This window comes from Perognathus longimembris, chromosome 2 (genome assembly GCF_023159225.1).
Source record: "Perognathus longimembris pacificus isolate PPM17 chromosome 2, ASM2315922v1, whole genome shotgun sequence".
Classification (NCBI taxonomy): domain Eukaryota; kingdom Metazoa; phylum Chordata; class Mammalia; order Rodentia; family Heteromyidae; genus Perognathus; species Perognathus longimembris.
This window is the reverse complement of record NC_063162.1, coordinates 90,343,719-90,415,807: the sequence shown is the minus strand read 5'-3', so window position 1 is coordinate 90,415,807 and position 72,089 is coordinate 90,343,719. Positions and strand designations below refer to the sequence as shown.

General features: G+C 38.2%; 1 long non-coding RNA gene across 2 annotated transcripts; it reads left to right on the top strand.

Moving 5' to 3' along the window:
- Positions 1-36,973: 36,973 nt before the first annotated feature.
- Positions 36,974-58,945, top strand: LOC125345794. Of its 2 annotated transcripts, XR_007209795.1 has the most exons (5): positions 36,974-37,017; positions 38,266-38,471; positions 44,769-44,779; positions 50,150-50,153; positions 58,935-58,945. It is a non-coding gene; the product is annotated as an uncharacterized LOC125345794 (long non-coding RNA). The 2 variants fall into 2 exon arrangements; XR_007209794.1 differs by lacking the exon at positions 36,974-37,017 and having other exon boundaries at positions 38,225-38,471.
- The last annotated feature ends 13,144 nt before the right edge of the window (positions 58,946-72,089 follow it).

Genomic DNA, 72,089 nt, shown 5'->3' with positions numbered 1-72,089 from the left:
TTTGTTTCTAATATACTTTGGAACCCAGCAGACCACATTCAACCTAGTTAAATTATCTGAATGGATTTTGGGCAAAGAGAAAGGAGTCTGTTCATTTTAATATACCTTCAGAAATATTTTACTTCTTGATGATGACAGCAGCTCTTGCTGACAACTATTAATACATTATAAACACCCCATCAGAGTTATATAAAAACATGTCAGTTTTAAAGAGAACATCTTTGACAGCAAATTTTCTGATTGTGAAACAGCTGTGCCTTCAGCACAATGCATTAAGTAGTTTATTCCTTTTAGATAGTTAAATTGTGCATGAAATGTTGCTGGCGCAAGGGCTCCAAATCTGGCCTGATTAGCGAACATCTGTTACATTGGAAAAATTCATGTCTACCCTAATTAGCTGTCAGGCTGATGTACATCAGGCCTGATGGTGAGGGATCCTGTGCTGTTTAAGTCAAACAGGTTCCTCTCCTCTCCCGTCACCTGCCCTTTCAAATCGCTTCCTTTCATGTGTTGCTGTAATTAGAGATGGTTGAACATACAATGGAGCAGGCTACGGTCAGTTATAGTCCCATCTGTGCAAAATTTTTATTCCCACCAAACTTGGGAGCTGAGAGATAAAGTAGTTCAGGAGCCGCAAGGCTGTCAGACCTGTTAGGGGGTGGGGGGGGTGGCATTTGATCATCCTGGCCCCAACTTCTTCATTGGAAAAACTCATTGGATCCTGAAGTCACCATTTTTGGTGGTGAAAGGGTAATCTATGACTTCTGAAAAAGAAAAAAAAAATCTTTATTTCATTTATCTTAAACAGCAGTAGCTCCTAGCTGATTTTTGGAACATTGCAGTGTACTGTAGGAAAAAACATGTTAGTATATAATCAGGTGTCAGAAGGACCAATGAACAGTAGAAAAAGAAACTGAAATGAGAACATTCAAAATGGAATCTTCACAGCTGAGAATTAACTATAGCCAGCTACAGGAGACAAATGAACCCAAAAGACCTGATATTAACCAGATTTATTAGTCCCACATACACAGTTTTTCAATGTAACAACAACAACAACAAAACCTTTCAATGACCTGTGGAAGGGCATACATTCTAATTTCCTCTTTGAACTGTCTACTGTCCAGTGCACTGGGAAGTTGGAGTGTTTAATCAAGAGTTGGGTTGGATTTCTGGGGCCAAGTTCATATTCAGCCTAAAATATCAAGAACAAACAACACTGCAAGATCAGGTCTTGTTAGAGTGTGATTGGACCTCAGCAGAATAAAAAAAAATAAAAAAATCAGCCCTTTTCTGATTTTGGCTGATCCTTTCATGATAATTCAAGCATAGGATTATTATTCTCAAGCACAATTGAGGTATAATTACAATGTATGCTAAAATTGAGTAATTGAGGAAAAACTTTCTAGAATGTTTGTGACATGAAGTTAAAACTATGGAAATTCACCCGTAGCATCTGGGTTTTCTTAGGTGAGCTCCAACAAGATTGCATTTAGAATTCTTCATGCTCCCTGATAGCACAGAAACCAGTTGAACATTGGTGATACTAGATTTCTCCCTTTCTTCCTCCATTTTTTTCCCTTTCTTAGATTCTTTCACTCGAAACACTTTCTTTGTTCATCCAAAGCATACCTACCAAAACATTTAAATATACTTTTGAATGCTGGTTTTACTCATCATTATCATCCTGGTTTGAAATAAAGGATATTTATTGAAACAGTAGGCTTTTTTAGTGCTCTATCTTATTGCTATAGAATATTAATACTGGTAGTATATTAATACACATTATTAGTGTTATCATAGTACTAAGGTTTAATGTGAATTACCTACAGCTTCTCAACAAACCTGTTGTTTTATATTTTTTAATGGTATTTACTATTTCCACAAGTTTGGTTAAATTATTCATTTATGCAAAATTTATGCTAGATTCTATGGTCCTCAGAGGCAAGGAATTACTCACTATATGTCCCATTAAATAATTTTATACTAGAGGCTCAACAAGTAGTTTCTTAAGTGAATGTAATTAGGCCCAAAGCAGAATGACTCAAAGGCATTCATAGGCCTTCAAGGGAATGCATCCACTTTGCGTAATCTCTAGATGGCTGCTTTGAAACATCCACTACAGGCCAGTTGGGGACCAGTAGAAGTTGGTATGAAGCTATATAATGTTTTTGGGAACATCCATCGGCATTCTGCTAAAGAAGGGCCTTACTCTTTTTGAGTCAAGCAGAATTCCTGAAGCATTTTCATCTGATTTCCTCAGGCTTATAATCTTGAAGGACACTGTGCTTCGTGTGGACCTAGGACAGAATCCAGCTTGTAGTGGATCAGGATTTGCAATATATATATATATATATATATATATATATATATATATTCTGGTTGGGTTGCGAAATGTTCTGGACAGCCTTGGGTGTAATCTGACCTCCCACTCCCTTCCCATCTGCTTTCCCTTTGTTATCCTTGTAGTTTCAAGGTTGCACATAGTTTCAAGTTGCAAATTATAAATACAGGAGATACTGTAAGAGCACACATCTTCTACTTAATTCTTGGATTTGACAGAAACAAAATAATCCACATTTTTCAACATTTCCATATTTAATTTGTTCTAGCTCAAAAACTACTTTGCAGTATGGCCATGCATTGCTTAACAATGGAGTACTTACTAAGGATGCGTTCTTTGTTGATTTCATCATTATGCAAACACCATAAAGCATACTTACACAAATTAGGATAGCTAAGACATCAACAGATGATATAAATTTATGGGACCATCATGTTTGTAGTCCACTATTGACTGAAAATGTTCTTAGTGGTGATGACCGTAATTCACCAAAAGACAAAATTGCAATGTGATTTCATCCTGACTTGAAAGGAAAAGTATCTTTTTGAGAGTTTTTTTCTTTTTCATCATAATAGTAAAAGTTTCTTGAATTTTATAGCATATTTCAAATGCTTTAATAGAGATAACCACATTTGAATATAGTAGCTATCTTTCATTTTATTCTGGGTTACTCTGTCTGCATTTTAAATGCACAGAAAAACACCACAAATATGGAGACTATTGGATGTGTACTAGGTTAGATTTTTCTACAATCTTTATTTAAACATGTAATAATGTTACTTCTGTTCACACAAAGATTTTATTATCTTCATTTCACAGATGACATAATTTGGACTCAGATATGTGATTTGCCTAAGGCTACACAGCTAATAAAGAACAGTGCCCAAGTTCAACCCATATTTAACTCCAAAGTGGCCATGCAACTGACATGCAAGGAATTGTTTATTTCTCATATTTTAGATATTTATTTTTAATAAACCTTCCAATTTCTTTTGTCTTCTTAAAGGACTTGTGAGCTAAAGAAAAATTACTTGATTAAATGACATTATTCCTCAGAGAAGGCTATGGGTTTATGTATTTTGTTTAGTTTTGTTTTTTTGCCAGTCCTAGGGATTGAAGTCAGGGCCTGAGCACTGTACCTGGCTTCTTTTTGCTCAAGGCTAGCACTCTGCCACTTGAGCCACAGCACCACTTCCGGCTTTTTCTATAAATGTGGTGCTGAGGAATCGAACCCAGGGCTTCATGTATATGAGACGAGCCCTTTACCACTAGGCCATATTCCTAGCCCCGGTTTATGTATTTTGTTTCTGTGATGAGAGCAAGGTTAACTGAGTAGCTTTACAATGGTCTCTATCATATTTTACCCACCTAATTAAATATCTGAGCACATATATGTAATTGTAATTATAATAATTGTAATAATATGTAATTGTATTACATATAATATATGTGATATATGCTCAATACATTATATAGACTTGCCCAATCCATAGATACATATGTATGTATCTATATATGCACATGTACATATATGTGTATTGGGCAAATCTACTAATGTGAATGTATAGATTATGAACTCTCCTCATTGGAAAACTTTACCTTTTAAATACAAATGTGAGGCCTAGATTCCAGGAAATTCTAATCTCTGAGATAGATCACACAGACCATAAATTGTTACTTTGAAATCATTTTGATTCTCACACGTGTTTTATGGTCATACTGTAGCTGTGTGTGATTTTTTTGACAAACTTGATAAATGAAACTGAAGCAGTTACTAAAGAGTGATACAACAGAAACATTTACTATTCACTATGCCAGCAACTAAATTAACCAGTAATAATTGTTTTCAGTGGTACCAATCAACAGCTGAGGAAAAAAAAATCCCACAGGTCATTATATTTATCAAAATTAACTCTGGGTTCTGCCCACTCTCTTGTACACCACTCCCTTAAACATCCTATTCACACACACACACACACACACACACACATTCATAGACACACACAGAGAAAAATGCTAATTCTTCTCAATGTTTGGTTCTTGGGAAGCAATCTTGCAAACTTAGGAGTATTTTGTATTGGTGTAATAGCAAATACCTTATTGCTCCTCCAAGGCTGTAATTTGCCTTGTGACTGCTGATACCATCCTTCTGTAGAATTGCCCGTGAGGTGTTGTAGATGGCAACTGAAGGTCACTTGTTTCCTTTAGTGACTTACACTCCAAGTGTGTCAGAGTATAGCTATCAAAAGCACACATTCCTTCAAGGAAGAGCTGCCCACAGGTCACCAAAAGCTCCCGAAAATCATCACTTCCTTTTGCGAGCCTCATGTTACAGAAAATGTAAACACTTCCAAGAGAATGTGCAGCTCCCACAGAGGCAAAGTAATGAAGCTCTTCTTAGAGACAGAGTAAGGTGATCATTGGGCTGCAGCTCTCTAGGTGATGCCATAAGTGTGTGAGAGTGGCCTTCACTGGATTAGCATGGATGGCAGCCCCAGAGATTCTATTAGTAGGCTGCAACGTGTTGGTATTCATTAGGATAGTCATAGGAAGGAATGCTTAGCAAATATTTTTCTCTAGAATTGGCCCTGTTGCATAATATAGAATGGTAGGAAGTAAAGTATTCAGGGGAAGTAACTCCTGATAGAATGGAATTCCATATTAGTGATGACCAGAGGGGAAAACCCTAGAATGATGTGTGTTACCCCTGTATATTATGTCTCATGGCTATAACAAAGTTCTCAGGCCAACTCTGAGCTTACTTTTTAGAAATCAATGTCTACAAAGATGAAGGGAATATAAGAGGAGCATTATTATGCTGTCACAGCAAAGGCTAGACTGGGACACACTCAATCTCTACATGTATATAATAATAAAATTGTTTACTCTGAATTGTAACACCTGATTTCTCATGCCCCCATGTCTGAACCTTGTATTTCTTGGTTTGGTGTGGGAATCATGATATCAGAACTCAAGAAAGGCAAGGTTGTTCATCAGGGTAGAAATCTAACTTTATCCTTAATCTGAAAGATGAGTCGATTCTCTCAAAATAAGAACACAGGACCATTGTAAACACAGTCCTGAAATAACTCTCTCAATCAGCCAATATTGAGATGAAAATTAAACTTAGATTTTCTGACATTCTACTCTTGTTATCTCACCCTGAGATCCTCCCAGTTCACTGAGAAATCATTAGGTTTACACTATAAGCCAATTCTCCTCGAGGCCTGACAAATTTATAGCTTCACCAAACAGGGGAGCCAAAGCAGAAGTTATCAATTATTTTCAAGGTGTCTAACTTTTTTGCTGGGAATACATTGCGACAGACATGTGATGGCATCTGTAATTCCAATCAGTCCTCCAGGGTGCTTTTTGGGAGCCCTCTCTAAGATAATAAAACAGGCACTGGTCAGACCCACTGCACCTCCCACTCTGTAACAGCTTTCCACATAAATCTGGAGCATGGTTTACATTAGAAAGCACCAGATCAATATTTGAGAAGGGAATATATATATATATATTTTATCAACTTGGCCCTAATTCTCTGAAATATAAAGTTATTTTTAAAATGTCAAGACCATCTTACACATACAACTGGCATGAAAATGGCTTTGTGGAGAAAGTTGGGGGGGGGATAAACGTAAATTTTGTGTTGACATAATCCAGGTTAAGTCTAAAAAAGAAAAATTCTTACTTTTGTAAAATGAGAGGCTATTTTATCACTCAGAGAATGTCACATCAATTGTAAAACCATCAGCCCCAAGGTTTGGTGGTGATTGCTTCATATTTACTGTTAGTCCGGCAGTAGGGATGGTACTTTTCCAGTCTTTGGACAGACTAGTGAGTGTGACATTTAAAGTGTTGATTTTTGCAGCACTTATGTTAATTGTTGTAATTTTCCTGATGAACCACCATTCTGGATTTCTGATGCAGCCAGGATAGTTTTACATTTTCTATGCAGGGCCTCTTTGCCATTTGGTCTGTGTAGTGTCAGCTTCGAGTGCTACTGAAAGCAGACAAAATTGCAAGCAAATTGCATCAGATTGCCAACATTGTGAAAAGGTAAATTGCTTGCAAATCTATTTAAACCACTGCCCTATTTTCATCAGCTTCAGTACTTGGTATTCATGATTGCTTAATTGGCGACCTTTCCTATTGTGTAGTGCCTTATGGAGTAATGGAAAGTGATCTTTACCAAACCAATTACCCTTTTTTTCTCAGCACTACATTATTGCTGTGATTGCAACTGCCAGTCCTTTGTAAATGAACTTTCTGATTTCAATGATGTTTTTAAAATGTAAGATAGAAAAAAAAAGTGGCATTCATATTGTGCGATGTTCTATTTTGAAGCCTCTTTGTAGTCACCATTGTCTGGGAAAATGGACTGAAGGGTTACACAGTACCTACAAATATCCATGTAACTATTATTAATATTATTATAATGTCCTCCTTTGTACTGAGGCTCAATTAGGAAAGGATAGGAGAAATATTTTGTCACCCTGTCAAGTGCACAGGAAGTGCATTTGAGGCTTCTTTTTTTGACACATACATTATCTCTAGTAATAAGATTCATTTTAAGGAATGGCGATAAAGATACAAAATCAATTTAAATGAAACTCACATTGCTAAGGTTTAGAGTCACTCAGCATTTTAAAAGGCACCTTTAAAAAGCCCAATACTCCAAGATGAACTTAAAGCTTAATTTTATTAGAGATGGTTGTAAATATGCTAAGAAATAGTGAAAATTCAAGGTCTTAGATTCTGAATGTACATGCCAAAACACAATAGAAGTATTGTATACATTCAAATTCCATACATTCAAAGATGTGTGAGTATATATATACATATATATGTGTGTGTGCATGTATGATTTATGGGGGTATATACACACACATGAATTGTGGAAGTGGGAGGCTGATTCCATACACATATGCATGCACACATATATACATACATATATGTGTACATGTATGTATGTATTACAGAGAGAGAGAAAGCCTGAATCTAAACAAAACCTGATAGCATAAAAAATTCTCTTAATAATATTGTAAAAAACTATTTGCATGAATTCTCATCAAGGGAGCATAGAACTGTACTGAATCCTGTTACGTATTTTTATGTGATTTAGAAAATTGTATCATTACTCATAAGTGTACATGCAGGAAGGGGGCCATGGTAATTTAGTCATTCCCTAATACTGTAAGTGGAAGAGGACTCATGGCTCTACCCCCCACAGGCAGAAACTCTATTGTATGAGGAGTATTGTGTAAAGATTTCTTTTACTCTCTTCTTTCATTTAATTAGGAAAGAAACGGAGTTCAGACGAGGTTTGCCAATGATGATCAGGTGATTGTTGATTTTAGTACCTTTGATGCAACATAATGATTTATTTACAGCTAGCAACTTACTCTTTGAAAGCAAAGAAATGTGTTTATTATCTCCTGCTTATGAAAGTTTCATAACAACCAGTTTCACTGTGATATTGAGATCTAATATGGTTGTTACTTTGAATCAGACACATAGATTCTAGAACAATTAGACACATGGTTTGATTTCCTAACTTTAAATGTAGTTATAGATGTATAGATGGGAGGATGACTTTCGTTTGGGTGTTAAAATATGAGACCTAAAAAGAATTAGTTTACATTATAAAATAAAGTACTTAAAAATGAGTGTCTTGGCTGGGGATATGGCCTAGTGGCAAGAGTGCTTGCCCCGTATACATGAGGCCCTGGGTTCAATTCCCCAGCACCACATATATAGAAAATGGCCAGAAGTGGCGCTGTGACTCAAGTGGCATAGTGCTAGCCTTGAATAAAAAGAAGCCAGGGACAGTGCTCAGGCCCTGAGTCCAAGTCCCAGGACTGGCCAAAAAAAAAAATGAGTGTCTTGTTAGGTGGGAGCAGGACCCCCAATATAATAGCTTTTTTGGAGATACTTTTAAGGTAATTTTTTGAGGGGGAGGAGATTTATGGTAGGAGGAAAAAGCTCAGTTTGCTTGAATAGTAATTATTGTTGTGGACTCTACTGACAGAGGCCAGTTGTGGTTATGACTCTCATCATCATCTATGAATGAGAAATAGAGACCATATAAAGGAGCTAGAGAACTTGGCACTGGTAGTTCATGCCTATAATCTTAGCTACTCAGGAGGCTGAAATCTGAGGAACAAGGTTCAAACCCAGTCAGGGGCACACAAGCCAGAGACATGTGTCTCTACCAACCAGCAGAAAGCCAGAAGTAGCGATGTAGTAGAGAGATATCCCTGAGCACAAAAGCCAAAGGAGAAAGTTAATGAGGAACATAGTTCCATTCAGAAAAAGTAAAAGTTCCTTTAGTTAAATGAGTCAATTTGAGAATGTTTCAGTGACAATGGAATGAAAGAAAAACTTATAGTATCAAGAACAGAATTTTGCATTACATGGAAATTTGCTACTGAGTTAACCTAAAAATGGGTGCACCTACCATTGAAAAGGCTGAAGAAGGATGAATGCAAGTTCAAGGCCACCCTGGACTACACTAAAAAGTATACCAATACTCTTAATTTATTAAGTTTTATGTGTCCATATTTGTTTCTATTTCTCATTTAATAGACATAAAAGAGTTTGCATCATTATGATTTTAAGGAAAATATTTATCTCCACTCTGATCCCTCAACTGCATTTTAATCTTCAAGGATTATTTTATCTACAATTTTAACTGGCTTTAGGTTTTGAAGTACTTGCAGTTTATAAATTGATTTAAAAAATAAGATCAGGACTTCCTAACTCATGATACTCTTCTAAGAGAAAGCCTGAATGTTTCATTCACTTAAGGAATTATTCATGTGTAAATTTATGTCATATTTAGTCTACTTTCCACAGCACCCTAAGAAATGTTCTATTAGATCTTCGTGAAATGTTGGATTTTCACAGATTTCCTGACATTTTTTTTCTTGCAATATCTTTAGGGTTATCTTGCCAACTAGAGGACTTCAGTGGTGAACTCCCCACATAAACAATCCAGTTGGCAATGAGCTCCGTAGCAGGAGGACTGAACACTGTTGTCTCTGGAACTACATAACTCATGGGTCTGGCTACCATGAGATTGAGCATGAAATTTCACATCAAAGACCTCCATGGCTGAGGAGGAGAGCTGCAAGGGGCTGGTATGGCTGGAGAGAAAGAACATGCACAAAGCAGGCGGAGTTCTTCCCAGGGTGCATGGAGACCACATGAAGTTACTGGAAGAGAGGGACCTTTGTGATCACTATTTACTCTTGAAATACAAACTCCTGCAGTTACATCAGCAGTAAAGGAGGAGAGATCCTAGAAAGAGTAGTAGCAAACCACATAGAGCCTTTGTGGTGGTCAGCCTGCACACTTAAAATAAGTTGATTCACAGACATGCAACTTGTTCTCTATTGGTGTTACTGTACTACAGTTGCTGTTCTGAAATTCTTTTTCGTTGTTGTTGTTGTTGTTGGTTGGTACTGAGTGCTGTCCCTTAGCTTTTTTTTCATCAAGGCTGATGCTCTACCACTGAGCCATAGATCAAGTTACTTGGAGATAAGGGTCTCATGGACTTTCCTGCCAAGGCTGGCTTTGAACTGTGATCTTTAGATCTCATCCTCTTGAGTAGTTAGCATTATAGGCATAAACCACCAGCACCCAGATCTGAATTCTTAACAATTTTTTTTTGCCAGTCCTGGGGCTTGAACTCAGGGCCTGAGCACTGTCCCTTGCTTCTTTTTGCTCAAGGCTAGCACTCTACCTCTTGAGCCATAGCACCACTTCTGGCTTTTTCTGTTTATGTGGTGCTGAGGAATTGAACCCAGGGCTTCGTGTATGTGAGGCAAGCACTCTTGCCACTAGGCCATATTCCCAGCCCCAATTCTTAACAATTTTTAAAGAAGTGCCTCAGTTTCACTATGCAACTGATGAGATAACTTTGACACTATGAGGAATAAAGAAACTTCTAGAACTTTTTGGAGAAGAAACATGAGAAAATGAGGGATAGTTAACAGGCAAAAATATAACTCCATTATCAATGGTCATTAGTTTATAGATATCTTGGTTTATATAAAATAGGAAGGGTTATCCAAAGCAGAATGAGAGCTATGCAGCTCTGTTATTGGAGTCTTCCTCTATTTCCAAAAAAAAAAAAAAAAAAAAAAAAAAAAGGTATAAAGAAGCACCAGCAGGCTCAGACAAATCCAAGAGACCAGCAAGACAAAAATAGAGTTATGGCTCAAGTGGTAGAGTGCCAGCCTTGAGCAGAAAAAGCTAAGCAATAACACGAGGCTTTAGTTTAAACAAAGAAAAAAGATGTGGGGAGGAGAAGGGTATTTATGAAAATTCTCCTACTGTTAACAGTTCTCACCATATTGATTATAGTAGTACATATTTTCTAACTGGAACTGGACATTGTTATCTTGATCCTACTGATATGAAGAATACCAAGGCCCAGGAAAATTCTAACTCTTTTGAGAAGTGAGCCAGATTAACAATTTGTAGGCAGGAAAGATCATCTATAGCTATCAAATGTCTGACCTGTTCATTGATAAACTCTATAAGGAAGCTCCATGAGGACTTAACAGTGTTCAAAGCATGAGAGTGATTAATGAATTGGGATATCAGCTAGGACTGATAACTTTAGAGAGCTATTATAAACACTGGTATTATAGTGAATAACATCATTGATGTAAAGAGACTTTCATTTGGCCTATTACTGGCTCCTAGGGAGCTGCCCACATCCTTCCTGAATAATACATCCTCACTGTTAGTAGCAATTTGTTTTATTGTGGGTTTCTTCTTTTTTTAAGTTGTTCTGTTTTAAAATTAATTTTTTTTTGTCAAGGAGTTACTGTTACGCACATAGGGTAGTGAGTACATTTGTTGTCAAACTTGTTATCCCCTCCCTTATTTTTCTCCCATTTTCCCTCACCCTTACCCCACACCCCCAAGTTGTATAGTTCATTTCCAACATATTGTCTTGTGAGTGTCACTGTTGCAATGGTTCGCCCTTGGTCCTTTGTCTCACCATTTTGATGTTCCCCTGTCGGGGTTCGTGACCCCTCTCCCCACTTCTCCAGAGGAGATGCCCAAATTCCAAACTATGAAAGAACACTCGGCTTTAACCTCCCGCCCACAGAAGGAACAAAGCATGTTCTTATGGATTATGCTAAGCTGAGGGAAGGTTGCCCAAGCCTCCCCCCGCCCCCCGCCCCCCACCCTGTCCCCTCTCACGTGTCAGGAACAGCGGCGGAGAGAGGCATCGGGGAGACAATTCGATGGTACATGAGTCTCACAGGATTTAATTGGGGGGGGGGGGTGTTATATAACGGTAATGGCGGGAAAGGAGGGGGACTGGCCAAAGGGTCAGTCATAGGCTAAAGACCGTGTCCTTCACGGTGATGTCACGAACTTCCTCTATGGGCGGGGACCACACTTCCCTAATTCAGATAAACATATATACAACACTCAAGTATCAAACTCAAATACAATAACAACAGGGGATAAACCATAGGAAAGAAAAAGGAAATAATTTCACACTGTACATTAGAAATAACAACAAGGAAAAACCTTTTGTTTTCATATGTTGGAGTTCATTTTGCTTAGCATCATCTTATATGATCATATATATATAGCTACTGAGCTATTGTGTTCTTCTGCAAGGACTATCCTAGACATATATCAATGAGGAAAACCATGGAATCTATGTTTCTTTGGGTCTGGCTCATTTTACTGAACATGGTTTTTTCCAAGTCTTTCCATTTCCTTACAAAATAAGTGATGTCATTCTTTCCTGATGGAAGCATAGAATTCCATTGTGTATATATACCACATTTTTTTGATCCATTCACCTACTTAGGGGCATCTGGGTTGGTTCCATTGTATGTGGGGGTGGGGGGACAGGTTGTTAGGGATTTTTTATTTTTCTTTTGTCAGTTTTAGGGCTTGAACTCAGGACCTTGTTGCTGTCCCTGAGTCTCTTTGTGCTCAAGGCTAGTGTTCTACTACTTTGAACTAGGGAGCCACTTCCAATTTTTGAGTGGTTAATTGGAGATAAGAGTCTCCTGGGTACTTTTCTATCCCCACTCACTTCAAACCATGATCCTCAGATCTCAGCCTCCTGAGTAGCTTGGATTACAGGACTGTGCCACTGGTGCCCAACCACAGAAATGGCTTTTCTGTTGTTTGCTTTGATTCTTGTTGTTACTGGTCCTGGGGGCTTGAACTCAGGGCCTGGGCACTGTCTCTGAACAGTTTTGCTCAAGGCTAGCACTTTGACACTTAAGCCACAGCTCCACTTCTCATAATAGTATGGTTTGATTGAAAGCAAATAGTAAAGGCATAAGATCTTTGCAGGGTGCTGGAGGCTCATACCTGTAATCCTATAGCTACTCTGGAAGCTGAGATCTGAGGATTGCAGTTCAAAGCCAGCCCAGACAGGAAAGTCTGTAAAACTCGTATCCCCCATTAACCACCAAAAAAACCTGGAAGTGGAGCTGTGGCCCAAATGGTAGAGTGACAGTGAAAGGTAATAGGCAGTACTCTGGCCCTAAGTTCATGCCTGAGGCATGCCACAAGAAAATATTTCCCCCTTTAGTGGAATGACAATTCAGAAAAATGGTACTTTTGCAGGCCTGTCCTTACACTCAGTGAGCTTTAAAAAAATGCTATGTCCCATTTGTTTCACTAACTGTATTTTTTAACTTAACTTATTTATTTATTGTCAAAGTGATGTACAGAGGGGTTACAATTTCATATGTAAGGCAGTGAGTACATTTCTTATCAAACTTTTTACTTCCTCCCTCATTTTATACCACCCTCCCCCCTCTTCAATTCTCTCCCCCACCCCCCAGAGTTGTATAGTTGGTTTACAGCATACTGTCTTGTGAGTATTGCTGTTGCCTTGATTCACCTTTTGAACTTTGTCTCACCATTTTGATGTTCCCCTGGCATTTACAATACCCAGGGTAACAAAATCAGTTGCAGTGACATCAGGGGTAAAACCATGGGGAAGAAAGACAAAAGAAAAAGGCATAATTTCACATGGTATATTGAAAATAACAACAACAATAATAAACCACTTATTTCCATAACTTGGAGTTCACTTCACTTAGCATCATCCTATATGTTCATATGTACTCTAGGATAGTCCTAGTAGAAGATCACAATAGCTCACTAACTGTATTTGTAAGATGACAAGAAACACAAAGCATCTGGTTTCGCAGAGCACTCATCTTCATGCACAACTTCAGCATTAATGTAACCTTTAAAATGTAACCTTTAAAAAGTTCATGCTTCTTAGCAGCCTGACCCATATCAAGAAGAAACTGTCTGTCAGCCTTGCTCAACAGATGCAGGAAACTTCTGTCTCACAGATATGGCACTGTTGTGCTGACCTGAATGTGCTAATGAAGATTCTATGTATGTAGACATTGTTAACCCAAGGACTAGCCACTGACATTCATATATTTACACGGCCCAACTTGTTCCTTCTTTGAAATAGAAGCCAGAACATCCTAGCATACACATCTTTAAACTCATCTAAGCTTGCTGTTGTTGCTTCTCCTCCTCCTCCTCCTCCTCCTCCTCTTCTTCCTCTTCCTCTCCTCCCTCCCCCCTCACCAAAGGAGGCCTAGGTGTTATCCATTAGCTTTCTTGCTGTGCTCTATCACTTGAGCCACAACTCTACTTCTGGCTTGTTGTTTCTGATTAATTGGAGATAAGAGTCTCTCTAGTTTAGTTAACTGTATGGACTTTGAACTTGGATCCTCAGATTTCAGCCTCCTGAGTTATTAGGATCTCAGTCATGAGCCACCAGCACCCAGCTTCTTTCTCTCTTTTTAGTTTTTAAATTTATTTTTATTGTAAAGGTGTTGTACAGAGGAGTTACAGTTACATAAGTCAGGTAATGAGTACCTTTATTTTTTAACAGTGTCACTTCTTCCCTCACTTTCTTCCACTCTTCTCCTCCTGACCCCCCCACCCCCAAGTTGTATAGTTCATATTCAACATACTGTCTAGTGAGTGTCACTGCTGCATTAGTTCACAATTTCTGCCTGTCTTTACCCTCAACAAAACAGATAAGCTTACATACAAGACAAAACTACAGAAGTCAAAAATAGGGCCAGGGGTGGGGCAACAACAAACCTCTTGTTTCCATTTCTTGGAGTGCATTTTGACAAACATTTTCCTCTCCTAAGAATATCCTCTTTGTGAGGACCTAAGTAACACCATATCCCAAATGGATCTGACAGATCTATACAGAATCTTCCACCCTACAGAGACCCAATACACCTTCTTCTCAGCAGCACATGGATCATACTCCAAAATAGACTATGTCATAGCCCACACAAAGAACCTCAGCAAATACAAAAGTATTGACGTCATCCCATGTATTATATCTGATCACTGTGGATTAAAGGTAACCCTCAATAACAACGGTTACCAAAGAGGCTATACACATTCTTGGAAGCTAAACCCCACACTGTTATCCAACACTTGCACCACAGACCAAATTAAAGATGAAATCAACGAATTCATAAGCCACAATGACAAAGAAAATACATCACAAAGAAACCTATGGGACACAGCTAAGGCAGTACTGAGGGGCAAGATCATTGCCCTCAGCACTCAAATTAAAAGAATGGAAGCAGAGCAGGTGAATAACCCACGATGAAACTAAAACAACTGGAGAAACAAGAAATGATCAAATCTAAAATGACTAGGAGGAGAGAGATCACAAAGATTAAAGAAGAGATAAATCTGATTGAAAATACAAAGACCATTCAACAAATAAATAAGACTAAAAGCTGGTTCTTTGAGAAAATAAATAAAATTGACAGACCCCTCAGAAGACTTACAAAAAAAAGAAGAGAAGAGACTCATATAGGTAAAATCAGGGACTCCACCGGAAAAATTACAACAAGTACACACAATATTCAAACAATCATAAGGAGCTATTTCCAGAAACTCTACTCAGTAAAAACAATAATTTTACAGAAATGGATCAATTCTTAGAGAAGTATAAGCTGCCCAAACTGAACCAAGAAGAAATAAATCAACTAAATAAACCAATAACGTACAGTGAGATACAGGAGGTAATCAAGAACCTCCCAACAAAGAAAAGCCCAGACCCAGATGGATTCACCAACGAATTCTACAAAACCTTTAGTGAGGAGCTAATACCAATATTCCTCAAACTCTTCAGCGAAATAGAAACGGAGGGAGAAATCCCAAACTCATTCTATGAAGCTAATATCATCCTCATTCCCAAACCAGGCAAAGACCCAACAAAAAAAGAGAACTACAGACCAATATCACTAATGAACACAGACGCAAAGCTCCTCAATAAAATATAGCTAACAGGGGGGCTGGGGATATAGCCTAGTGGCAAGAGTGCCTGCCTCGGATACCTGAGGCCCTAGGTTCGATTCCCCAACACCACATATACAGAAAACGCCAGAAGCGGCGCTGTGGCTCAAGTGGCAGAGTGCTAGCCTTGAGCGGGAAGAAGCCAGGGACAGTGCTCAGGCCCTGAGTCCAAGGCCCAGGACTGCAAAAAAAAAAAAAAAAAATTAGCTAACAGGATCCAGAAACTGATCAAGAAAATTATACATCATGACCAAGTAGGCTTCATCCCACAGTCACAAGGATGGTTCAACATCCGTAAATCAATCAACGTAATTCACCACATAAACAGAACTAAAATCAAGAATCACATTGTTATCTCAGTCGATGCCCAAAAAGCCTTTGACAAAATACAACATCCATATTTATTAAAAGCTCTGGAGAGAACAGGAATAGCTGGAACATTCCTCAAAACAATAAAAGCCATATACAACAGACCAACTGCTAATATCATATTAAATGGAGAGAAACTTAAATAATTCCCCCTAAACTCAGGAACAAGACAAGGATGCCCACTCTCCCCACTTCTTTTCAACATAGTGCTGGAATCCCTACCCATAGCAATAAGGCAAGAGGAGGACATCAAAGGGATCCACATCGGCAAGGAAGAAATCAAGTTATCCCTATTCGCAGACGACATGATCTTATATCTGAAGGACCCAAAAAACTCAGTCCCCAAACTCCTACACCTAATAAACCATTTTGGCAAAGTAGCAGGATACAAAATCAATCCACAAAAGTCAGCAGCTTTTCTGTACACCAGCAATGTACAAACAGAAAAAGAAATTATGGAAACAATTCCATTTACAGTAGCCAAAAAAAGAATAAAGTACCTAGGGATCAACCTAACCAAGGACGTGACGGACCTATTTAATGAGAACTATAAAAATCTAATAAGGAAAATCAAAGAAGACACAAGGAGATGGAAAGACCTCCCATGCTCATGGGTAGGCAGAATCAATATAGTGAAAATGGCCATATTGCCCAAATTGTTATACAAATTAAATGCAATCCCTATCAAAATCCCAGTCACATTCTTCACTGAAATAGAGAAAGCAATCCATAAATTCATATGGAACAGCAAAAGACCTAGAATAGCCAAAGCAATTCTAGGCAAAAAAAAAAAGCAGTACAGGAGGTATCACAATACCAGACTTCAAGCTCTACTACAGGGCCATCATAACAAAAAGAACCTGGTATTGGTATAAAAACAGATCGGAAGACCAATGGATTAGAATTGAAGATCCAGAAATAAAACCACACACTTACAGTCAGCTGATATTAGACAAAGGAGCTAAAGACATACAGTGGAATAAACAGAGCCTCTTCAACTACTGGTGCTGGGAGAACTGGGCAGCCATATGCAGAAAACTCAAAGTAGACCCAAGCCTATCACCATGCACCAAGATCAACTCAAAATGGATCAAGGACCTCAATATCAGACCTGAATCCTTGAAACTACTGAAGGACAGAGTAGGAAAGATGCTAGAACTTATAGGCATAGGAAGAAACTTCCTGAATATAGTCCCAGGGGCACAACAAATAGGGGAGAGACTCAACAAATGTGACTACTACAAATTAAAAAGTTTCTGCACAGCTAAGGACATAGCCACCAAAACAGAAAGACAGCCAACCATATGGGAAAGGATCTTTACCAGCACAGCAACAGACAAAGGCCTGATATCTGTCATCTACAGAGAACTCAAAAAACTAAGCCCCTCCAAGCCCAATAAACCAATTAGGAAATGGGCAAAGGAGCTAAAGAGAGACTTCACAAGAGAAGATATAAAAATGGCAAAGAAATATATCAGAAAATGTTCAACAGCAAAAGTGCTTGCATCATATACATGAAGCCCTGGGTTCAATTCCCCAGCACCACATATATAGAAAATGGCCAGAAGTGGCGCTGTGGCTCAAGTGGCAGAGTGCTAGCCTTGAGTAAAAAGAAGCCAAGGACAGTTCTCAGGCCCTGAGTCCAAGGCCCAGGACTGGCAAAAAAAAAAAAAAAAAAGATTGGCTGGGAATATGGCCTAGTGGCAAAAGTACTTGCCTCAGAAAATGTTCCACATCCCTGGTAGTAAAGGAAATGCAAATAAAAACAACCCTGAGATACCACCTCACCCCAGTTAGAATGGCCTATACTCTGAACTCAGCAACAACAAATGCTGGAGGGGGTGCGGGGAAAGAGGAACCCTTCTCCATTGTTGGTGGGAGTGCAAATTAGTACAGCCACTTTGGAGAACAGTATGGAGGTTTCTCAAAAAGCTCAATATAGACCTACCCTATGACCCAGCCATACCACTCCTAGGCATCTATCCTAAACAGCAAGTCCCAAGATATCAAAAAGACATTTGTACTTCCATGTTTATTGCGGCACAATTCACAATAGCCAAAATATGGAAACAACCCAGATGCCCCTCCACAGATGAATGGATCCAAAAATATGGTACCTATACACAATGGAATACTACATAGCCATTAGGAATGGTGAAATATTGTTATTCGCAGGGAAATGGTCAGAACTCAAACAAATAATGTTGAGCGAGACAAGCCTAGAACACAGAAAACAAAGGGGCATGATCTCCCTGCTTTATGACTGTTAAGAAAAGGAGACGGAGAGACAGTAGAGACCAGGTCTGTGAAACCAAAAACAGCTTGTCAAATGGTATTTCCCACAGAATTGGGGCAGCGACTCAACAGTATGTAACTAAAACCAAACAACTACTCAACATATAAAGGTCAAAAATTGACCTCTCCGTGGAATACAATAGCTCAAAAGCTATGTATGTACGTTCATATAAGACTACTGTCAACATATTGTCTAATATCGACATTACATTTAAAGCCCTAGGTGAATTTTCTTGGGCTTGGCCACATGGCTACTGTATATGTTCTTGATACATTGTGTATTGTATATATGTCTACCTGACCTAGAGAAGGGAAAGAAAAACAGGGCATAAGGTATCACAAGAAATGTACACACTGCCCTACTATGTAACTGTACCCTTTTTGCACAACACCTTGTCAAAAAAATTTGTGTTCAATTAATAAATAAATTGAATTAAAAAAAGAATATCCTCTTTGGGGCTCACTGTCTGAATGTTTAGAGTCCTGTTTAATTTATCATGTCCAAGTGTAATTTTTTTGTCTTTTACCATCCAATGTGTTTACTTGTGGGTTTATAGGTACATTCTAATTACCATGATATCTATGTTTCTTTGGGTCTGGCTTACTTCAGTTAATATATATTTTTCCAGCTTCTTTTTTAATACAATTAAGGATTATTAAGAAAACCAAAGTTCAGGGAAATGAAACAACAGGAAGTAGGTACTTGAAAGGGGTGAGGTGGGGTCAAGGGGAAAGCGGTAGAACAATGAAGAGAAGAAGAAAGGGAAATGCAGACAGGAATCTAATGTATTTCCTACAAAATGAAGAAGAGTAAGGGAAGGCGTGCATTGGTGAGGGATGGGTGTAAACGTTGAAAGGGGTGACATTGATCACAATATAGTGTATTCATAAACTGTTTTGTTTGTTAAATGTCAACTCCTTTGAACAACTATTTAAAGATTTTTTAGATGTACCTAGAATCTACTTAAGTTTTTTTCAGGTTTATTTTATTTGACTTAATGAGTACAGTAAGCAAAAGCAATATTCTGCATCACAAGTCCAAAAATAAAAATTACTTGAAGGCACCAAAACCACATTATAAGAGTGAGCTAAGCAGGATAGGAGGTAAGGAGGAGATCCATCTCCATATTATGTAAAGTGATTTAAATTTAAACTTTACGAAGCTGTCAATTTTCAGTATCTTTTGGCCTACAGTAATGGTAATTTCACATAGTTCAGTCTCCATTTTTAGCATCTGTTGCTCTTCCTGCCATCATGATATCCTGAGAATGCTGGGGTGCTCCAGGTTTGGAAGAAATCAGTGAGTCAGAAAGTTCTGAAGGCAAGGGCTAGGAATGTGAGCTAGTGGTAGAGTACTTGCCTTGTATACATAAAACCCTGGGTTCGATTCCTCAGTACCACATATATAGAAAAAAAACAGACTTGGCGCTGTGGCTCAAAGCTATCCTTGAGCAAAAAGAAGCTAGGACAGTGCTCAGGCTCTGAGTTTAAGCCCCAGGATTGGCAACAAACAAACAAACAAGAACAAGTTCTGAAGGCAGAATATTCAATCAGATTTTTTTTTTTTTTTTTTTTTGCCAGTCCTGGGCTTGGACTCAGGGCCTGAGCACTGTCCCTGGCTTCTTTTTGCTCAAGGCTAGCACTCTGACCCTTGAGCCACAGCGCCACTTCTGGCCGTTTTCTATATATGTGGTGCTGGGGAATCGAACCCAGGGCTTCATGTATATGAGGCAAGCACTCTTGCCACTAGGCCATATTCCCAGCCCTCAATCAGATTCTTTGTACCATTATTTGTCCTTAGTTCTGAAATAAGATGAAGAATCCCAGAAAGACATTACTAATAATTGCTTTCTTCATGTATTTTTCACATTCCAGGAAAGTGACTTTGGAAAGAACAAAGATTATATCTAAAATTTAAAAAAATCAAATGATAGTGGTTCATAACGCCAAATATTTAAATGTAACCTAAAAGGCTAAAATAAGGAGTTTGATGATGTATAGTTCTTCCATTAATAACAGATAAAAGAAGTGCTTATCCAGTGAGAAGAGTGCAGTTCAGTGTTTGTCAAGCTTGTTCAAAAGTCCTGGGATTGATCCCTAAACAAAAAAGAAATTGTGTATAAAATGGCATTTACTCATTAAAAAAAAACACACACACAAGCATACAAAGTAGTTTCACTATGATATATACAACTGCATATATATTTAAACCCAGTTTATAAAAAGGTTGGATTGTACATACCGTGATCAGTGGTTATTTCTAGCAATAAGTTTATGATTGATTTTTGAGTCCTTACTTTTCTGTATCTGTACTTTCTTCTTCTTCTTCTTCTTCTTCTTCTTCTTCTTCTTCTTCTTCTTCTTCTTCTTCTTCTTCTTCTTCTTCTTCTTCTTCTTCTTCTCTTTAAGTAGTTATTCAAAGGAGGTTCAATCCAAAACATCAGTGTATGAGTCCAATGTATCTTCATCAATGTCTCCCCTTCCACTGTTCTTTCGCATCTTCCACAACCCCAACATCCACTCACGTTACTTGGCTCCATTTTCACGTTTGTACATTGGATGTTAAGACTATATTCATGTACTCTCCCTCATATAAGGAACATGTTTTATGTGATTTTGTTGTTGCTGTTGTTTTTTTTGCTGGTCCTGAGGCTTGAACTCAGGGCCCAGGTACTATCTCTGAGCATTTTGTACTGAAAGCCAGCACTCTACCCATAATCCACAGCTTCATTTCCAGATTTTTGGTAGTTTATGGGAGATAAGAGTCATGGACTTTCTTACCCTGGCTGACTTCCAGCCATGATCCTCAGATCTCAGCCTCCTGAGTAGCTAGGATTACAGGTGTGAGACACTGGTACCTGGCTTATCCTAGTCATTTTTTTCAAAAAGCATCTAAGTTATAAATTAACATGATTCCTGGGTTTTGAAGAGCATGAACACAGACAACAACAAGTTGAACATTATCTATGTGCGATCTTGCCTTGAACTTGCAGGAAAATCTAAGTAGTAGAGAACAAACGGAAGAGAGGCTTGTAGCCTCTGAAGGAATTTAAATTATTTTTTATATCCCCCGTGTCTTTTAAATTCACCCACGTGGGTTGTTTACCTTGCATCAATGAGTAGGAGGGTTGTTTACCTTGCATCAATGAGTAGCAATTAGGTTGCTAAAGAAGGCAAACAAATTAAATTGGTAATCAAGAAACACTTTGTAGGAGAGGAAGTTAACTGAGATCAGTTGGTGAAACTTAGTTTGGAAAATACTTTAGGAACATGATTTTTTTTTCTTTTATGTTTTCCCACTAGAATATTCTAACCCGCCACAAAGCAGATCAAACTTTATTCTGAAAGGACAATCTGTGGATCAAATTGATGAAATAGTGACTTGACAGGACAAAGGGACATGATCGAGCAAATGAATAGAAACAAGTTTTTTGGGAAAGGTAGTGAGTGTGTAGAAATCTCTCTCTGGATGAAAATCAAAATAAGCTGGAATGAAATTGAATAGCATGCACAGTGTGGTAGCTCATGTTCAGTAGGTTCATAGGTTTCTTTTAGTTCATGGAAAACACATGTAAGTACTCGATATACATTTTGAACTGTTGAAAAGTATGAACTAACTAATGTAACTTCATCTCATCCTCCATGTAACAGATCCCTGCCATTTATTTAAGGCAGTACTGAGTTACATTAAAGTTAATATGGGACATAAGATATCACAAGAAATGTACACACTGCCCTACTATGTAACTGTACCCTTTTTGCACAACACCTTGTCAAAAAATTTGTGTTCAATTAATAAACAAATAAACTTAAAAAAATTCTAAGCATGCCCCCCCCCAAAAAGTTAATATGATCATATCTTTTCAGGGACATATCAGTAAACTTTGAAACGGGCAAACTATCACTTTAATAGTCCATTTTCTATTCAGATTCATAACATTTAATACAGGAGTTGCGAATGAAAAACTTATATAACACTATAGAGAATATAAATAAATAAGATCAATCCAAACAGCCACAATATCATAATAAAGAAAAAATTGTGAAGCTTTCATTACTTGAGAATATTCACCATGAATTAGGGAGTTTTCATGAATACAGTATAAATTGATTCTAACAAAGAAAATACAGGTTAATATTTTCTTAAGGCTAAATGAAAAGAAAGGAATGACTCCATTATTATTTTGGAGTCATTTCTCATATCTGGAGAAATAAAATTGCATGGATACCTTTTATCATGTGTGTGTGTGTGTGTGTGTGTGTGTATGTGTGTGTATGCCAATACTGAGATTTGCATTCAAGGCCACGAGCTCTTACTTGACTTTTTCCATGCTAGGCTGGTGCTATACCATTTTAGCTAGACTTCAAGTGGTAGGCGAGGTGGTATATATCTCAAGTGGTACCTGAATGCTTGGCTTGTGCATAACTTTGACCAAATGAGAGGTCTTCATGCACATGCATATATTGTCCAAAGTCACTATTCCATGATTATCACATAAAGCATTTGATAGCTACAATAATCTCAGCTGCAGATGCAGTAACTGTATTCATCTGTGAAAGTCAATCCTGTGATGTGTGAAGAAACTAAAGAAAGCAGGGCCAATGACTTACATACCTGAAATGTATAAGTACCACTGCCTAGCTCTCTGTATTAGAAGAAAAAAATAAAATACCAATGTTCAAGTACTTGAAATTGAACACCTCCAAAGTAGAGATTTAGTTACCAGGCCTCACAGATCTAATGGGACCATATACTGGTATTGTGCCATCCATTTTATGAATAACCATTTGTTTTCGGTCAAATGATAACAGACATTAAAATATTGATTGAAATATTGTTATACACTTGACATGTACTCAAGCCTATTAACTGGAGAATTTTATTATTGGAGAATAATTTCATTAGCCTATTATGTTAATGAAAAAAAGAGAATTCATTGCTATCTTATAAATCAGTTTCATTCATTCAATAAATGTTTACAAAGTTCCTATTATGTGCCAGGCATTGTGTTAAATGCCAGACAATTATTTGCTAACTATATTTTTTTAGTTTGTTATGATTTGTTAGAAATAAGTGGTTTCACTCTTAAACCAAACTTCAAAGTGTAAAATCCACTACTTCTACTAGTTTTCAAAGTAAGAATGAGTTTGGAAATCACATCTCCTGAGTTCAACTTAATTTCTTTTAAGGGTATCCTGTAATTTCTAGCAGATCACTTACAGTTTGAATGTTTGTAAGCCAATTTCATTGTATGACATGTTCTATAAGATGAATAATGATAGAATTTGAGATCCTCCAGGCATAGCACTTATTATCTAGGGCCGAAGTTCATCTATTAACATCTAGGTAGAAGAACTCAAAATACTTCCAAGAACGACTCTGCTAAAACTGAAGGAATGTGAACTACAGGCTTTGCTTTCAGAGATTCTTGCTGCTACTGGATGGCTCTCCCAGTTTAGCTTTAAACTAGAGAAGAGGATATACATATAGGGAAGACCAATTGCATCCTGGGTAAGAAACAAGAGAGCACTTAGCTTAGGACTCTGAGAGAGGACATTGAAAGAGTCACAATTTAAACTCAAGAGTAAAAGATAAAAGCTTAGAAGGACAAAGGGTTGATAAGCCCATTTCTCAACTTTATCCCATGGACAGTTTTTAGGCTTTTCCAGTAGGTACTTGATATGCCCTCTTGTTTTCAATTGATTAGAAATCAAAGTCCAGTGTTGAAACACCTCCTTCACAGCCCTGTTCTTACTGATAGGGTTGTGTTTCTTGTCTTCCAATGATAATCCCCTTGGCTTTGTTGTCCTGTAAAATATTCCCACTCCAGAGGGGATATTGAGCAATAGTGGGGATGGCTTGTCTTTGTTTCCAATGTGGCTGGAGGCACATAGCTGCATTTGGACAGCCCTAGTAGTTTTCCTTCCTTCCTTCCTTCCTTCCTTCCTTCCTTCCTTCCTTCCTTCCTTCCTTCCTTCCTTCCTTCCTTCCTTCCTTCCTTCTTCCCTCCCTCCCTCCCTCCCTCCCTCTCTCCCTCCCTCCCTCTCTCTCTCCCTCTCCCTCTCTAAAAACAGTAATATAGAGCAATGTTTAATGAAGATATCTGTGTGTGTGTGTGTGTGTGAGAGAGAGAGAGAGAGAGAGAGAGTATGTGTGTGTACTCAAGGCCTAAGAGCTAGCCCTTAGCTTTATCACTCAAGGCTGGCACTCTACCATGTGAGACATAGCTCTTCTTCTTCTTCTTCTTCTTCTTCTTCTTCTTCTTCTTCTTCTTCTTCTTCTTCTTCTTCTTCTTCTTCTTCTTCTTCTTCTTCTTCTTCTTCTTCTTTTTTGCTAGTTAATTGAAGACAAGAATGTCACTGAGTTTCTTACCCAAGATGGCTCTGAGCTGTAATTCTCAAATCTCAGCATCCTAAGTAGCTAGGATTGTGGCCATGAGTCACCAGCACCTGGCTAGGGAAGATACTTAGATCTACTGCCCAGCTAACAATCAGAATCTCCAGCTGATCAACATATTTGACTGCATGTTAACATTCAGGTCTTGATAATACTTTGCTTTAGCTAAATGTTCCATATGCCAGTTTCAAAATTCTTTACATGAGATCTGACAAGATACCATTCTAAGCACTCAAAACAAGACCAAAGAATAGATACTATTGCTGCTTTTGCCATTGCAAGACACATGCACAGCAAATGTCAGTGACTCTAAGTCCAACCAGTGCTAAGAAGTGGAACTTAGCTGGATGCCAGTGGCTCATGCCTGTAAGCCTTGCTATTCAGGAATTTGAAATCTGAGGATCATGGTTCAAAGACAGCTCAGGTAGGAAAGTCCATGAGACTCTTCTCTCCAATTAACTTAGAAAAAAAAAAACAAAAGTTGAGCTGTGGCTCCAGTGGTAGAGTGTTAGCTTTGAACACAAAAGCTCAGAGGCAGGGTAAGTTTCCAGGAGCTGGGTCAACCACTTTACTCACTCTTCTCAAAATCAAGAGCTTATTGGTTTTCATTTTAAGGATAAAATGAAAATTTATGAAACTTTTCAGTAGGAGAAACTAATCTTCTCAGATAAGGAAAAGGCATTTGGGTGATATGGAATACAGCAAACCTGGCAGAAAAGATGAGACATTGGGCATTGCCTGGAAACCAAGCTGAGTTCTCACTGACTCTGTGCTTTAAACCACTGCCTAATAGACCCATCCATTGTCTGCCCTTTTACCCAAGTTAGAAGGGCTAGAAATATTCTTGCTAAACTCTTGCCACTCGGGTGTATGTGCACATGTGCACATGCATACACACACAGTCACTGTGTGAGCTGACCTTGGACATATTTCTAACTGTTCTTTCTTTTGTTGGTTTCTCTGCTTACTCACTACCATAAAACCATAAATATGCCATCACAACTGATTACTCAGTGTGTGTGTGTGTGTGTGTGTGTGTGTGTACATCAGTACTATGGCTTGAATTTATGACTTCTCACTTGCCTTGATTGCTCATGGCTGGCGCTCTATTACTTGAACCATATCTCCAGCCCAACTTATGGTTAGTTAATCAGGCTTTCCTTCCTTAAGTTGGCTTTGAGCCAGGATCCTCTGATCTCAGCCTCCTAAGCAGATTAGAAGACAAGTGTGAGCCACTGGTGCCAGGCTTGGTTACCTTTCTTTGTTCATACACTTCCTGCTGAAAGGATGCGTCTCATATAGGTAAAAGACAGTGTCAGGACGGGGATGTAAATCACTTGCCTACCAAGATTTTTTTCCATCCCAGGTACCACAAAGACAAACAAATGAACAAAAATTCATATGTGCTCTGTGTCCAGGTATATTATAAGGGAGATAAAAATCACTTATCTTTTAAATACCTTTTTTCTTTGCTTTTTTTTCTTTCTAAATGATATGTAAAGCATAAAATTGCATCATGTTATGTCCAATACATTGAATATTTCCTTTAAGTCACTTGAATCTTAATGCAGTATTTTCCTCTGAGGAAATCAGAGGTTTTTCTGGGCCTGTCTCCTTAACAACATCAGTATTGCTAAGACTGTTACATTTTAGGAGTTATGTGCTTTTTTTTTAAAGATAAATATAAATAATCTGTGGCACTGGTGGCTAGCACCTGTCATCATTGCTACTCAGGAGACTGAGATCTGAAGATTGAGGACTGGAGGCAGCCTGAGCAGACAAATCTGAAAGACTCTGTATCTCTAGTTAAACAGCAAAAAGCCAGAAGTGGAGGTGTGGCTCACATGGTAGAGTGCCAATCATGATTGAAAACAACTGAGTCAGAACTCAAGTCCTTGAGTTCAAGCTTAAGTGTAAGCAGACACGCACACACACACACACGCACACACACATGCACACACATACAGATAAGATCTGTAAGAAATTGTGACAAATTCATCAACATGCATTGTATTCATAAACAGCTTTGCTGAATGACAACTCATTTGTACAAGTACTTTAAGATAATAATAAAAAATCAAAAAGAATTACACTCTAGGAATCGTAACATTCTCTTTATAGATAATAATAACTATATTATTCTCCACATGGATTTTAGAGTGACTTGAAAGTCTTTTCTAATATGGTCAAATCAATCAATCAGTAGTTTTAGAGAGGTGTGACAAACTGGACCAAATGATTTTTTTGTGTGTGAAGATGAATATTCTGGACTAGGTGGTTTGATTCCCTTTCTCACAGCAGCAGGAAACAGAGAGAACAAATCATCTTACTCTATGCTGTTCACAGATCAGGAGTTAGGAAGAAGTCACAGTATCTTTATCCATTCCGTGCACCTTTTACAAGTGTAGCCACCCAGCAGTACCGACACACACCATGGATGGAAACATATCCCCTTTCAGCTGGTGAGGGTTCACCTGTTGCTGGGCTCTTGGCAGATCTAGCCTACTTCTCGTGGATCTGCACACACAAAAAAACACATTTCCTCCGAATACATGTTGTTATGTTTTTCCTCTATTCCTGTGGAGCAAATACCTCCCCACAGCATTCTCTCCCCTGGTGCCCTGTGAGCCAGAGCCTCTCAAGGACTCGCAAGAGGAAGCTTTGCAGACATTCTCTCTCGTGTCAAGGAAGAGCACACTCAGCCTGTTACAAGATAAATGATGGTGTGGAAACAAGTCGGCTTAGCCAACAACTGCCTGAGCATCACAGTCAGTGTCTTTTCTGTAATTATTGCATTTAATACAGCTAGTTACTTGCACAAAAGAGCTTCCGGATACAGCAATTTCCACTGGGGGCTGTTTAGGAATGTGCAGGCCCATCATTTAGCCCTGATATTGTTGGGTTGTCAGAATTGATCATAGCTCTTGACGGAACACCTCTAGCTTTTTTTTTTTCTTTTTCTTTTTCTTTTTTTATGGAGTGCTTCAGAATGACATTTCACATTGTTTAAGTAGGAGTGATCTGTTAGTTTATATTTTATCTAAAACTGCAGATCAGATGACCTCCCTCAGGGCCTAACTACATGAATCCTTTCTCCTATGTTATAATTAATAGTGGAGCTGGGAGAAAAATTCATAACAAGGAGCCGAAGAGCTGGGCAGAGCAACTTGTCAAAAAGAAGGAAATTCCACTACAGATTAGCTTATTTTTAAGCATGTCAAGCTCTACATACAAACATGATCTATTGCTTCCTTGTAATGTCTGTTTGGGCCCACATGCTCCAGGCGGTGTCAGACACTGCTGTAAATTTTGTCTGAGTCAGGGCAATTCTGATTGATCTCTGAGTGTAAAATCGATAAGAAGACACTGTCATTTTCTTAAAGGATGAGCTAGAAAAGGAAAATAAATTAAGACTCTACTGAATGTCTATCTCCAGTGCTCATTAATTCAGTGTGGTCTGTACTTTGTTAATGTTATGGCCACCGCTTTAATCTCCAGGTGCCCTTCCTGTGGCTACATGCCAGGGCCCTGTCTTGGGTTAGGTGTATTTCATCTAACTGTGTGAAGAGGATGAGTGGCTGTCCCCTTTTCTCCTTTACTCCCTGATTAATCCTGTTTATTATTTTAGAGGAATACACTACCATGGATACTGATTAACTTTATAAAATGGACCTCTTTCTCCTCTCTCTCTCTTTCTCTCTCTCTCTCCCTCTTCCTCCCTCTCTCTTTTTCTGTTCCCCTCCTTGTCTACTGTCCTTCGTTGCTTCATGAGAATATATATTCATTTGTCTTGAATAGTTAGTGAATAATAGATTTAGGCAAATAACAATTGCAAATATTTTTCCTTATATATTTTATTAATATTAACTCTCTCTTTACCTTGGCTTCCCTTTCCTTTTCTTTCTTCTCCCCTCTCCTTCCTTCCTCCTCTCTTCATCAGGAGATGTAGTCAATTGTCTTGAAGACTTTGAGCAAATAATTCCAAATGTTTTCCCTTATATAATGTCCCATGAAGATGAATATTCTCTTTCTCTGTTCTTTTTGTTTTCTTCTTTACATCTTCTTTCTCTCTTCTCTCCCTCCAACTTTCTCTTTCTCCTTCTTCCATTTTATTCATTCTTCCTCTCCTCTTCTTTATGAGCTGTATTCATTTGTCTGGAATAGTTTGGCAAGTAATCGCTACTATGTGTTTTTGTCTTACAGAATAAACTCCGTGAAGTGAATTTTCTTCTCTCTCTTTCTCTTTCCCACTTCTATGATTCCCTCTCTCCTTCTTTTATGTTTTTCTCCCCCCTTACCCCCTCCATTCCTTTCCCATCTCCTCTTTCTCCTCCTCTTCTTCCTCTTTCTACTTCTCTCTGTGTCTCTGTCTCTGTCTCTCTGTCTCTCTTTCTCCATATGTTTCTCTTCTGAGGTTTCCACCCCCGACACACATTTGAAACCTTGTTTTCATAGATTTCCTCAGTTCAAAACTTCATTTGTATCAAGATGTTCCCCATGATGCTTCCAGAGCAGTAGCTCTCATTCACACACACACTCACACATGCCTGTGCACACACGGACACACACTGTAGAACTAAGAGGTTTGGTGGTTGTTGACTACGTTTACCATCATGGGCTCACAAAACATACCATTCTCTTTCAGATTTTCATTTTTTCTTCAGGAAGAATGGCAGGGAAAGGACAGAATAAGCAAATGTCACTCCCCTTGATATTCTGCATTCAATATCATCATTATAATCTCTGTGTTTTTGTCGTCTGCTGCAGAAACAAATCATCTAGCTTTGTGTGTGGCTCTTTGGCTCCTATGAATGGAGGTGGTGAATCAAATGTTCTTCGGGCGTTCCTTATGTCTGAAACATTCTGAATACGTTGCTTGTGACTCAGAACCCTGTAGTCAGATCTTCAGTAATTGTTCATGAATAATAGTCTGATTCTAGATGTTTTTTATTTGCTTGGGGATATTAATATGGATGAAATAAACTTTGTTCTATTTTTCAAAAAATTAGAGCCCAGAAAGAAAGAGCCTCCCCCCACCCAAAAGAAGGTGGGGAAAAAAGAAACTAGATCCAGTTGCTTCAAACAGCCTTAAATTCATATTCATGAAGAGTGTTTGCTTTCTTTAACAAAGCACAGTATAGGCCAATTAATTATTTCTCAGGAAAAGGTCATTTAGGGGACTCAGCATCTCCATCTTCCTAACTGAGCATACTAAATGAGTAGATTTGCAAATTTAATCTAGAAGTGACACATATTTGGCCTTGAAATTCTTTGATGTCATTGTCGTCTTTTAAATATTAGTTTCTATCTACTGTAGAGACAGTGAAATAATGAAATCACATTTAAAAATTTGCAAATAATAGAGCAGTATTTTAGAATTAAAGTTGAGAGGAAAAAGGTAATATATTTACTTTTCATCCCTCCCTCTGGCGATCAATTTGGTGCTGCTGAAATTCCTTCCCAAGGAGTTTGATCTTTGCTGGAAGATAGCAGCTGTATTTTTCTCTTCTTTGGTTTCTTAGGCCAGAAAACTCAATATTTATTTTTTAAGGCTATCTAAAAAGTTGTATTCAAACAATATGTTGATGAGACAAGGAAGTGATTAGAAGTTTAACAATTGCAGAGGACCACTGCTAATAAGGTGTCTTCTGATTTGTTACTGACTTGAACTGATGGCCTTGAGCTTTCACTTTGCTTTTTTCACTCAAAAGTGGCACTCAACCACTTGAGCCACATTTCCACTTCCTGCTTTTTACTGGGTAATTGGAAATAACTGTCCTGTGGACTGTTATGCCTTTATAAAAGAAGACTTTTGTTTCTTTCTCGTTGTTCTGTGTTTCACTAAATCAAGAAAGCAAGAGAGAGCTTAGTATTTCTGGGGACTGACTGTAAGGTTTGGGGGCATGATTAGCCATGGAAGTCAAGCTCAAATGTTTTTCCTCATGACACCCTGACATTGTAGGAGGCATTCTCTCAGGGATAGAACGATGTTCATAAAATTATGCAACAGCCACAATCATAGCATATTTGGAGCTACTATGTATGAACATTTCCTAGCACTATGTCCAGTTGCAGCACACACACACACACACACACACACACACACACACACTCCTAGGTAATGTGATTGTCAAGGATAGCTTCATCTCACTTCCCTGCACTCATGGGGCAGAGAATCCTCACACATTCCTGGAAAGCACACTGGAGAATAAGCTAGCTTCACCTCTCTGTACAACCTATACCATCTCAGCTGAGCAATGCCACAGGCAGGCCATGATAAAACAAGGCACATTTGATCATGACTATGACAAATGTGTCCAAACTTGGTGGCCAGTCTTGCAGGTGGTTGGCACGATGCTTGTTGGGAATCAGTAGGCTCAAGGGGAGGGACTTGATGGAGAACTGAGTCCAGCAGCAGTGGCAAAAAAGGCACCAGTAAAGAAAATGACACCAACAAGCTATGGCGAGACTAATATGGAAATTATGACATCATTTCTAATGTTTGCAGTGATGAGTACATTTTTATTGTTAATTTATTTGGAAGGTCATGAGCATGAGGCTACACAGGCTAGCTAACTTGTATATAACTATCCAAGTAAGGAGAAAACAAATTCAAACTGAAATTTATGTCATTCCAGATCCCAAGGTATCTCCCATTATGTCTTTAAACTGGGGAAAAGCCATAGTTCCTCAAAAATATCTTATATTTCCTCAAAAATATCATGGTCAGTAGTTTTCAAAATACATGCTGTGAAATCATAATTTATCATATGGGATAGTTGTCAATGTAAACTCAAGTCTCTGATGTTCAGACAAGCTTACCAAATGAGTGATTTTACTAGCTGTGTATGCCCATCTCTTGAGCAACAGGGAGTATTTACAACACCCCCTTTTAGAATTGTAGTGCACTCTGAAGCTCTAGAATATAGAGCTATTGTATGTGCTATGCTAATCTCAGCAATTCAGAATTGAAATCACAGTCTTGAGCTCAGTAGTAAAACCATTCTTAATCCATGCTATGCCTTCCCAGCCAATTACTTTGAGGACATAGAGAAAATTTCTCCGGAACTTGTTTTATGTTGATCTTTTTATTTTTATAACTGTTACTACTACTATTATTATTATACTTAAGTAATTGTCAAAAGGGGTGGCTATTAAGATGAACGGCAGCGTACTGATTTAGACAATTTTAGACATAAATTAATTGTAAGTTATTTTCCAAAGAATACATTTTTTTTAAACTTGGGTTGCCTTTAACCTTGTATATCTTATAAGCCTTAAAAGGAAATAAATAAAATAGTCATATTGCTGTAATTGTGGGAAAGTCATGGCTTTTGATTTATGTAGTGTGTCCAACCTGCTTTTATTTTGTTGGTGGTAACACTAATCTCTTTGAAAAAATGCCTTTACCCAGTGTTGAGCCCTTACAAGTCAACAGTTTGATCCACACCTTCTGATGCCAACTAGGCTTACAGGGCTCTAACTTGAAATTATGAAGTTGTCCTGCCCCCCATTAATCTGTCCAGGTATGTGATCCATTGTCTGGATTATAGGCATAAATTTTTCCCAGTTTTTACTTTGGAGAAGGTATATTCTTTGGATTATCTGATAGTAGTACTGCTTTTGTTAGTTATTAAGTAAATGAAAAATTAAATTGTTGTATTTTTGGCATAAAGTTTTTTTTTGTGGTCCTTTTTAGAATTTAACAGAGGAAACAATCATTTTTGTGTCTTTCTATAAACAAGTGTTCAGTCCTAGCCAATAAATGTCTTTTAATCAAAGAGGAAAACAGCCATACCCTTTAATATTTGGATTCCACATGAAGGCAAGTGATGTGACCATACACAATTATTTCATGTCATTAAAATATTTAGTTCATAACAGGTGTTGGTGGCTCAAACCTGTAATTCTAACTACTTATGAGGCTGAGATCTGAATATTGTGCTTCAAAGCCAGTCCCAAAAGTAAGTCCATGAAACTCTTATCTTCAATCAACCATCCCCCAACCAAAGAGAGAGAGAAAGAGAGAGACAGACAGACAGACAGAGAGAGAGAGAGAGAGAGAGAGAGAGAGAGAGAGAGAGAGATCCAGGTGTCAGTGTCTCACATCTGTAATCCTAGCTACTCAGGACACTGAGAACTGAAGACTGTGGTTCAAAGCAAGCCTGGACAGGAAACTCTTATCTCATGAGACTCCTATCTCCAATTAATCACCAAGGAAAGCTGGAAGTGAAATGTGGCTCAAATGGTAGAAGGCTAGCCTTGAGCAAAAAAATAAAAAATAAAAAAAAGTTCAGGAACAATGTCCAGACCCTGAGTTCAAGCCCTAGGAAGTGTGTGTGTGTGTGTGTGTGTGTGTGTGTGTATGCACAAGCACTCACACACACACACACAGAATTTAGCAAATATACACAGAGAACTTTGTAGTATGTCTGTCACTTGGCCTAATGCAGCCTGATCCTTCAGGAGCTGTGGCTTCCAAAGTAGACAGACATGTGACCAAAATGAGAAAGTTATACATAGGAGGTCATATGGGATATCACATCAAGGAGAGAGCAACTGTGTCACCTGTCGGGGGCTTATCTGGGTATTTCCAACCATGCAAAACTATGTAAGTTAAAGTTTTCTTCTGGGGCTGGGGATATGGCCTAGTGGCAAGAATGCTTGTCTCATATACATGAAGCCCTGGGTTCGATTCCCCAGCACCACATATATGGAAAACGGCCAGAAGTGGTACTATGGCTCAAGTGGCAGAGTGCTAAGCTTGAGCAAAAAGAAACCAGGGACATTGCTCAGGCCCTGAGTCCAAGCTCCAGGACTGGCCAAAAAAAAAAAAAAAAGTTTTCTTCCATCTCTTCATAGTATGCTTATTCTAACACTTGAATCGTTTTTTTAATGTATTCCAGTACTAGCCTTCTTGCACGCTGTGCACTCTTCCAACTTAAGTCAACTTCAGTCTGTCATTTTGCCAATTTGGTGATGGAGTTTCAGAATCTTCTGCCAACTTCAAATCATGAGCCTCTAAGTCTCAGCCTCTTAAGTAACTAGGATCATAGACATGATCCACTGATGTCCAGCTTCCAAAATATTTTGAAAATATCTTTGAGGAATAATTTTTTTTACAATATCCTTATAGAGATCACCAGAGTACTCTTTACAACTCTTATTTCAATAGATTGCTTTTCCAAAGGAAATTTCATATAGAAGACAAAATGCATCATCAAGGCAGAGCTAATGCAGCAGGATCTTCCTTCTCCCCTTGGCTCTCAAGGCAGAGCCTGGTGCTAGAGGCTCAGTGGGAGGAAACTTGGAGCTCACTGCCCTTGAAAATATGAGCTGTCCATGCCCGTGCCTCACTTTTCTAATGTTTTCTCATAGTATAGAGAATTTATTAGCTTGTCTCATATGACACTTCTTGGAATGAAATGAAAGAATATTCATACTCTATCTAATATAGGCCTTCACCATGATTCTGCTCCACACAGGGAATTACTACTATTTTGCTAAATATTTGGGGCAATATTCCTATCCATTCCTAAGGAAGTTTCTTCTAGACAGATGTCTATATGACACATTCAAACTTGAAAATTTAGCTTATGTTTTTAACTTCTCTGATTACACATTTCTAATGGCTCCATTCTATAAAATGCATGAAAAGCTTCATTTTAATATATTTGCTCGATTTTTTTTTTTTTTGCTGTTTCACAGGAAACATTGTTTTACAATATCCTTTTTTTTTTTTTTTTTTTTTTTTTTGCCTCCCGGGGCTTGGACTCAGGGCCTGAGCACTGTCCTTGGCTTCTTTTTGCTCAAGGCTAGCACTCTACCACTCCAGCCACAGCGCCACCTCTGGCCGTTTTCTGTATATGTGGTGCTGCGGAATTGAACCCAGGGCATCATGTATATGAGGCAAGCACTCTTGCCACTAAGCCATATCCCCAGCCTTACAATATTCTTTTAAAGATTCCAAATGAGAGTAGATGGGACTTCTGAAACTCTTGGGTATTTTTAATCTGAGTTTTTAACCAATTGTCATTTGATCAAGGTGTCTTGCTGAGATAGTCTTTCACATACCATCATTAAGATGAATGGTAGCTCTGCTCTCTAACACATGTATGAGGGGCTCAGTCCACATGTGATGAATTACTGCTACAGATGAGGACCCATTTCCTAGGGAGGAACATGGGATCCTGGCTGTTGTTTCAGGTAGTTGACTGTCACATTCAAGTTAGAAAAACACTTTCTAAAACTGACAACAAAAAGTCATGCACCAGTGACTCACACCTAGCTACACAGAAGGCTGAGATCTAAGAACTGCTGTCCAAAGCCAGCTCAATCAGGGAAGTCCTGAGACTCTTATCTCCAATTGACTACTAGAAAACCAGAAGTGGCACTGTGACTCATAATGATAGAGTCCTAGCCTTGAGCAAAAAAGCTCAGAGAGAGTGCCCTGGTCCTGAGTTCAAGCCCTATGACCCCAAAACACTATCAGTGTTTTGAGCAAAAGCTCAAAGTAAAAAGAAGAAAGCTGGCTCTTGAGCCAAAACCAAGTGCTAAAGTGGAGGTCAAATATTACTTTTTTTCCTGAATTGTGGTAAAAAAAATATTAAATATTATCATCATTACCACTTGTATCCATTTGAAAAATTCAAGGGCATTAAATATATTCACAATGTTGTGTATTGATCACCACCACTATTCTTACCCCAAACTTTTTTTTATTGACTTCCAATATAAACTTGTCTTCATTAATTAAAAAAAAAAATCTCTATTGTCCCATTGTCCTCTACCTGTCCTGGGTAGTCTATTCTGCTTTCTTTCTCTATGAATTAGTCCATTTTGAGGACCCTATTTATAAGTGGAATCATACAGTATTTATCATTTCATGCCTAGTCTGTTTCATTAAGCAGAAAAAAGTTCAAGTTCCATCCATGTTGTTCTATGTATAAAAATTTCCTTCATTTTGATGAGTGAATGGTATTATCATTTTGTTTAATGCATTCATCTCTTCATGATATTTGCCAATCTATTTGTGGCAGTCATCACAAGGGATGCTGCAGTGAACAATGGGATACAGATATCTGTCTGAGTCCCTGCTTTCAAATATTTGGTATCACTGGGTCATATGTTAGTTCAATGTTCATTGCATTAAGGAACCACTTTATGGTTGATCCCAATGTTGTCTGTCCATGTCACTGTTAGGTCCTCTCCCTGAGGGCTCCATGTAGATGCCCCCACCTCATTACCTGGGTAACCTGCAGACCTGGAGGCAGTTACCTCCCCTTTCCCTGAGGTCACATCCTAATTCACCTGGCCACACCCCTTGCCCCTGCCCTAGATATAAGGCAGGGCTGGGTGGGGGTCGCTTTCTCTCTCTCCCTTCTCTCTGGCGGTGGATCATCTTGGCCACAGGCCAGCAGTTCGGTAATAAACTTTCTCTCCTGCCTGAATACCGCGTGGCGTTCTCCTTTACTGGCTACCTACTTTAAAAACCTAACATATATGGTGCCATGACTCGGATGGGGCTTAAGAGTCAGGACAGGCAGAATTCCCATCTATTTTTCTCCTTTTTCTGGGAGCATCCCCAGTCCTGACGGCCCTTTTTTCCGCAAACCGAACTGCTGCGAGTCGCCACGCGGCACTTTTCACTAATACCATTGCGGGCCTCCACCTCCACCTCCACCTCCACACCACTTGTCTACCCTGGTGAGTGAAACTGCTGCTGCTCGGGTTCTCTGCCGCTCCTTCCGCCGCTTCTGCCGCTTCTGTCCGGTAAGCTCTCATCCACTCACCAGGCGCCTCCCTCCCATGCTTTTTGGGTTTTGCATCACAGTCACAACCGAGCCAAGACACTGCTAGCACGCCTCTTGACAGTGCAATGAGGCCTGCTTGAAATATTCAAACAGATACAGTTTTTGCCACTGCAATGGTAAATGGTCAGAAGTCACTTATATTCAGGCTCTCTTTCTCTCTTTTCCTCTCTTTCTCTTCCTTTTTCTCCCTCTCTCATCTGCCTGCTTACTTGCTTACTTTATAAAAACTCCAAGTTGTACCATCCTGATAACGTGCCTTGCTCACAAAGCTGCCTCTTTTCACAGACCTCTGATACTGAGGCTTGACCACCAATGTGCTTTGTCAGCAAAGATATCTAAAAGTTCTTTTCTCTAGCATTGACCACGTGGTGGATATTGGGTTTAACAGGCACCAGCTCAGGCACCATTATGCCATGCTACCTGTTCTCTATTAGTGTGTTTGTGTCCTCCTGCCACCCCCCTCAACATGGCATCCCACTAGAGTTTATCAAAATATGGTTTCTCCATTTTATAATCTGAAAATTGTTGTTTGCTAGCAAAATTGTTTTTCTAACCGACCACGTGGTTCTAAAATGTTGGACAAAAAATGTCATTTACTATTGGAATTCCGAAAGAGTCTACTGCTAAAATTCATTTTTGCATGCTGTAAAACCTATGTGCACAGTGTGTATGTGTGTTCCATGTGTGTATGTATGTGTAAACATCATTTGTTAGTATGTCCATCTAGCTATATATCTTTGCTAAAACTCATCACATCTACTGAGTTTTGTCATTGCAGAATTCTGGCAAGTATTTGGTCAGTTCTTGACAAGGTACAGGTAAGCTCTAGTCCCCTTGGTCTCCTTGTTGTTTTAATTGGAAATCAAACAGGGCTTTTGTGGCAAAGACTCCTTGGATTGCAGTTCGAAGCCAGCCATGGCAGAAAATCTCTCTCAAACTCCATCTCCCAACTAACCAGCAAAGAGCCAGGCTGGAAGCATGGCTGAAGAGACTTATCTCTTACCAGCCAAATGCTGGAAGTGAAGCTCAAGTGGTAGAGTACTACCCTCGAGCAGAAGTGCTCAGGGACAGTGCCCAGGCCCTGAGTTCAAACCCTATATTCACATTGCCAATGGGGGCAAGCCATCCCAGCAACAAGCACCTAGACCCCTGGGACCCAGCCAGTTCCGGGAACAAGTATCATGGAGTGGAGTAAGAGGAAAATGATCACATCCAAAATGGAGTCACTTTGTCTCACCCTTTCAAAATTAATCAGAGCCGGGGGATCAAGAGATAGTAGCTTGTCCATCTAATGTCCATACCTGAGTATAAGAACTAGCCAAGTCACCCAATTTTTAATTTTGTGCACTAAACCCTTCCTTTTGCCTTAATATTTTTTTGTCCAGCCCCTGCCTCATGAGACTTCTTCCAGGCTTCATTCAAGGACTGGCATCTACAACCAAGGGACCCTGCTGCTCGCCTTCTCCAGGAGAGGCCACATTTCTGCCTTTTACCCCTAATCCGGAAGCCCCTTGCCAGCAGGAAGCAGCCAGAGAGTCTTCGCCCTTTTTCATAACTATTAGAAGGCTGGAATGTTAGGTCCTCTCCCTGAGGGCTCCATGCAGATGCCCCCACCTCATTAAGTCTCCACCCAGTTACCTGGGTAACCTGCAGACCTGGAGGCAGTTACCTCCCCTTCCCCTGAGGTCACAACCTAATCCACCTGGCCACACCCCTTGCCCCTGCCCTAGATATAAGGCAGGGCTGGGTGGGGGTCGCTTTCTCTCGCTCCCTTCTCTCTGGCGGTGGATCATCTTGGCCACAGGCCAGCAGTTCGGAAATAAACTTTCTCTCCTGCCTGAATACTACGTGGCATTCTCCTTTACCGGCTACCTACTTTAAAAACCTAACAGTCACTTTCTTATCAGTAATATACAAGAGTTCTAATTTATATATACCCTGTTTTCCTCCTCCTCTTTCTCTTCCTCCTCCTCTTCTTCCTCTTCTTCATTTATTATTGTTGTTGTTATTATTATTATTGATGTAGGACAGTATCTCATTGTTATTTTAATTTACATTTCCCTAAGGAATAATGTTGGACATCTATCTATCCATGTGCTGATTTGCTGTTTGCTATTTCTTCGAAGAAATGTCTATTTAAGTCTTTTGCTTTTTGGAGGAGTGGAAGGACTTGGGCACTACCTCTGGGTCTTTTTTTTTTTTTGCCAGTTTTGGGGCTTGGACTCAGGGCCTGAGCACTGTCCCTGGCTTCTTTTTGCTCAAGGCTAGCACTCTGCCACTTGAGGCACAGCGCCACCTCTGGCTGCTTTCTATATATGTGGTGCTGAGGAATCGAACCCAGGGCTTCATGTATACAAGGCAAGCACTCTTGTCACGGGGCCATATTCCCAGCCCCTCTTTTTTTCTTTTTTTTTTTTTTTGGTCAGAGTTAATGTTCTACTACTTGAGCCACGGCCCCACTTCTAGCTCTTTGAAGGTTAATTGGAGATAAGTCTCAACAGACTTTTCTGGGCTGGCTTTGAACCATGATTCTCCAATTTCAGCCTCCTGCATAACTAGGGTTATAGGCATGAACCACTAGCACCAATCTTATTCTATGTTTTTTTAAATAAGATTTTGCTATGTAGTCTAGGCTGCCCTAAAGCTTGCAATCCTCACCCAATCAAGTGCTAGAATTATAAGTATAAACCACCATTCCCAGCCTTTGCTCACTTCTAAACTATGGGGATTTTTTGGGGGGTGTAGCTTTTTTAGATATTCTTGTCAAATATATATACTATTTATGAATATTTTATTTGTTCTGTAGATTTGATTCATTTTGTAGATTGTCTTTTTTGTTTTCTTGACAGTGTTCTTCAAAGTTCCAAGCTCTGTAGATTTGAAGAATTTGTTTATTTTTATTTCCAATGGTTTTGGTGTCTTATCAATGGTTAGTTTTAAATTTTTCTAATAGAACTTTACCATTTACTTAGGACAATTATTATTACAATTTGGCTGTGCCTTTGGGTATCTGTTGTCATGAAGTGTGTTACTTGGCATGACTGGTGAGTAAGTAAGATCTTTTACAACCAAGATGATTCTCAAAATCATATGAGATGGCTTTGTTCTGTTCCCCATTCATCCTATAACTTTGTAGCATTTTATCTTTTCTTCTCTATATCCTGCAGGAGGTCAAGACAAGGCACTTCATAGTAATAAGTACCCAGACTCACAAGTAGGACTAGATTTGTTGTAAATGCTCACATTGTAAGAATGCAGTGCTGGAGAATGTGTGTCCAGCCTTGTCTTTAGTCCTTCAGTTTCACAGATCAAATCTATTTGTGGCTTAGGATGCAGTCAGCTGAACATATAATCCCAAATCCCTGTCCTACTATACGAATACTTAGTACTACATCAAATATTTAGTACAAATATTCAACCTCAAAATATAAATGTACCCAGTACTACCTAGTTCACAAATTCTCCTCCCTCACTTTTTCTTTTTTTAACCATTCTTCTTTTAGTGCCTTTAGGCCTAGCTAGCATGCAACTTAGGGCCCCATGCCTGCTAAGCTTGTGCTCTACCTCCAAGCTATACCCTCCCAAGTCCTGGCTCCCAGATTATTTTTTTCTGTCATATGTTGAGTTCACTGCAATTTAAAATGGGAAGAAATGATCAGAAAGGAAAATCAGTATCTAAAATGCCAACCTGAAAGGTGCAAGTGGATCTATGTGAGCAGAAAGGAAAGTGCCAACTTCAGAGACAAAACAAATAGTACATTAGTCCTCTGTGACTTGGAAAACCAGTCCTGCCAACCATCTGATCCTCCCCTTGGGGGGTGGAGCAGGGTTATCAGACTCTGGTCTCTAGGAAGATTTTGAATATTAAATGCCTTGGAGCTTAGGCTGTGGCTTAATCCTAAACTGAGATATCAGAGAAAGCAAAACACCATATGAACAGGAAAGCAACCCTGCCACACCCACTGCTTATTCACTGACTGAGAAGCAGCAACTAACCCGATGTGAGTCATGACTATGTTTTTAAACCTTTTTTTCTAATAAAAAGGAAGCCGCTGGGGGCACAAACAGTACATAGATTAAAAATGTGAATGTGCATAAATGTGACTATCTCAACAACTCTTTAAAGAGTAGAGCCTCAAAAAAATAAAGAAATGTCATTCACTGTAGGCATGTTAGAGATATACAAAAAGGCTTTTCTAGAAATAAGCTCACTAAGACATTAGATGAGCCTGTTAAGAATCAGCAAATCATGACCATGTTTTATCTTTTTCTGACAGGTTAGTAAATGTTATGCATCAGTCTCGAATCTGTCCTAACTGTATCCAGGACACCTCCTGGGTGGTTCATTTTGCATATTTCCACCTAAATAGGACCTGTGTTCTTGTGTCTTGGTCCTATTCTTGAAGTAGAAGTAAACATATATACACATATATGTAATTTAAATTATACATTATAATATATATAAGCACATGGTAAATATTTAACCATTGGGATCCAAGAAACAGTGTGACTTATGTAACTATATTTATGTAAGTCATTAAAGATAAAAATCATATTTAGCCAGATATGGCCCATGAGTCATGATCTGTTGGCTCTTATTTTGGAAAACTTATAAAAAATATACAAAATACCATGATGTGAAAATCCAGCAATAAAAGGGTGAGTTTTGCACTTGGAAGTGGAATGCAAAGCACTGTGTCCTAGAGATGCTGGATCACACAACATAGCAGTATATCCATCTAAGAATACATTGAAACAGCAAAACGTTTGTTGCCCTTTTTCTGTGGAGGCAAAAGGCATGTAATGCTTTGGATTCCATTATGGATGTCTCAAGTTGCATAATAAAGACTATGAAGAGACAGTTACAGGATTCTTCAAGGACTCCCAAAGTGCAGCCTTTGCTCTTTCTTCCATCTTGGCTTATGTGAGTCTTGAGAAGGGAACGGCCATCACCTTGCTACCACCATCGCACTCGCCGCCAAGCAGCACACAAAGTTTATAAGAATGAATGAGATCATGTCTGTGAAGAGCTTTGAGGTCTTGAGAAGAAATTTCCTTTGTAATTAGAAAGTAATGCTTTATTATTACAGTTATTATGATTATCACCATTATTAAAGGTAGAGCCAGGAGCCACAGCCCTTCCAATGAGAAAAATTATGAATAAGCCCAAATAACTCATAAAGGAAGTGGTTCATGCACCAATTATGAGTTTCCAGTTTGTAATTACTGTGTCCTGGGTGGCGCTCCATGTACCAGTTGGCGATTCAACTAGAAGAACAACCCCTTGCCTTTATAACCACTCTTAGAAGATGCCCAATTCATGCCAGACACAAAGGGAATAGAAGAATATTGTTTGAGACCACTGAGTTATAAAGTTGAGGTTCAATTGCTTATTACAAATGGTCTTTAAATTCACAAAGAAACATAGTAAAATTTTGTCCATGAAGAACTTAGCTTTAATAAAAATTTAAAAAAAAAACACAAAACATCCACAAGTGTGAGACTCATATGGATGAAATGAAGGCTAACAGTAACTAACTGGATAAGGAATTCTTTCCTTTCTAGATCACACACAGATTTCTCTCCTCAAAGTCCTTTTCTGGAATATTTAATGTGTCCCATTCTGAGAGTCTGAATTGAAGGATTAAGGCATATGAATTAAGAGATTACAAGTCTCTATTAATTTTCAGAATGTATAACTATTGTTGTGTTGAAGGGTGACACATTTACATCTCAAAATAAACACATCCACTCTGGAATTTACTTGTCTTAAATAAACAGAATTCTTACTTTCAATTAAAAAAAGGATAATGAAAGGAGATATATATTTATGTTATTGTCCCAGTATATTAAATGTAGATACAGCTTTTATTTAAATCCTATTGGTGGTAAAGTGTAAGACTTCAATATTGTCGTCTTTGGTTCCTAAATATTTATTTACTCTGCTGTATCCCTGGTACTATTGAGGTGGAGTAGGAAGGAGTGAGTAAAATTGAAGGGCAAAGTAAGCAAAAAAGCTGAGCAAGGAGTTCATAGAATCCTTGCTTGTGATTCTGTAGCTCTAGGAAGACAGCTTGATTTAAACCCAGCAGTCACACAATGATCACAGGGCACATCCAACAGCCAACCCACTCCTGTTCCATGTACCCCTTTACATTGCCATTAACTCAGGATAGGAAGTATGAGCTGTAGCTTAATTCAGAAAACCAAGATCAGAGTCTAGAAGAAGAATGCATGACAGAGAAAACCAATCTCTTGCCCTCTTGCATCTAAAGCTACACAGTTGTCTCCAGACCTGGGAAGGATTGGCTGTTCACCACCTTCACCTTATTGGAAGCCTGTTCTAACTCTCTTCAACCCTCACATGGCAAGTTGTTTGTTCCAAATCTGTAGTGACCTAACCACATTCATGTACCCACAATCAATAATGGAGGAGCAGATATTTTCTGATCCTGTGGTTAGACAACATTTTTACCTTTACTTTTGTTAGTGGTAGTGAGGCTGGAACTCAGGGCCTGGGTGCTGCTGGCTTTCTATCACTTGAAACATAACTCCATTTCTTTTTCTTTTCTTTTTTTGGCAGGGGAGGAGAGTTGGTGAGGAATTGGAGATAAAAATCTCATGATCTTTCCTGCCCATGCTCACTTCGAACTGCAATCCTCAATTCTCAACATGAGATTACAGACATGATTACAGGATTACAGAATTACAGACATGAACCAACAATGCCCACCTTTAGGCCCTCTTTTAATCATTCAAAATAAGCATAGCCTTATCAAGTTCTTGTAGAAAAATTATACACACTATATATATATGTGTGTGTGTGTATATACGTATATATGTGTATATACGTATATACACACACATATGTATATATATATATACACACACACATATATATATATATTCTACAAATTGTATTGCTGACCTTACTAGATAAATGAAGGTCAGCAAGAGAATTGTCAGAGCCTTTTAGGCAATAAGCCAAGCATATTTGAGAACAAATCAGAAATTATATTTTAATCTCTCAACCTTATGTTTGTAAAGTGCTTCAGAGTTCACAGATGATGTTCATATGTCCTGTCTTATTTAATATTTGCAATACATGACTTGCATATTATTACAACTTGTATTTTCCAGCTAAAGAAACAAAGATTCAGAGAGACAAACTGACCTATGTAAAAAGCATACAAGCATTTAATGACGAAGTGGTAGGTAGAATTTACTTCCTCCCTTACTGTGGCAGACACTGAGAACCATGTTGAGATACAAGTTTGGCTACTATAACAGGTGCCAGAGAAAGGGAGAAGTTTATCACTGTTGAATTCATTCATCGAATCAATTGTTCTGACAATTTCAGCATGTAGATGACTCAGGTTCATTCTACACCATTGATCTTTAGCTCATGGTTTCCATCCCATGGTCTAATTTAATAGTATCAGTGACCATACCTTAATTCCAGCTAGCGAGAAAGGGAGGAGAAATGAGAGAAGAGCTCTCTGCTTCAACCCAGGAGCACAATCTGAAAGTTGTATGTGTACCTATTCTATTCTCATTTGTCACAACCTGAAAAGAGCTTTGTGTTTAGCTAAGCCAAGTGATTCCAAGGGGGGGGGGCATAGAGAATATAAAGTGTTGCTATAGAAGCAGGGCAGAAAATATGGTTTACTTTGACTCTGTTTACGCCAGATTAAACTGTTCTCTCCTCTACTTGGGAGACTTTCCTCTCATCCTCAAGTGAGCAGGATGGTTTGATCTCTGGTCCCACAGGTATGGTAAGCAAAACAATGTGTCCCCCCATCCCCCCCTTACCCCCATGAATATCCACATCCCAATCCCAGGAATATACAAATGCTATCTTTTGGGGGGGGAGTTTACAGTTGTGATTAAATTAAGGATTTTTAAAGGGAAAGATTAACCTGAATTATCTGAGTGAATAGAATGATCCTTTTAAAGAGGGAGACTAGAGATCATTGTGAATAGAAGCAGAGATTGTAGTGGCAATCTACAACCCATGGAATGCTGGCTTGGAACAGAAGCTAAAAGAGTAAAAGAATTGATTCTTTCTTAGTTTTTTTTTGTTTTGTTTTTTTTTTTTTTAAAGGAACTAGCCCTGTCTACATCTTGATTTGGGCCCTATGAGACCTTTTTTTTGTTTGTTTTTTACTTCTGACTTTCATATTTAAAGAGAATATATTTGTGTTGTTTGTATTGTTTTAAGCAACTATGTATATAATAATTGGTTACACAGGCAAGGGGGAACTAATTTAGAGATTGACCTGTGAGCTTGGATGCTACCACTTCTCAGAACAGCTGGATGCCAGGACTCAACTATGGGTATGGTGGTGGTGGTGGTGGTAGTGGTGAGGAATCTGGCAGAAACGGGCTTTAAAGGCAAATGTTGAATTTATTTATAAATGATGGGGAACCACTAGAAGCCTTTTCTTTCTTGAATCTTTTTGCAAATCTTATTGCAAAGCTAGGTGGGTCAAGTATGGCCTAGCAATCACTATTTACACATTCTTGGCTTAAAACGTTGGTCAAAGTTCTTCTTGTTGTTTGTATTCCAATAACTTGGTACCAAACAACAACAACAACAAGGTTTATTATAAAGCTGCTCTATCCACAAATACTGTACTTGCAGAGATAGATTGACTGACTGATTGAAAATAACACCTCAAATTTGGGGGAAAGGGGAGTGATAGGGTCTAGGGCAGGAGAAAATGGAGGGGGTTGTTTAAAAGAAATGTACTCATCATCTTATGTAACTGTAACCTTCCATACAACACCTTTACAATAAAAAGATTAAAAGTAAATAAATAAAAATAAATTTTAAAAAGAAAGTAACACCTCACAAAGAAAAACAAAAGAGCAAAAATAAATAAATAAATGAAACAAAAACTTAAAATCTTAATAGAAGATAGTGGACTCAGTAAGTTTGCCCAGGGGTGGGACTATTTATTTATGAATTGATCTGAATTTCTGTGGCCTTTGGACATTGTCCCACAGAGAACATTGCTGTCATCACCCTCTCCTTTTCACTTGAAAACCTTGAATGATGACTCAAGAATGGCCACAGGCTTAAACAGTAGCCAAACTAATGAACAGAGGAGTGGCTCCTGTATTTCTAATGTGAATTGCTTGAGGCTAAAGGGATTCATGCCCTGAAATTGTGTGCAATCTAATGAGCTGGATTCACATAGCAAAGAGGTTGAAAACTAGTTTGTCCTTCTGGAAGCAACTAATCAGAATTAGATGCCTTATCTGAAGCTAGTACTGTGGGTCCCAGCTTCATGCTGAAGCTTCTCAGTAGGTTTGGGTTGGAAATTTTTCATAAGGAAAGAGGCCTCCTGTACAAAAGACGTGTCTATGGTCACAGATCTTTGAGAGGACAGCCAGTCCACTTGGAGGTTGAATTTTAGCTCAGTATGAATCAATTCTGTTAAGAAATATTTGCAATAATTATGTGATCTTAGTTTCAACTTAGTATCATCTTTTCTCTTTCTTTTCTTTTTTTGTATTGGTCTTGAACTCAGGTTCTAGGCTCTATTTCTTAGCTTTATCACTCAAGGCTGGTACTCTACCACTTCAGTCATAACCTCATTTCTAGCTTTTTGGTGGTTAATTGGAGATAAATGTCTCGTGGACTTTCCTGTCTGGACTATTTTTTAATTATGATCCTCAGATCGCAGCATCCTGAGTAGCTAAGATTACAGACACAAGCCATTGTGATAAGCTAGAATTATCATTTTGATTTACAGACCTGAAGACTGGAAGATTAGGCAGCTAAGTTGACTCAGTTTAAACAGGTATATTACACACCTAACCTAGCTCTAGGCTCTTTGGACCATTTCATGAAGCTGTAGTACTGGCATTTGATGTGCTCATATTGGTTAAGATATCCCAGTATACTGCTAAAGCCACAGCCACATAGCATTCAGAGATCATCTCAGCTCTGCATAAACCTGAAGAGGGGGAGTTTGGGAGTATACTTGGACAGGTCGTTTTCAGACATGTGAATAGTGCAAGTGCAAATACTGAGTGAAACATTTCCCTAAATGTCTTTCTTCTGTGCTCCCAGGGTTCCTAAGAGTAAACATCACAGGCAGTAGGATTTACTCAAGAACATGTGGTGACCATTATCTATAAATTCAAGTGACCTCAAAGTTAAGGAAATTTCCAGTTGCTATTACCACCAGCATGTCCAAGCTTCTTGAAACTGTCTTTTCCAGTCTTCCCTAACTCACTGCCTCACTTGCCTCAATCTCACCATTTCTATCCACAGACTGGACTGACCAGTAGCTTGGTGAAAAAGACCCAAACTGTCCCAGGTACTCTTGCCATTGCCACTTTATTTTATTTTATTTAGGAGTTTTCATCTTTTCTATAATTTTCAGATTTGTTTTCAAGATTGCAGTCTCTCTTTTAGAATATGATTTCTTTGAAAACAGGTCCCTTACTCACTCTCTGATCCTCAAAAGTAGGGTCCTGCTAGATTCTGAAAAAATATCTACTTAGTGAATGGATGACATGACATTTTCATGAATTCTTCCAATTTTGTTGACCTGAGCCCTCATGGCAACATCTCTTAAATATTTCTAGAAATATCCAGGGCTCCTTACATATGTTTGTGAACCCATCCAGAAAATTTTGCTGCCTGAAACAGGAAAGGAAACTCATGTACTCACCTTTATGCTGGACTCCACATATATATAGTTGCTGTGCTGGTCTTGAGCAGAAAACTCATCATTCCTGATACCATCCTGATTTCTCATAGCCTATGCCAGCTGAGTGGTCCCTTTTAAAGTGAGAGAGTAGGACTATCTGTCCATATTATGATCAACAGGAAGTATCCCATGGCAACTTTGCCAAAGCTACCAAGTGTGCCAGACCATCCATTGCCAGAGTAGACAGGATGAGTTCCAATCTCTAGAATAATCTATGTTCCACTAGCCATACATGTTATTGCTCAAAGTTATCCACTTGACATCCCACTTGAGTTTATTGGAAACCAGTAATACAGTTTTAAAAATTCTATGTTTAATTCTCAATGGTCTACATGTTGTTGTGGTATAAAATGTATGCAATGGGTGTTGTCAAGAAAATTCCTCTTGCTATTTCTGGCTGCCATACCCCATGCACCTTTAGCTCAGTGGAGATCATATAATAGATAACTTGAATTTTACCCCCTCCCACCCCCTGCCGTACATCATGGACAATGATATATCATTCTTACACCCCTGAGTAGTTTTATATGTGGCAGCCATATGTCCTCTGTGTATGTTGTTAATCCTTTTGAGAAAAAGACCAAATCTCTTTTTTTTTTTTTCTGGGGATCAAACCAAAGGTTTCACCCATGCTAGGCAAGTGTTCTTCCTTTAAGCTTTACTCCTGATCTTTACTTGTTATTCTGTCTTCTGGATCATTGTATACTGGGTAACAATTGATGGTTTACTCATTTGCATCTTGTGGTTATGAAGCCCTTGTTGGATAAACCTGCAGGTGTGTAGCCTTTTTCAACTATGTTCACACCCATTATTGGAAGGCCTTACCTATATGACATGTTTGGGAGATGTCTTAAGCTAATCAGGTTAATCACAGGGCAGATTAGAAGAAGCAAGGATGCAGCTGAAAATGTATTAGTCATCAACCCATAGCAACACTAAAGCTGTAACTGAACATGTTGACTTCCCTTTGCCTTCTTGTTACTGAAGGTTCAAGTCTCCTCTTGCTGTTGTTGAAATTTAATTCTCCATTTATCCTGAAGACTTCATACCACTATCAACCCTCAAGACAATAGCCTTCCCCAATCCAGTTTTCCTGGGTTTTCTGAGCTTCTCATGACTCTGCTGACTTTGTTTTTGTATGCAGTTTCTGTTCTTCATAGGAGCCAAATGGATCTATACTCCCCATCAGTAGGATGGGTGCTGGCGTGAGGGGCCCTCACTCCACAAGCCACTCTCGTGCTTATGGCATACAGCATTCTGTGAATAGATGAATGTGTTCTCTTCCAATCATTGTGCATTTACTACTGGTCTACATGTCTGTGTATTCACTGTGTTTCTAACAAAACTAGGAACAGTGTTACTGTGTTTTAAACTTGCCAAAAGAAGGTGTGAGACATAAAGAAGGAAAGAGGTTTATTTGTAAACAGACAACAAAACAGGAAAAAAAAACACTAGCAAGAAGAAAAACAAATCCCCAAGATTTCTAATATTAAAGTAATTGATTCATCTACTCAAAGTGCAAAAAGGACATCTTTCTTACTTCATCACAACTTTCTTACAGATATATCCACAAAAGGTCCTGGCCAACCATTAGATGTTAACAATAAAATTATTTTTCAATAAATTTATATTTCAGGCAGGCAATATTTTTTAGATGTTCAAAGTCTTACCTGTTTTGAGGTCAAGAACTATACAGGTAAACCTACCATTCTTCCTGTATTTCCACTGCAAAATATTTTATCTTTTCTGGGAAACATAGCATATACAATATATGCACCTACATGTGTTACATAGTAGATATAATGTAACATATTATATAATATATGGTATGTACATATATGCTCACTCATTATAGCAGGAAGACAAAGTATTATGCTTTACAGGAATGCATGTACTCAGCTTCTGTGATAATGACTGAGGTTTTCAGGGCAACTATGCCAGTTAATACTTCCAACAGAAGGGTGTGAGTTTCAGTTGCTCCACATTCTGATTGTTTAATATTGCCTGTTTCAAGTGCAACCATTCTGGTGACCACAAAGATATCTTGTTTCAGTTCATATTTGACTTTTTCTGTTTCTCTGTGGCCACTTAGTAATCTTTTGCCTAGTACCATACAATCTTAACTCTTTTTTGAATGTTAAGCTATTCACTTACAAGTGTCATTTTATTAGAAGCATTTTAGATTCTGGATATATATTTTATATCCAGTATAGGTACGATCAATGATTTCTTCCACTCTGTGGTGGTTCCTCCTATAATAATGTCCTTTGATAAACCAAGGTTCTTAATATTTGTGTAATTCTATTTTTTCTCCCTTCCTTTTGCAGTTAGCAGTGTTTTGTCCCGTTTACAAAATCTTCGCCTATTCCAAGGTCATAACATTTGCTCCTGAATTTTCTCCTAAAAGCTTTATTATTGTTGTTTTTTACCTTTCACATTTAAATCTACTATTCAAGTAGAATTGAATTTTTGTGGATGGTGTGAGATTAAAGGTTCAACATTTATTTGTTCCCAAATGGATATCTAATTGACCCCACATCATTTATTGAAAATATAATAATTGTTATCTTTTCCTCACTGCCCTGCAATGTCAGCTTTGTCAACATCAGGTGTCACTGTGTATTAGAGTCTGTTTCTGAAGTCTCATTTGTTCTCTTGTTTTATTGTCTATCTTCATATCACTATCAACCTATTACTTGTCTAGTAGTTTATGTCCTTGTGTTATGTTCTCTAAAACTGCAGCATTTTTTTAGCTTTTACATTTTGCATATACTTTAGAATCTGACTTCAAAATATACACATATGTGCTAGAATAGGGACAGATATTACACTGAATCTGTAGATCAGTTTGAGGAAAATTGGTGTGTGTGTGTGTGTGTGTGTGTGTGTGTGTGTGTGTGTGCTTGCATGTGTGTTCTAGAACTGGAACTGGAACTCAGAGCCTGGGTGCTGTCCTTAAGCTATTTTGCTCAAGGCTTGTGCTCTACCATTTGAAGCACAGCTTTGCTTCTCACTTTTTGATGGTTAATTGGATGTCAGAGTTTCATAGACTTTCTACTCAAAGCTACTGTCAAATCTCAATCCTCATATCATAGCTTCGCTTCCTTTGTTAATAGGATTACAGATGAGAGTTGCCAGTGCCCAGCTCACAGACTTGACATCTTTATACTGTCGGTGTTATAGTTTATTAGCACTAGCAAAGTCAGGAGAGGACACTGATCAGGATTCCCAACTAAGCCTGGTCTTTCTGCCATCATTACCAAGCAAATGATAGGGTCCTCTTGAATGCTCCAAAATTGTCCACTTGAATACCACCAGTACATGGTTTTGTCAATGTCGTGTAGAAGATAAGAATCACCCAACTAAGCCTTGATTCTTTTTTTTTTTTTTTCTTTCCAGTCCTGGGGCTTGGACTCAGGGCCTGAGCACTGTCCCTGGCTTCTTTTACTCAAGGCTAGCACTCTGCCACTTGAGCCACAGTGACACTTCTGGCTATTTTCTGTATATGTGGTGCTGGGGAATTGAACCCAGGGCTTCATGTATAGGAGGCAAGCACTCTTGCCACTAGGCCATATCCCCAGCCCCTAAGCCTTGATTCTTGAACAACAAAAATTGTGACGTGTTTAAAAAGCCATTGTTTGAAGTCATTTAATTTGATCATCAAATAGATTTAATTTGATGTAATGCTGACTAAATGAGGTGATAGTAGTCAGATTTAATGTTTATTTCCTAAACATAGTAGAAAAAAAGTCAGTACTTTCTTCTATTAATTACAATGGATTTTCATTCTTTGTAATGTATGCAGATCAAGAAATATTTGGAATTTCAAATAACCAGCTATGGTTACCATATACTGTGTTTTTTTGTGTTCTTCATATGACTCCAGCAGTATTCCATAGCTCTGCTGTTGGTTGTACTTATTTACAAATTTTATAATAATGGCAACTTTCTTTCTTTCTCCTCTGAAACTCCCAAACTCATCCATTTCTTGAGTTATTATTCCTCATAAGCATTTGTTGGACTGTGATTACAATAACAACCTCACAAAATTCTTGGAATTCATATGTAAACTTTTGGTTAGCATATATTGAAGAAAACTGATCTGTTGTTCTTATAAATAATAGTTTGACATTTATAAAATACACTGCATCAGGCATCCATAGAAAAATGAAATAATTGTCCAATAGCATATGTTATATAAATATTGACCAGGCATAGCTTGGTTTGAATCCAAACCCTGTGTTTATAAATATTTTATTTTTCTTCTTCAATTATTGTAATAAGTGAAGATTGGAAAGTTAAATGACTTGAGAGTTGAAGGTTCAACACAGTGGTAAGGCATTTGCTTAGAATGTGCAAAGCTTAGGGTTCAATCACCAGTCTGCAAGCATGTGTGCATACACACACACACACACAGTGATTTATCCAAAGCTATGTAGGAGACTATGTAAGCTGCTTAGTTGATAAACAGCAATGATTATACTTCCAGCTTTCTCTCTGCTTCATAAACCTCAGACATGAGCAAAACTCAAAAAATGCTGTTTCCCTAATTGCTGCCTAGTTTATCTAATCACACTGGGTCTGCAAGACTCTAGCCTAGACAGTGTTAATGTTTTACTTGAAAGAATACTGTCATATTTCTTGCATCTTTTGTCTTATACCCAAAATGAGTTTGTGACTATACCCATTTCCTATCAATAAATGTTACTAATAGGAAGACACATCATGTAATTCCACAAATAGCTAATCCTTCCCTACAAAATTAAGGATTTGCCTTTTCCTTGTCAAAAGGATCCTGATCCTTTTTAATCCCTTTGGCTGACAGAATCAACTAGGACCATTGCCCTAAGGGTCTTACCACAGTTTTTTTCCCCCTTAATTATCGTTTAGTACTTGTACAAAGTGTTTCAATTCCACATGTCAGTTTTGTGAGTACAATGCATCACGACCAATGTCATCCCTTCCATCATCCTTTCTCATCTCTCCCAAATCTAGTTTGTTTGTTTTATGTCCAGGGTATCATCTCTTATGAATGTATTAATTTTCAATAACCTGCTTAGTTAGAAGGCTGAAGAAATTTCATTTACAACAACAACAAAAATCTTCCTCCATCTCTTTCCCTGAATCAATAGAGTGAGCCCATTCTTATGACATCAACCTGTCCAGCAGTCACCAAATGCCAGGTAACATTTTGAGATACATCATTTGTTCCAATATTTTTTAATTAAAAGTATTTGTTATACAGAAGGGCTATAGTTACATAAGTCAGGTAAAGAGAACAGACTTTCTTATTCCAGTCTTTAAAAAACCAGACCAAGAGGTGTTAGGCATCTCACATAGAGCAGCTATGGTTATTGAATCATACAATTCTACAACCTGCAAGCATGATCACAGTACTACCAAATCTACACATCCTTCATTCACAATTGAAAGAAAATTCATTTTTTTATTTATAATGCTAGTGTGTGTGTGTGTGTGTGTGTGTGTGTGTGTGTGTGCGTGTGTGTGTGTGCGTGTGCTGGTCCTGGGGCTTGAACTCAGGGCCTGGGTGTTTTGGCGCTAAGGCCAGAACAGAAAGAAAATCTAACAAAAGTGTTGGTTGACACTGATATGTTTCATTTCCTTTACCATTTTCTGTCAAAACTTGAGAATTAGCCAGACCCAGTAGCTCATTCCTATAATACTACCAACTTGGAAAGATAAGATTTGGAAGATGGAAAATCAAGGTAAATCCAGGCAAAAGGTGTATGAGACTACATCTCAACAAATAGCTGGAAGTGGTGACATGCTTGACATCTCAGCTAAGTGGGAGGGTGAGTTTAGGAGGAGCACAATTCCAGGCCAGCCCAGGCAAATAACTTTTTGAGGACCCATCTCAATAGAGGAAACTGCACATTTTGGTTGTATGCTTGTCATTCCAGCTATGATGGGAAGCCCAAGATAGGAATATCACAATCTAAGCATGGGTCAAGGCAAAAGTGAGATCCTATCTCAAAAAAATAACTAGTATGAAAAGGTGTTAAACACATTGCTCACTGATTTAGTGCATACCTAGCAAGTGCAAAGCCCTGTATCCTAATTCCAGCACTACCAAAAAAAAGTTGAATTCATGTTCTTCTATCCAACAGATGTTACTAAGTATAAGTAAGTGGATTTGTTCATCACTGAAGAATTTATCCATTACTTTTTCTAAAGGAAATTAATGATTATGTTTTTGTTAAAAATCCAAGCTTTATTAATTTGGAAGACTGACACATTTCAAATACCTTTGATTCAGGGATCAATTAAGATAGAAGTTGATGAAGTACAAAAGTACTGAACTAGAGCAAAACATACCTAAGATGGAGACACATCTTCCCCCATTAACCTGGATGAAGTTTTATTCAACCTCTTCAGCGTCTGCATTGTCATTTATAAAATTAGAGTTAAGTGAAAGAAAATCTTTCCTCTGTAAGAGTCCATATCATTAGTTATTCTACAGAAGGAATCCTATAAAAATCTTAGAAGTTAAATTCCTATTTTCAATTATTACACCAGAAATTAAGTAACTTTAAACTACTACCCATATAGTAGTTGCTTTGCTTGGTGAAATAACAGCAATATCACTATGATTCTGCCTAACATTCTGCATTTGACTCAGAAATTATATCTCCCAATCAAACATTTACAATATAAATATATTTACACACATACATATAAACACACGCATATACATAGAGTGAGAGAGAGACCTAATTGAGAATTGTTACTCTGCAAATGCAAGGTTTGCTATATAAAGCATATCTGTGAAGCTAATTTTGCTTAAATTTTAGAATCAAGTCTAAATCTATCATCTGTCTATCTACTTATATACATGCCTAATTACCTATCTATCTACTTACCAATAATACAACACACTTTTGTATTATTTTGCTGTGAAGATTATAGATTCTGGATTTGGTTTACTCACAATAGACGGTACAGCTTTACCATTATGTTTTTCTGGATCAATCATTTCTAGGAGGTAGTGAAAAGAACTGGATCTTCAGGGAATCTTCAGTGTGCTCTCAGGTCTCCTTTACAAAACACAATCCATTAACTTCTTGGCCTCTCAGCTCTGATGGGGGTAAATGTCCACCTTACAGGATCATCAGGAGAATGAGTAAGGGAAGAGAGCATATTTTGTACATTGTGCAGTGCAAAATAATAGTGAAGTAATACAACACAAGCATGCCTTTTTCATTTAAGCTATCCATTTATTAAATATACTCTCAGCAAACATTTCAAGTATCTGGTACATAGCAAGTACTCTTTAAAAACTGGGAACCTGCATGGCTACAAATAGTCGTGACTATTACAAAAACAAAGGAGAAAAAAAGAAGAAAAGAAATAAGATGCCATGACAAATGAGGGACAACTGCAAATGATCTTCTCCCTCACAAATGACTTCTGTCTGAGACCTGGGTATAAAGGCAATGCCACCCATACCAACCAGATCCTTCTTCTCTAAGGAATAGAAACACTAAGTCCAAGGCACAGACAATATCACATGTGGGTAAGCAGAATTAGTCTTTAGCCTGATGTGTATTAGATTTATGTGTACTGAGCAAAAGTGAAGGTGAAATGAGGTAAATTCAGGGGAGTAGGATTCGTATTGCCCAGAAAAACCACAGAATGTTCTAGAATTTTGGAGTAGTACCATCTAAGGATGTTATTCATATGAAATAGTACAGCTGTTCGGTCTTAAAAAGATTCAGAGTGATTCCTGGGGGCTAACAGGTCTATACAGGTTAACAAAAGGTCCATGACACTTCCATGTGATTTCCTGAAGTCTTATTTGGGGGAATTTGTACTTCAAAGGAGAAATCATTACCCACATTAGCAGAAAGTCAGTTTCCTTCACAAATGTACCATAGGAAGCTTCAAATTTTCTGCCCATCAAACTTCTCAGACAATATTTCCATTTATAAGGAATACATTTCTAACTTCCCCTGATATTTATTTTCTTTAGCAGTTAGTGTCACTAAGAGGTAGTTGGGAATGTTTAGATCCACTTGTTCCTCAACCTCCTTCCCTGCTTGCCTCTGTCCAGGGCTGACAAGAGGAGATACCACAGCAAAAACCAGCATGTTATATGAAAGTTAAGTCATAAAGCAAGGGCAGGCATTGTGAGCAATGCAGAGCGTGGTGGATGGAAACACTGAAAGAAAGATGACTGGAAGAACTGGGCTTGAGCTTCCAATGAAAGAAGAAACAGCCTGAATAGGGACATTGTTCAGGATTCTTTTCTCAGCAAGTTTAAGAGAAGGTAGAGTGATTAGTTCTTCTTTCCTTAAAATTCTTTTTTAAAACATGGGAATCATTTAAGGACTTAAAAAAACATACGTTAGCATCTATCTTTTCTTTTCCCAATCCCAAAACACATATAAGCATTTGTTCTGGAAAAAGAAAAAACTAGGAGAGACCAAAAAAAAAAAAAAAAGGAGGAAGGTCCCTGAGAGGCAAAATCTTTGTGTTCTCAAAGTGTATAGTTGATCTATGATTTACTGACTTTTTGTTCCTTATTCAATATGAGATCAATGTATGCCAAGGCCTTTATGCATGTTCAAATGCAGAAAAAGCTCTTTTCTATTGAACAAAGTGATTCCATATAGTATATATTGTGCATTACAATAGCACCAAGCTGGAATATATGTGTGTGTGCACATGCTTGCATTGCACCTTGTATCTAAAACACTATGTCTATAACATATGTTTTACTCATTTCAATGGGGAGTGGTCCTGGGGCTTGAAATCAGGGCCTAAATGTTGTACCTGTGTTTCTTTTTCTTTTTTTTTCCCCCCCTCAAAGCTAGCACTCTACTCCTTTAGTCACAGCTCCACATCCAACTTTTTGATGGTTAATTGTAGATAAAAGTCTCCTGGACTCTCCTATCTGAACTGACTTTGAACTGTGATCATCATAGCTCAGTCTCCTGAGTAGCTAGAATTACAAAGGTGAGCCACTAGCACCTGGAATGTTTACTCTTTAATGAAATCCAGCTATGACTTCTGTAGGCCAAACATTTCTTAATACTACAAAACAATAAGGTTGAATCAAATAATTTAGTTTACATTTTTTAACTGAATTGGTAATTCTCAATATTAAACTTTCTTTTTAAAAAATTGATTGTTAGTTTTGAGTCAGAGTACTGCTTTGCAGTCTGCACTGGACCAGAACTTTCTACAGCCTCCTGATTTAGTCTCCTGAGTGCTAGCATTATCATCTCTACCAGGGCTTTGAGCTCACCTTACTGACACTCTTCCACTTGAACTATGACACCAGCTTGGACTTTTGCTGGGGATAGACTCTCACATACTTTTCTGCTAGGGCTGATTGAAACACAGTCCTCTCAATATTAGCCTTCTGGCTAGCTAGGATTATAGACATGAGCCACCAGTTCATGGCTTGTCCCTCTTTTTTATTGCTGCTCCTCCTCCATGGTCAAACATTTTGTTATTGCTACTTTATTTCAAAATCTGATTTGATAATAGCCATCCCCCTGAACATTTTACTGTGAGATCTGATATCTTTTACCAGGGCTTCATTACCTTGGAGGACTGGATGGGATTTTTTCCCCCTTATGATGCTTGTTTTTGTTACTGTGAGAAATAGAGACAATGCAAACTGATATTCTCTGGATAAAGACTTAACCATGGAATCAGGTCATCAAATCTCCATTCTCTTCCTCACTGGGGTTTTCCTCAATGTCTAAAGCAGTGACTGTATTTTACACCTGCATCTTTAACAATCAGTGCAGTGTAATTACCTTTCTTGAATATTCTATAGAATTGTCAAACAGCAATTTTCTTTCAGAAGACAGGCTTTTAAATAATGTCGTTTACATACAGAGTTTAACATCTCTTATGCTAAAAATCTAATTACAAGAATCTGAAATTTACTGCATGTTGATAATTTGATCTTTATAAATCTGCTAATTGGGGCACCTTAACATATATTGAGAAGCAGAAAAATATAATACACAGTGAATAAAATTAAATATTTTGGAGTTTCTTGAATACATGTCAGCTTTTACTAATACTGCTGTATTAACACTGTTGGGTATTACAGAACACTTCTCTCGAATTCAACCTATTTGTAGAGAGAGGTAACAAGGGTTGTCAAGATCATCTGTTGTCATCCTTTTTTCTTTGTTAATGAAAAGTATCAATATTTTAAAAGCACTGCCATTATATTTTATGCAAAACAATAGATGACATATTCAAGCAAGCTAAGACAATTTTTTCAATGGACACACTAGATACTAATGCCAGAACTAAATAAGATTAGAATTTAGATAATGTACTGCCATTTGATAAAGTGGCTCATGCCCAGATTGTATAGACACTTATCATCTTTGTCATCCTGATGGTATAATTTTTAAAGTGTAAAGGGGGTGCCAATGACTAGAAAGAAAGCATTGGTATTTCAATACTTTAATACGAGGCAAATGTTAAAGTTGAAAATTTAACCAATCACCAATATTATTCCATTCTGGGACATGCTCTAAATTAATGTTATGAAATGTTATGAGCACACCTATAAAACTACAGCATGCAAAAATTTAAAGAGTATCTTTTATAATCTTCAAATTGTCACTGTTGCCCCCACATTAGTCTCAGGATGTCAAGTCAGCTATATTTTCCTTCTATGCTTCTGCTCAGAATTTCTGTTCCCTGTGCCAATTTGTGTATAAGGATTCTGTAAATCTTTTGTATGTTTTTCTAAGCATGTTCTCTACATAAAGCTATTAAGTCTGAGTCTAATGTACAACCTTTTCAGGCACTTCCTCAAAAGCACCTCTACCATTTAAATGTGCACGTGTGTGTGTGCGTGTGTGCGCGCACACACACACACTCATTTTAAAAAGAATTTTAATAGACACTTGTGTGGTATTGCTTAGAATTTCCATCAGCTGTCTAGATAACTAGTATTTGTTCCTGCTGTTTCAATCTATAGAAGTATCTGTCACACAAAAAAAATTCTCTTACTGTTTATATCTTACTCATATACAATATGATTTTTGTACCTGATACTTTAACTATACTAGCAAAGAAGAATCACAAAATCTGACTTGCCAGAAATGTCTGTGTATGCTTCTGTACTCAGTTTAAATCTTGACATTTCCTATTAGGAAAATAACATTTGAGAAATAAAATGATACACAAAATATTCCACCTATTCATGAACAATACTCAATAGACACATTCTGTCATGTAAAGCGTATTGCAATCCCTATTTTCCTCCTACATTTCTAGGACCTCCACGAACTTTATACGTATGATGGCAGGTATGTGGATACATGGATTGTATAGGCAGAGAGCAAAGTAACATTTTCATTCAACTTTTGGCTGGACTAGATGTTACTAAAACACAAAGCAGATCTCTCTCCTCTCTGTCTCTCTCTGTCTCTGTCTCTGTCTGTCTCTGTCTCTGTCTGTCTCTGTCTCTCTGTCTCTCTGTCTCTCTGTCTCTGTCTCTCTCTCTCTCTCTCTCTCTCTCCCTCTCTCTCTCTCTCTATCTCTCTCTCTCTCTCTCTGTCTCTCTCTCCACGTTTTATAGGGTTTTCTTCCATACTATCTTAACTGGATTAAAGGGTGAGGACAAGTTTTCTCCATTACAAAATTCTCATTTAATCCTTATCCACACTTAATTTATCAAATTAAATCAGACAGGATCGGTACTGTGGCCTTTCAGGCTGGACATCGGGTGTAAAATCAGCAGACAAGGGTTTATAAAGGGTGCCCACCATGACTTGTCAGCCTCAGCTGCCCTTGCCTCCGTGGAGGCGGGGTCAGGATGCTTCTTGGTGTTACACTGTGGGCTCTGCGGGGAAACAGAGCAGCTACACAGCCTCCAGCAGAGTTACTTATTACACCCTCGGCCCCCTTCACCTGCCCCAGCCATTCAAAATAACATCACACCATAAAATATTCATGAAGCGCGCAATCCTGCAGCCAGGGCTAGCTACTGCAGGTGGCTGTTACATCAGTAATTGCCCAATGCTTCCCTCCACAGCGTAAAATTGTTTTCATTATGTGTCATGAACACAGAGCCAAGCAAAGCCCACTTGAGTGCTTTCCCAAGGGCTGGAGGGAGGTGGTACTTAACTTAAACAGGCGCTTTTTGGCTTAGATATTTAAAGGGGGATGGGAGGAAGGAGGGAGAAAGTGAGGGAAAGCTCATCATTAACTCCCCTTCTAAGTGCAAACAAAAAAGCAGAAGATCATGCAAAACTTTTGGAAAGATTATCCAAAATGTCTCAGTTACTAGGAAGAGCTCTAGGGGCTTTAGTGGATCTTAGGATACTTCAAGCTTCAGAGAAGAGAATAACTTTCCACCTGACCGAAGTTCCCATGGAGTGCGGAGCTGGGGGAGAAGCAGGTTTCAGCATTGTGAGACAATAATGCCCAGCCAGGTCCCCGCATTTTGATTCAAGGGTGTCTTTTTCTTTCCCCCCTGTGGAGGACTAATCACAGCTCCACTTTGTTTAATTGCAGCAAAGAGAGAAATGTGTTTAAGAAGTCATTCTGGACCCCTTTAAATGAATACGGGGTTCTTCAAGGACAACAAACAGGATGCAGAATAAATAAGATTTAATTTTCAGATCCAAACAGGTCAAGTTAAAGATTTTTAGTGACAGATCTCGGAGAGATACTTGAAATTGGGAGGGGGAAAAAAGAAGGCAGAGAGAGCAACAAGTGGTTTTAAGGTCTTGGGTTTTGTTTTGTTTTGTTTTTTAATAGTACAAGCTAGATTTGCATGGAAGGGATATTCTTTAATAGGACCAATATCTTTATAGAATTGAAAACTAGTAGTTCTTTCTAACATTTCAACTCTGGGTTTAGAAAAGGAAAGGAGGGAAAGGAAGGAGTAAAGGAAGGAAGAGAGAAAAGAAAGAAAAATTCCTCATTGTAAACTATGTGAACCTTTTAATGGACAGATCTCCCCCCCCACACACACACACCCCTCCCCCGAGTTTTAAACTCAAGCCTGGATAATGTCGGGTGTTATATGTGCCTAGAGATGGCTTCAGGGTCATGAACTCCTGGGGGCTGGGAGAAAAAGCATTTTCCACCACGTGCTTTCTTTCTGACTAAACTAACCTACAGTCTAAATAAAAGGGAAACACTCACTTTCCTCATTTTAAATCTATTCATTTCTTTCCATTCAGTCCATCGGAACTTAAGAAAAGCAAACTATTTTCCTCTTGTAGGAAAAAAAATGTACAATGAATGTGATGGCAGAATCACTCAGTTATGCAGCTAACTTAAACACCCATATCTGACTTGAAAATATTTACTACAACAACCTCATTTTCAAACCTGGACAGTTCTATTGTTTTTTATTCCCAAAGAAGTTTTCACCAGCTCATCTTGAGAGAAATCATTTGATTCTTTAAAAAATTATGGTGTAATTTAGATGGTTTTCCTCTTACTACATATGCATTGATAGCAAATCAACCAGAGGTAACTGTCAGGCTCATAAATTGAAGAAGGACAAGGGGAGTGACGCTACCCAAGAGCATCTGCTTCAGGGAGGTTTCCTCTGGTTAAATGGGAGGTGTAAGGTTATTTAGAATCCCACAAAAACAATAGAGATGAGCATGTGTGTGCGCATGTGTGTACTTTCGCCACATACATATGTATTGCAAATGATGGATTTCCTTTGCATCTGGTAACTATAGATTTTCCTCCCCTTGAATACAGCAAATGACTGGTTCAAAATGAAAACCACGATGTGTTTGAATGTTGTTTTATGCGTAGTTCCTTTTAGATTGAAAGGGGGCTTTAAAAAGTTAGGTATATCATTGCCAAAAAGGAGCTAAATAGTATTGTCAGCATTTTGAGAAGGAATCGGTCCTTTTTCCCTTTTCCTTCTCAAAAATCCTTTCTGGACAGCTGTTAGTGACTTCGAGGACTTTTCATATGGATATGTATGTTAATGGCAGGCAATGAACTGGAGATGGAGAGCCCCAAACAGGCCCAGCTCTTCAGTGCACATCAAAAGCCTTGACAAAAGGAGCCATAAAAGAGGCAGCGATGGCAGAGCCTTCACTTTTGTACCCTGAATTAGTTCTGCAAGCAATGAAACTGATCTTTTCTCCTTGCCAGAAAAGTCTGCTGATTTTTCTGAGTGCTCATTAGCACAAGAGGCATTTGTGAAGATAATTGACTGACGCCGATACCACGGCCTGTCACAACAGTGCCAGCTAGCCGGGTACGTGCATTTTTAATAGTTGTATTTTTGTTCTTTCTTACCAGTCTTCCAAAAGTTTACTCTCTTCTCTGAAGCCAAGGCTTAGAAATGTTTCCTTTGAAAATTGACAGTCAAATCTTCCCTTTAAAAAAGGACTTATATTTCTACACTAATACTTGCAAGATACAGGGATGCGTGATTTTAAAGAGCTACTCATTTGAATTCATGCAACTGGAAGAAAACGGGCAGATGTAGATGTTAGAGAACACTAAGGTAGAGTGAGAAAGAGAGAGAGAGAAGAGAGAGATCCATCTATATCATAAAGTCTCTTCAATATAAACTACTCTTCTGGAAGAATAAAAAGAAAAACAATATTCCAGCTGCATTCTAAGCAACTGTAATGATTTCATAAATTTTCAAACATTCTGTAGGTTCCCTTTTTTTGCACAAATGATCACAAAATTAGAAAGTTTCAAACAAAAAATGGGGAGGTTGGGGATTCTTTTTGGAAATTCTACCCTAGTAATACTTTGATGAGGTTGTCCTTTGTTAAATAGACCACCTAGAACAGGATTCTGAGGTCTCCTAGTTCTCAGAGGACAATAGACTTTATAAACAATGTCAAGGAATTCTACACCAAAAACACTGTGAACATTTCTTTTCATACAAGTTTTTACTGAAAATCCAGACTATATCAAGGAAACCTGTGGTACTTGGTTTACATAGGCCTTCTCTCTTTTCTAAAGGAATTTCTAAAACATTTACCTTATTATATTATACATTTATCAGGTCTTCATGCAGAAGAGGACACCTAGAAATTTATATGTCATTGCAGAAAAATACAGGCTTTTCTATAAGTGTCTTGTCCCAAAGAAATGGTATATTTTAGTAATGTGATACATCTTTCATAATCTATGAGTTTATTAAGCTGTTTAAAGACTCTGGATATTAAGTATCTGAGATTACGGTTTTTCTGATGCATTCAACCCAGAGTATTTTCTGAAAGAGAAATAAGTTCTCTCTAGTTAAGATTGGCAGAATCAGTTGAATGAATGTGAATTACTTATATCTGCTCTGTCACTTTATTTTCCTTCTGGTTACTAGGGTTTAAAGTCAGAACCTGGACATGCAGTTCCTTAGCTTTCTTGTTTAAGGCTAGCACTCTACCACTTGAGTCACAGTTCTACTTCTGGTTTTTGATTATTAATTGGAAATAGGAGTTTCACAGACTTTCCTGTGAAACTTTGAACTGTGATCCTCGGATCTCAGCCTCCTTAATAACTAAAATTTACAGATATAAGTCACTGTACCCAACTATACTGTCACTTCTTGAGAAAGAAAATGAGTTGTTTACCCAGTGTCTCTCGATTTTGGTATTCTCTTTCAGTTTCCTAGTTCTAATACCAGTATACATGGTTTCCAATGTACTCAGATAGGATACAGAGATAGTGCAGGTACAACCACAGGAAGGGGATACAAGAAGATCATCAATAATAGAAGCTACAGTTACACATAGCATGTTGAAAGACTAAAGACTACAAAAGCAATACTTGCAAAACTGTTTGGTGTAAATGAACTGAACAACTCATGGGGGGAGAGGGAAAGGGGGAGGGGGAGGGGGAAATGAGGGAGGAGGTAACAAACAGTTCAAGAAATGTATCCAATGCCTAACATATGAAACTGTAACCTCTCTGTATATCAGTTTGACAATAAAAATTAAAAAAAAAAAGAAAGAAAATGAGTTGTTTGCTTCTGATTCAGTGTGGATACTTCCAGCTGCTCAGCTCCCTAGTAAATGAAAATGCCCTGAAAGAGCTAAAGGGAGGGGTGAAACAGTTGGTCATTCACTCAACATGCTGGGTTGTGCTTTTGAAAAATAGACTCGATGTCTCAAATGCAAATATGGTAAAGTTAGCCATTGAGTCCTTGATAGGTTTACCTTGGTGTATATGTATTCAACACAGAAAAATAAAAAAGTATTTCAGAAAAAGAATTGAAATTATCTTGCAACTCTTTTTTTTTTTAAAACCACTAAGTTTTCTATGCATAAGGAAAGCCAGTTAGTTGGCCATCCTTCAAATGGTGAAGGGTGGATATGTGTAGGAAGGGGAATGTATAGGGTTGGCACTCTTCCCCTCTTGTGTGAATAAACACAAACCAGAATTAGGATGGTACAGCAATATTTTCCTGACCAAATGATCATGTAAAACCACATGTGAGAAGCTTGGCATGGTGGTACATGCCTGTAAAACCAGCCCTCAAGAAGCAGCAGTGAGAGGAGCATATGTTTGGGAACAACATGGGAGCCTTTCTCAAGAAAAAAAAGTCATGTTTGAGAAAAGGCAAACTAGAAAATACTGATCTTCATATGATGAACAGGAAATGGAAAGATGGGTAAAGGGGAAAATTCCCACAGTAGGTTACTATGTTTTCCTTTCAGAGACACCTAAAATCAAGAACAGAAACATAATCGACCTCTGTCTTTAAGGAATGGGGATGGTTATCAATTCACTTTTGGCTGCCAAATGCTAGAACAGAAGGAAGAGAAACATGGTCTCAAACCTATTGAGCTCTTTGTTGACCAAACATCGTCTACTATTTACAAGCACTCTTCAAGGCACTAGGATAAGTCAAGACCCATTTCTTTGGGGGGTTGCATTTACAAGGGGGCTTGAAAGTAGAAACATATTTGTAAATATGTGTCAGGGAGTAATAAACTGTGTTGGGGGAAAATGGGAGCCCAAGTTGATAGGCTGTATTGGGGCTGCCACTTTGATCTAGGAGAATCTCTGAGACAGACTCAAAGAAAGTGAAGTGAAGCATGTGAGGATCTGAGCAGAATACATTTAGGACCTGAGCCAGGACTGTACTTATGAATGGCCTCAGTAGCATGCTTGGAGGACTTGAGGAGTACTATGGAGGACAAGGGACTCAGTAAGAACTTATCTTACTTTGTAAAACCTCACATAGCAGGAGTAGTTAGTAGTTCACTGGTAGCGATCATTCTCCTACAAACAGATTTTAGAGACCCAGGATCTAAAATCAAATTACTTGTACTGGGGAAACACTGTGAAGCCTTGCAGTTTTTTAATATTGAACAATACAGTTTTCACCACCGACTTTCTAAGTAAATTTGCCACTATCATCTACTTCTGTTAAGTGTTTTATATACTTAGTAGATAGACATGTGTCTTATTTGAACATCTTCATATATTTTGAAGGAAAAAAAAGAAGAGATTGACCAGTTATGAAAGGTTAGATATGGAGGATACAGTTAGTCAGATCATCAAGGCATATGCATGGAAAGAAATAAATTGAGTCTCTAAATGACCAAGAGAACCATGTATCTTTATGTAATTTTAGGCAGTAAGTATATTCTAGGGAAGAAATAAATTTGATTAATTTATATGATCTAAATCATACCATAAATACACAAAAAATATCATACTATGTGTGTTAGACTTTTTTGTCATGGTGACAAACACCTTAGAAAACAACTTAAATAGATAAGAGGTTTATTTTAGCTCCAAGTTTCAGTCTATGATCATCTGGCTCCATTTCTGTTGAGGTATGATGAGGCAAAACAAAATGGCAGTGGGGTACAGTGTAGGAATGCTTTTCCATCACAGCAGCCAGGGAGCCGAGAAGCTTGACAGGTAAGGGTCCAGATTAAATACATCCTCCAAAGACACACCTCTTCTACTACTTCTTCTAAATTAGGCCTCAGGTCTTCAGAGTCCATTGATGAAGTGAGTTCCCTCCTCATTCAAACATCTCTGAAAATGACCTTATAGACACAACCAGAATGTTCTTTACTAATCTCATCGGCATCCTCTAGCCAATCAAGTTGACAATTAGCATGATCTAACAATATGTAATATTTTTCAAGTAAATAAAGTCACATCATGGGAATTGATACCCCTTAACTTTTCATTCTTTAGCATTATTTTCATAGATAAATTCATGTGTTGATTAGTCCTACACTAATTAGTTATAGTTTAGGGTTACCATTCCACTGGGTTCTGTGTTCCTATTTAAATATTTTCATGATATTCACAGTAGATATCAGTAAACTAAAGAAGCTAATGAACTAACAAGGTTGATGAAGATTTCAAGTTGGAAATGGTAGAGGTGATTTTGTTTGTTTGTTTTGGTATAGGCGTTTGTTTCTTAATTAAAGCAGGGTCTCGCTGAGTTGCCCAGGTGATTCTCAAACTCACTATCCTCCTGCTTCAAGCTCCGGAGTAACTGGATTTAGGAAGATAATGTTTAGAACATAAATCATATTGAATCAGTGGTTGCAGTGTAAAAACGTCTTTGTGATCAGTCCTTTAATTTTTATAAATTATGTAGTTCCCTAGCCTCGGGGAGCTAAAGCTGAGTCCTTGATCTCAACACAGTGATAAAATCCTGATACACACATGTTTAAGCCATTGGGTATGTGTGTAAATGCTCTGACAGCTTGCTGCTCACATGATGACAAACTGGGAGCCTATTAGAAACACAAGATCCGTGGATCTACCTACACCAACTGAGCCAGAATCTGTACTTTAACAAGGACTCCAGGTATACAGAATAAAATTTAGCAAAACTTCCTAAAAGCAGATGTTAAGACAGAGCTAATTACTGAAAGGAGAAGTCACTTTGCTATGAGGTTTAAAGACTGCTATAGAGGAAGCTGACCTTGAGTTAAGGACCACAAGAAGGCAAAGGCCAGAAAAGAGGAGATGTGCTTCCTTGTGTATAATCACACAGCATAAAGGAGGACTTGGTTTACAGTCAGCCTTAACTCTTTTCAACCATGACCGAGAACACATCTGGTGATCCCAACTCCTCTTTCTGCAATATCCATGCATTGACGACATCTGTAATGGTTTAAACATTTTTTGAAGTAAATACATTTATTGGTACCCATTTTATATATAGTTCAGTGAAATAATCTAAAAATATAAAATCATTTTTCTTTTGGATATCACTATGGTCCACACAAATACTCAATAGTCACATTCATTGGCAGCAGGTACTCCGAGTCATGAGGTTAGGTTACTGGGTTACAGACCCGGGTGTATAGATCTCACTCAATAGTGGTCATATGTACATAAGTTGTCCAGTGGATTTAGAATATACATTATGGGGCAGGTGGCGTAAACATAATATGTTAAGGCTAAATCAATAGAGAAGGTTATCAGCCATCGATAAAAAGAAAGTTATTGAATTCTAATCCTAGGCAAAACAAAAAACAAAAAAAAAACACCACAGTAGATACTTGGTGTCAAAATACTGGAGATAAATTGTAAAACCTCACATGTGTAGCACCACACTCTCTCTCCAACATCCGTGGACAGCCCATCCATGCCCTAGAATCATTCCTGGCCAACACACAGCAGTTTCTCAAAAACTTGAGATAGCTCACAAATTGGGTTCCAGATGTAAGGGTCCTTCTGCGCTTAATAAACCACCATGCACAATGTAAAAAGGGAATTTAAAACAAAGTAGTTTTCTCACAGTCCCCTTTCTGGGAGAGAAACTCATGTCCCTGAAATATTCAGCCACTTTCTTTTTAACCTTGGTTTCAACTATTTGCTTCCAAATAAGTATTTGATCATTTGTCTTTGTTCATCTAATGATAGCATCATTGAATGTTTTAAAATGCCATTGAGGGAAAGGTATATAATAGGCTTACCAAATACATGATTATACTTCAGAGATATGAAATTTGAGAATATTCTTAAAACAGCTCTGATTTAAATCATTTACTTCAGAGACAAAGTCCAGTAGCTTTAAACTTTATCTATGCATACATGTTATATATATAAATATATTTGACATGTATGTTTATATATACATGGATATATGTATATCTATATTATGTATACTATATTATACTGTACATAACATTTGTGATATCTTTTAGAATATGAATTCCAACTATTTCATTTACCTGGCTTTTGTGACCATTAGTCTTCTTCTTTAGGCATTGAATATTTGTTGATAAGATGTTGGGAGAATGCACCATATTTTTTCCACAAAATATACTTATCCTTAATATGTGTCAAAACCAGTGTTTTCTATCCTGATTTACTTTTTTTGTTGTTGGTTGTTTTTTTTTGTTTTGGTTGCCAGTCCTGGGGTGTGGACTCAGGGCCTGAGCACTGTCCCTGGCTTCTTTTTGCTCAAGGCTAGTACTTTACCTCTTGAGCCACAGTTCCACTTCCGGCTTTTTTCTATATATGTGGTGCTGAGGAATCGAACCCAGGGCTTCATGTATATGAGGTGAGCACTTTACCACTAGACCATATTCCCAGCCCCTATCCTGATTTACTTTTATAATAAAATTAGTTTGAAGCTAAGCATAGTGGCTCCTGCCTATAATACCAACATTCCAGAATTGGAGGTCTAGGCCAGAGAATTACCCACAAGACTTTGTCTCAAAAAGAAAGAAACATTTGTTATGATCCCCTAATGGTAACAGAGGAGGTGTGAAACACTACTTCAGTGAGGGAATCTCAGATGCTCTGGGAAGGAAGGGGGATCTGCAAGCATTCTATGTAAAATTTCACCAGAAATGGTATTTAAATATTAAAAGAGAAAAGGCCTGAAAACTACTACTTCAGATCAACCACCAACTTGAAAGGAAGAAGAAATGCATTGTCTCATTCACATAGAATAGATAAGTCTAGGAAGAAGGTAAGGGGCGTGCCTCAGTGTGACAAGTGTGTCAGAACCAAGTTTATTGGCTTCACCTCCTTCCACCCACTGTCCACTACAGATAGTCCTGACTTACAATCTTTCACCTAAAGATTTGTCAACTTTCCAATGGTATAGAAACTATACTCTGAAAATTGAACTTGATCATAGTAGTACTCATTCACTCAAGTGAAGTAATGTTCCCATGTAACAGAATGAAATCCTATGTGTACAATGTCTACAATGGTTTTGCTTTGTTGTGTTTCAAATGGTCTCACATTGAGCTGCATATCCAGCTCTCTTTTCTCTTCAGTTCATGTAGGCCCTGACTGATACCCCTGAGGAACTTCCAAGCATAATGAAAAGCATACTTCTGGGGGATAGTTTCAATTCAGTAGAGAACTCCACCAACTTTTATGAACAACAACACTCAGGGATAAACATGTTGTACTAGGCAGCTTGAGCTACTCTAACAAAACAACATAGCCTACATGACTTAGACAATAGACATTAATTTCTAACAGCTCTAGAGGGAATCACGTCCAAAATCAAGGTGCTAGTCAATGTAATTATTGATACAAATTCGCTTCCTGCCTTGTAGACAGCTACCATGTAGCAGTGGGCTCACATGAAGTCATACTAGAGATTTCTAGCATTTCTTCCTCTTCGTACAAGAAGAACACTAATCTCATAATGAGAAGGTGGCACTAAATCTAATTGTGTCCCAAAAGTCATATCTCTAAATATCCTTATATTAGCAGCTGGAGCTTCAATGTACAAATTCTGGGGGCTCCAATACAGTCTATACAGAGATTCATATAAATATGAACAAAGAACAAAACACATACAAAAAACCCCCACAAAACATAGTAATGAACAATGGTCAAATTCAGTGGAGGGATTTTCTTAATGTTATTTTCCAGTTCTGGGGCTTGAAATCAGGGCCCAGGGCTTTTGAGCTCACAGATAGTATTCAACCACTTGAGCCTCATTTCCACTCCCAGCTTTTTGGTAGTTAATTGGAGATAAGAGTCCCACTGACTTGCCTAGGATATCTTCTAACCATGATTCTCAGAGCTCAACCTCCTGAGTAGCTAGGATTACAGATGTCTGAGAGTTTATGCCTTCACTTTGCTATTTTTCTGAGCAGCAGGTACACCCAGATCTTTCAGTGATGTTTGTAAAAAAAAAAAAATTCTCAGCAAGTAAAAGGTTGTTGTTTTCCTGTCCAGACACTGCCAGAGATAAGAGAGTATGAAAACACAAATCATATCCTAACAGCTGGGACATTTTGGAGAAATGCTAAAGGTAAATTCTCGAGGTTATATTTGGCTCAACTTACATTCTTTTGCTTATGAGAACTGCTATAATATACACAGTGCTGTAACAGACATGCAAAGTATTTGCTGTCATAATTGTGATAGTTGTGGGAAAGGTAAGATGTGAACTTTTGGAAGTTCCTCAGCACCTGCTTTCAGAAAGCCTATGCTTCTACTTATTGTTTTAACTACCACTATAGCATAGAGATTCTGATATTGGATAGAACTCTGTGAGTAGAGACTATGTGGAATTTATCCACATGTCTACCAGCCAGCCTGACCCTGTCTCTTCCACATTAGTGAAGCTCAACAAATATTTGCTGACTGTATGAGTGAGTGAATAAGTCAATAGATAGAATTAAAGCTACGATGCTAAGCTGGGCACTGATGACCAGTAATTCTAGCCACTCAGGAAACTGAAATCTAAGGGTTATGGTTTGAAGCCAGCCAGCACAGACAAATCTGAGACTCATCTCCAATTAACCACCAGAAAGCCAGAAGTAGAGCTCTGGCACAAGTGGTAGAGTCCCAATCTATGCAAAAAGCCAAGCAAAAGCCTGAGGCCCTGAGTTCAAGCCCAGAAACAGCACAGATGGGCAGGCAGGCACGCACGCACACACACACACACACACACACACACACACAAACTCACTCTATATGAATATTTTCCTCTAGTTTGCCAATCCACATGTTATCATACACATTTCCCTCTAATTTTCTATTTGGGAAATAAAAGTATTCGAGTGGTTGGGAAACAAAGTAGAGTGTGGGAAGATGAGGTTGGTTTTTTGTTGTTGTTTTTTTTTCCTGTTATTTTAGTTTGAGGTGAGTGTAACGGTATTTACTTCTCATGTTTTGAAAGAGAAATGCACTTAATATCGCCTTCATCACTTATGTCAATGTATGTCTGCAAATTTAGAAACTTATAACTTCATTGTGGTAAATCTACTTTTACATGATGTCATGATTGAAGCAATAAAGGGATGAAAAATAGATCACAGTAGATTTTCATGGCTAAAACGGGTGAAGGGTGCATTCTCTTGGGGGGGGGGGACTGTTGGACGAAATAGTACTCTCACCAAGTCTAGACATAGGGACAGCTGCAAAGTGGAGCTTTATTATATCAGACAGTTGTCCTACTATGACACATCTAATTGCCCAGAAAAGACACTTCTTCATGAATTATTCTTAATTTGATTTGAAATGGGCCAACTGTTGTCTTTTACAGAAACTTCTCAAATGATACCATTGGGTGCAAAATTGAAGAATGGTCTCTCCTTACTGCCAGTGCCTTTGAAAAATGCAAATGAAATTTCAAATCCTCAAAGATTGAAATTATACAAACCTTTCAGAGAAGTAGGATATTTGCTTGGCAATGTAATTAGAATTCTGGGAATCACTATCACCTTCCTTAGCTTTCTAAGTTGTCAAAATTACTACTTCCTGTCTTTGTCTGAATCTCTTCTTTAAAAGTGAAGAGAAAATTGCTTTCCTTTATGGAACTACTGGGCTCATTGAAAAAAAATTTAATGTAATGTTTTTCTAGAGTTCCTAAAATGATTGATAAAATTAAAGTCCATTTCAATTCTAAGAGATTAAAGAAAAACTTACCTAAGAATTAAACACGAGTGGTTTGTTTGAGGGAAATTCAACCTGTACAACCAGTTCCTTTCTCTAATTTTTTCAGGTCCATTAGAACTGAGTAATTCTATGTGTCTGTAACTTTATGCCAGTATTTTTAAGAATTTCAATTCAATTTTTTTTCCTTGCTGGCTGTGATTTTTAAAAGTCTTAAACATGCCCAAACATCTCAGGGGATTTAAAGCAAATGATAATAGTAACTAGTTTCTCTCCCCCCTCCCTAAAAAAAAAATAGAATACACTACTGAAATTATTTAAATTGACTGAGCCTTTTAAGCAAGTAAACACATTTTAACTAGGTTTTTTTCGCAATCCCTCCATTCATGCCAACTATAGAAATTAGCCTTCAGTCTTCCTTCACTTACACATGGATACACACACTTGCATGGACACAAGAAAAATTTCTTTTCTCCTGTCAGCATTCCTCCTCAACAATGGTTAGATTAGTGGCATGAAGGCGGCCGCAGAGAAAGGACATTCAGGCCAGAAGGCTCCCCACTGGCACAGCTGGTAGGGGTTAATGGCGGCTGAACCTCCCAGCCAGGGTCTTTTCTCTATTGTGTGTTCAACTCCTGGGAAGGAGGCAGGCTGGTGACAGCCTCCGGAGTGCAGAAGATCAGAAGTAGAGCAACTGGGTCACGGAGTACCCAAGGAAAGGGGAGTTTAAGCATGCTGGAAAAACCTACACCACAGTACACATTGTAGTGTCTCTGTCCACAACTGCTGTGTGAAAATGAAGCATCATTTATGGAGATGGCTTGTAGCCTTTTCATTCACAGTGTAGCCTTCCCTACTCAATCAGGCAGGGATGTATGTCCGAGATTTGTGCACTGATGTCTTGGGAGCTGGGGCACACTGGTCAGGGGAAAAGCTGGGGGCCCTAAGAAATAGAGGGTAGAATGTAAATAGAGAAATAT